Genomic DNA, 72089 nt, shown 5'->3' with positions numbered 1-72089 from the left:
CGACTTTACTATAAAAACAAAAAAGTTAGAAGGGGTATTTTGAATTTTCATGATTTTCAAATTTTGTTGAGCTATACCAGCAAACGGAAGTAAGCTAAACTGCCTGCTCCAGGGGGAAATGAAAGTCAGGGTAGTAGAGGGGGGATTCATTCTGAGAATGATGCAATTATGAAGCCGGAAACCGGTTTTTATTCCATTTTTCGGAACCGGGTTTTGATGCCCGGTTCGGCACTAATGGGTTAATAAAGATAAACATGAAATGAGTGTCTTGACTATGGCAATATTGGATAAATACAAATTATTTGACCAGGATGAGAGTATTGGAATCATAACATACTCAAGGATTTCTAAAGATATTGTCAGAGAGGCAAATACAAAGGAATTTCTTATTTTACCCCCAAAAAAGAAAGAGAATCAAATTGAGAAGAAAATAAACTCAGAAAACAAAGAATTATATGAAGATGTAGAGAGAAACATTTCTAGAAATGATGCTGATGTAACATGGAGTTATTTTGAAGGTATTGGATCGGATTTAGATCTGATAAACAAGCCAAGACATATCAATTATATCAAAATGGATTATGCACCAGATTTTGAAGCACTCAGTAAATTCAAGAATATCATTCTGTTTTCCGATGAAAATATTGATCATAAACGTGAATTTGCAGCTTGGGGAGATGATTGGTCATTAAATTATTCAGATAAAGAGACAAGCATAGATGTTAAGCGGATTAAGATAAAACGAAATAGATATAATACATTTTGTAGAGATATTATATTGTTAAGCCAACCCAAGTTTGCCATAGTTGTACATGATGACAATTTTGAAACATTTAGTCTTAAAGAGTCTCACTCTCTACACCTAATTGAGGATTATAATCTACATGAACATATACCTGTAACAAACACTCACCAGTCAAATCAATAAAAAAAAACATATTCAATGGTTTCATATTTACTCTTCTATCTTTAAGAAAACATTATCTGGCCATATTTTTGTGATTATGATGTATAAATTCATTTTATTTAGTATAATAAATAATGAGTATTTACAGTCTTTTTATTTTGTTTTTGATGCATGTACTCTAAAATTTATCTTGTAGGTAAGATTAAAGAAAAAAAGTATGTAACATTATCTATCCTAAAATTTAATAGTAAGCTTTTCTGTCTGAGGGATCTTGGGAAATGTTGGTCATAATTGGTTAAATAATTTAGGGAACCTTTTTAAATGTATAGGGGTTGTTTTAGGGTATTTTCCTAACCTCCCCCACACCCTACTAAAAGCTATGGGCAAGGCAGTTAGCAACAATAAGATAACAACATTTTTTGCAAAAAAATGGTATGTATTGTTAAAGGAAAAGCTCTTCTATTGAGGGTTGGCCAGGTATTGGTTAGCTCTTATCTTTAATTCAGACTTATTGGAATTCCAAATTGTCTCATTGATTCCTATTATAGTTAGGTATGGTTTAGGAAGCATAGAAACTCTGTAATTATTACCAGAAATGTTAGCATTCTTGTTTAGAAGCGAAGCTTTTCTATAATTAGGGTCAGTCTGCTCTATAAGGTTTGCTCTTTCGTTTCTTTAAACAGGTTAGAATTGTCCTATTGATTACAAACATTGCATGATGATTCCTACAAAAGACTTAGAAAGCATAGCAACTCTGTAATCATTACCAGAAAGTCCGAAGGTACATTCAAAACATGCTGATTTTTTTTACTTATTTGACAACAAATATTAGTATGTTAAAATTATTCTATTTATCTTATTTTTGGAAAACGGATTCCTATTACAACAAGGTACACTGTTATAAGCAAAGCCTTAATCAAGTATTCAAGCAGTTTTGCAACAAATTTACTTACAATTTTGTTCAGACTTATGCATTGATATTCTGCTTATTCATTTAACACACTCCACAAGAGTTAATGTTCTTTTATCCTTCTATTTTTGAACTTTGCTTTTATGGATGTTGTCATTCTAGTCTTAAATAACAGCTAAGAGCCCCCCATCTAGTTCTTCAATAGATAGAGAGTTGTGACTTCATGACTTTTTAAGTTTAGAAATCATACGTCGGCAAGAGTTGATTTTATAAGGATATCTTGTCTGTGTCAGTCATTGTGTCCAGTCAAAGTCAGTTAGTTGGCACCAAAATTAGAATAAATTCTAAATAAATCTTAATTTATACATAATGATTTTCCCAGGATATCCTTTCCAATGTTGATGGCCTCGAGTTTGTGTCGAGGCCCTCACTCATTAGGACCATCTCAAGCTTCACCTCAATGGCATTCCAGTCGTCCTGGACCTCAGAGTCAGTTCCGGCTGCATCATTATCTGACACTGCCCTGACCTCCACACTCAACTCTTGCTGCCTTCTGGATTTTCCTTTTTCAGCCCTAACTTTGTGGGCCCTGTTTTTACTCTGGTTGCTGGCTACAGCTTCAGCGCTGACATCCTGTTTTTCCCCCTTCTTTGTTCCCCCCCCCCTTTCACCTTTTCCCTTCCAATTTCAACCCCCCCCCCCTTCCCCCTTGTTGGTGCTGCAGCCGGCTCCATCATCCAGGGCTTTGGCCTCAAACCTGTCTAGATAGACGCTAAAGTCGTCTAGATTTTTCTCTGGAGAAATGATGGTTTTATCCATTTGATTTCCACTGTTATTCCCTGGGGGTGGCATCCTAACAGCGGCAACCCCTGAGAGAGATACTGCATTGGTTGGGTTTCCTGCTGGATAGCATTGTAAAAGCAGTATCCTTCACAGCAGTAGTACTACATCCACTAGGCATTGACGGCACTGAGAGCACACTAGTTGACATTCTCCTGGAAGAGCAAATCTTGGAAATTTGCTTGTCCCATAAACTGATACGAAATAAAAAGATTACCAGCCAATTGAGTTTTGTTTAGGGTTTCTGTCGTTGTTTAAGGGGTCCTGATCAGTCCCTCTTCCATCAGGATGGACCCCCCGGCAGTTGCTCCTGGGCCACTGGCTCCATTGACGTCTCTATTCCTCATTTTGTGTTGGGGGATTTTACTTCTCATTTTCATTCAAAGTCATAGTTATTTTGTAAATAGCTAATATTCTGATAAAAGAATATCAGTTATTTTTGGGTGGCCTTGATACAAAAAATTTATGTCCTAAAGGATTTCACTGCAGCCATAGTTACTAGGGTGGGTTGATTTTGGAATTTCACATTAGTAGACATTGGCAAGAGTTACTCGGCCAAAATAAAAACCTGTGAAACTTGAAAGAGTTTTTTTTAATTCAAAAGCAATGGGCGCGCGGGGGTATAAAATGTGCCTGCCCCCTTTTAAAATAAAAAATTGAAATTCCCTCAAACACAGGCATGTTGCATATCAAAATGACCGTATTGAAATGCTGATTACAGATCTGAAAATCGTTTTGAAAAATATTGATTCAGTCTGAAATAATTTTCAAATAACCTACCAAAACAAACATTTTTGACTAAATCAGCTGTGTTTAGGTACTTAATGAGATCTTATTTGAACTAGGAGCAATATTTTTCAAAACAGTTTTCAGATTCGTAATCAGCATTTCAATATTTGTTATAGAGGGATGTAGTAATGGAAGAGAACATTTAATTATACTATATTAGCTACCATGATACCAATTGTAGATTCTATTAATTCTTTTAACTTAAATGCATCATTATACAGGCATAAGAAATAGGTGTTTAACTATACTTTTAGAATGATAAAAATATTACAAACATTCTAAGCAAAATTGAAAAAAAAGTTTACAAAATAGTAAATAAACTACAATAAAAGAAATTATATTAAAATATTATATTGTACAGGGTGCGGCACATAAATCCAGACGTTTTTTAAACAGCCATAGCGTCAAAACTACTTGACCAATCAGGACATTTGACCCCACTATAAAAAGCTTAGGTAATGACCTTTTAGCACAAAAAAATCTTTGGACGAAGATGGACGTGTACAACGAGCTGGCCGCGCATATGCACAACAAGGCAGATTCCAAATGCGCTGGTGGTTTAATCTGGATTCTCAACTAGGGCTAACTAAATCTGACCTCAGCCCATCTGTAGGTGAGGTAGAGTTATGCAACTTGCTGGGGATACTGTCAGATACATAAGTAAGACACTAGAAAAGACTAGAGCTCTCTATCTGAAATAGCTTGACCGTAGTACTCCAGCAAAGTGAAACGGGGCAGATTTTGTGATGTAAAAAATGTCAAAAACTGTAAAAAATTCGTGAAATTTCTCGGTTCTTGATTCAGGGACCCATATTGATCTTTAAAACTCATTTTAGACTATGAGTTGCGCTGACAACCCTAGCTGAAACTTCATGCCATTTCTGAAAAGGTAAAGAACGCCGTTCTAGCTCAACTGTGGTCTAAGTAAGAGCCGCCGTGTCTAAGGGTAGCTTAAAAGTTAGGCGAATTTGGATCCTGTGGTTATTCCCGTTCCTAAGGAAATGTGGCCTCCCAGCAGCCTGATCTTAACTCAATGGACTTTTGGGCCTGGGGCTTCTTTGAAGCATGCACCAATAGACGTGCCCATACCACAAAGGCCTCATTATCAAGGAGAACTATGCCAGCTTGGACAAATACATTTTTACCTGGACCTGCCGGCGGTTGAGGAGGCAGGTAGAGGCGGTGATTGAAGTTGGCGGCCATTTGTTGTGAATAATCTTATAGTCATATACCTATTCTGCCTCTCAGTTTTTAAAACTCAATAAAATCTTTAGAATTGGCGATTATATTTCATTTGTTTAAAATTAGAATTTGTCCGGATTTATTTGCTGCACCCTGTATTATACAGGCAACCATCTTAAATCCTTGTTTTCAGAGTAAAAATAAAAAGGGGGTACAGAGGGGGTGAAATAAGTGTTGCCTATATAAAATACTAGCCTACAGCTCACATTGTTCACTTGTCTGTAATGCTCTTGAGAATATTAAATATCCGTACTGGAAAGGTAGAAGGCTGATGCAATTATTAAGGTATAAAATCCGATCAGTTAAGAATTTGTTGAGGGCCCGATCTTTCAGGGTTAAGACAGAAGGCTTATTTTATGTTTGCTAAACAATGCACGTCTACTCTAGGAATAATATTGTCTGTCGGTCTATCCATAATGCTCTTAAATAATTTTCCCAGCTTTTATCGAAGATATTTTTTGTGTAAAGATTAAAATACCACTAAGCATCATTACTTACTATGTCTGTCTGTTTTACAACCTCTTTGCTTTCATTTGCTTTGCCTTTTATTTTTATTCAATGGATGTTATGGATCTGACATCCTTAATTATCTGTTAAATGTTAGTATCTAAGTCAATTAATTAAGATTTAAAAAGTTTTATTCCTCACTTTGTCTTTTATTCTATCTATAGTGCTTTGAATTAAATAAAATAACTGTAGGGGAAATGTTTATTTTCCCTTCTGCTATTGAATATAGAAGATTGAATCTTTTATTGAGACTAATGAACTTCTGCTCGCCTATCCATCGATCAATCAGTACTGCACATAAACAATATTCTATTTTCTGATATCAAAGACTGCTGATATTTTGTGTGTAGATTTGTATGACCACTGCACTGATCATCGTTCGTCTGTCTGTCGGTTATGCTGCTTTTTCTTCTTTTGTGTTTTTACTTTTACAATTAGGAACTTTGATACTTATTGATGATTTTTAAACTCAGGGATCTTATTCTTTGGAGATAATGTAATATTTTAATTTTACATCCCCTATGATGATAAACAGGGGTAAGCCTTCTGTTGATTGAAAAGTTTGGACATTTCTTGTTTAGAACTGACGAGACACTGATCAAGTTCTTTAGTCAACGTGGTTAATAGACTTTTGGTTAATGGTGTAATTTACAGTCAAATGTTCCCTCCTTCCCTGAGCAAAAGAAATTCTTGAATTGAAACTAGCCTTCTTACTCTATAATTCACATGGTCCATTAACCTCTTGGAGACATCATATTTTAATAGCTAAAATATTTGTTTTCTCAGCTGCTATCAAAATTAGATGGCTTATTTTATTAATCAAGATTATAATGGAACATTTGCAAAATTCATTTTCCGCTGTTATTTAGTAGCAAAGCTTATTTATAATTCAAAATGTCCGTCCGTTAGTCTGTTGGCTAGGATTAGGGGAAAATTTTATTTTCTCATTTAAACATAAACATATTTATTTGGGAATAAAAATTAAACATAGTCATAAAATCAAAAAAAAAATAAAAACACAATTCAAATTACTATAACAATAAACAACGTAAGTCCTAATCAGTTCTGCCCGGGTAGCTATGAATAGATCACTAAGGATCTGTCTAATTTGCCCAAAATATATGAAACAAAGGTATCCTGGATCCCTTTAAACTTATAGAACCTAGGTAGTATCGCCAAAATATAAATAACATAAACAAAAAATTACAAAATTTACAGAGCTGGAGACTTAGATTATTTGATAAAAATAGCTATTGCAAAGCATTAATTAGTTTAGACTTGATAGATTTAGCAAAAAGGTTTCTATCTTCAATAGATTTAAGCTCATCACTTAGATTATTCCAAAGGATGCAAAAGTTGAAAATTGGATGTTTTTTAAGATATTCATATCTATGAGGCCTTATATGAATATCATTGCCATTTCTAAGATTGTAATTACCATTTAGGTGATTATTTCTAATCCAGGTGGGATAAAAAGAAGGAGAAAGAGTTTCATTTAAATAGTCATGCATAATCATAAGAGATGAATATTCTATTTGTTGCATTATTGGAAGGATATTATGTTCCTTAAATAAAGGTGTAGTGCTTTCATTATATTTTACTTTTGAGACTAATCTTATAGCTTTCTTCTGCATTTTAATAATAGGATCCAGTGTAGTTTTAGTACACATAGACAAAATATTTGTACAATAATTGATATGAGATTGGAAATTATCATTATATACCAGTTTTAATATTGGTGTAGGAAATAGATTACTTATTTGTCTAAGTGAATATAAATTTCTGGATAATTTTGAGTGTAGCGATTTAACATGTTCTACTAGAGTTAAATCTTGATCCAATAGGACTCCTAGTGGACGTACACTTTTTTCATCAGAATTAGGAACATGCTTTATCATTTTAATTTTAGTTATGTTACATTCATTAGAGTCATTCATGTTTAGGTAAAGGGGAAAATATGGGCTTGAATTGTTAATAGACAATTGTTTCAAATTGTCATATTTGGATTTAAATAAAATAAATTTAGATTTATCTGGATGCAGTGCAAGCTTATTAGCACTATACCAGTCACAGATTTTACTAAGTTCTTTATTTACTAATACATTCAATTCATTTAAATTGCTATGTGAAAACAGTGGTGTTGCATTATCAGCAAACAATACAGATAGGGCTTTATCAGAGGCTCTATGTAAATTGTTAATGAATATTATAAACAGGATTACGCCTAAAATGCTACCTTGATGAACGGAAATGTTATTTGCTATTCAATGGCTGAAAAATTGTGTAAATATTCCCTACATAGCTTGCCAGTATGGACCTCATTTATTGGTCAGTTCGTTTATCCAGTAAGATGGAAGGAAATGGGGTAAAAGGGTTGTAGAATGTTAATGATCTATTTCTTGTTAAAAGCTAAATTTTTCTACAGTTGGGGGATTGTCTGTTCACCCGTACGTCCTAATTCTAATTGTTAATTTAAGCAATATGTCAATATGTACTCCCCCCTCTCTCTCTCCCCGTTCTCTTTCTCTCCCCCTGTTCTCTCTCTCCCCGCGTTCTCTCTCCTCCCCCGTTCTCTTTCTATTTCCCGTTCTCTTTCTCTTCCCCCACTCTCTCTCTCCTTGCATTCTCTCTCTCTCTCCCCCCATTCTCTCCCTCTCTCCACCCGTTCTCTCTCTCTCTCTTTCCCCCCGCTTTCTCTCTCCATCCCCCTGTTCACTCTCTCTGTCTCTCTCTCTCCTCACACTCAACTAAAAAATCAAGTTACACTTAAAGGGCGAATATAGGTTAATTATGACCTTATGCCATTCCATTGATTACAAATAACTTAAAGATATTGACATATTTAATTGTATAACTATGTTTATAGCTTAAAACCGGGATTACTTAAAATAATTTTACGTAAATACTTACATTTTTAGGACTTGATTATAGAGATGCTTCACTTATGAAATTGTATTTTGTTGTCCAGGAATCAGTATTCCAAAACTCAGATCAATCAGATAATAACATCACATACAAATTTGTAGTTTAAAAGTAAAAAAATCTACATGTTTAAAATGGACGTATGGACATTCTAGTATTGAATATAGAGTTGCTTACAATCCATGTAAAACAAGTTTATTTTCTACTTTCTTGACAACAAAAATTATCCTATTCATCTGACAATAATTCCTGGGAAAACAAGGTAAAAGATAAGCATCTCTATAATCAAGTTCTACAAGGTAAATATCTACTTACAGAGAATCTTGTATTTAAGCAATTTTGGAACAAGTTATATACAAATATTTTATATCTTTTAAATTGTTATTCTATTATTTTTAGCTGTTTTATTAAGTTTTGAACCTCTATACATTTTCTTTATTCTACTGTTTTATTTCAAGGCTTTGCTTTTAAGGATGTTTTCATTCTTGTTTATCCTTATCATAAAAATTAAAATGATATACCAACTCTTAACAATGGGGTTTTTACAAGACTTACTTACACTTATAGAGTAACTGTTAAAATTTTGATTAAAAGAACATAAATAAATTTATACATATTTTATTACTGTACTACATATGTTTACATTTTTGTAAAGAAAATTAAAGCTTAAATAATATTTTCTTTGTGATAAAATAGCAATTTTGAAATAATACACTTTTTGCATTTTCTTAATGATTAAAAGGGGTTTTCAGATGCTGTAATTGTATGTTCTTCCTCTGTTATAGAGTTGATATTTTCGCCAGCTTTGTGTTTATCTAGATTATCATCCAAAGTTAGAGGGTTTAGATTTTCTACAGTATGTATTCATGTAGATTATTGTCCTCAATTAGAGCCTCTTTAAGACTAAATGTTTCAAAATTGTCATCATGTACAACTATGGCAAACTTGGGTTGGCTTAACAATATAATATCTCTACAAAATGCATTATATTTATTTCGTTTCATCTTACTCTGCTTAACATCTATGCTTGTCTCTTTATCTGAATAATTTAGTGACCAATCATCTCCCCAAGCTGCAAATTCACGTTTATGATCAATATTTTCATCGGAAAACAGAATGATATTCTTGAATTTACTGAGTGCTTCAAAATCTGGTGCATAATTCATTGTGATATAATTGATATGTCTTGGCTTGTTTATCAGATCTAAATCCGATCCAATACCTTCAAAATAACTCCATGTTACATCAGCATCATTTCTAGAAATGTTTCTCTCTACATCTTCATATAATTCTTTGTTTTCTGATTTAATTTTCTTCTCAATTTGATTCTCTTTCTTTTTTGGGGGTAAAATAAGAAAATCCTTTGTATTTGCCTCTCTGACAATATCTTTAGAAATCCTTGAGTATGTTATGATTGTAATACACTCATCCTGGTCAAATAGTTTGTGCTTATCTATTATTGCCATAGTTAAGGAACCAATATCATGTTTATATTTATTATGATAGTAATGACACAATGCAATTTTTTCTTCAGGATAAATAAATTCATGTAGGTTTTTATCTTCAATTGCTCCAGAACTATTTAGTTTATGGCTATGTTTCTCAAAAATAATAATTGCATGGGACATTGTTCTAAGTATCATATTACTCATGTTTTGAATGGTAGGTATCATGATAATGTTCCTTGCTTGAGCACCCTGGAATTCCTCCAAGCTTGTTACCAATATTCCTTCAGGTTTTTCCATGTATTCTCTAAAATCTCTGACAACTGATGTAGTTGAGGAAAAGTGTGTGTGCAACAATTCATATAATTCAGTAGATATCATTTTAGTACTTGATAACACAACAACACTTTCTTTGGGTTTGTGAATGAAATATTTGTTTACAGCAGCAACAGCTAATAAACTAGGAGGAATGTTATAAATATTTTTGTAGTAAAAATTATGGTTACCCATGACATTAGTATCTGGAGAACAAGTAGAATCCTCTTCTAAAGCTTTAGCTAGATTAAGAACGTGTTGGCTATTTCTCATATTTTTGGTGAGATTAACATGTACAGCATTATAATTCACTTTCATAGTTTCTAACCACTTTGCTTTCTCAATTTTTTTTGAATCTAAAAGGCCTGCTAATTTAACTTTTAAATTAACACAAATTGTCTCTATAGAGGCAGGAAATACAATTTCTCCATCTATCAATTCATCAATGAATAAATGATCACAGCGATTATCTCTTAAAAAACTATTTAATGCATTGATTATATCAGTTTGTTCAGGGGATTCACTAATCCCTAAATTTCTAGTAGTGATAACTTTGATATTAGGATAATAGTTAAAATCTACTACAGCTATATTGTTCATAAAAGATGATTCAGCTCTTATAAAATTAATACCATAATGATGTGTAAGTGCTGTCATATCAATGTAAAATACTTCATTTTTACTATTATCTATTGCACATTTTTTAGCTCTTTCCTTAAGTACATAAGTTTTTCCAGTACCATAGTCACCATCTATGATAAGGAATTTAGCTGGTAAGTGTACTGCTTGCAGTTGTTCATAGTTAAGCATGTAGACAGGCTTTTCTTTCTTTTCTAATGCTTCAATTTTGCCTGTTAATGCTATTTGCTCATAGTTTATCATGGAATCAGGTACATCATTCTCTCCTGATATTCCATCAGTTTTTCCAGTGAATGCCTTCTCTGCTGCTTTACTAATTGGCAATGGATCAGATATTAATTGATTAAATTTACTAGATTCTTTAATTGAAATGTGATATATCAGTTCAGAAACAAGATCTTCATATTCTGTCTTATCATAATTATTAGATGTGTTTACATTTGCTTTCTTGTGAAGTTTCTTAGACCTAATTATTTTATCCTTTTTCTTTTTCAACCCAGAATGATTTTTATTCTGAGAAGTAAAAAACTTGTGTTCTATCAGTTGCTTTAACCAAAGTGATACATCATTAATTTCTTTTTCTAGAAGAATGTATTTTTGACAGTTGGCACAGGGATTTTTTGTATCTTTTGTGATCTTCAAATATGGAACACATGCAGCTCTGACAAACACCCAATCTTTGGATAGCCTACCTCTAAATAATTTCTGCAAGAAAGTAAAGTGTTGCTTTGTTTGATCTGAAGCATCTTTTAGTAATTTGAGTTTATCACTAGAATCATTGGAACCACGTTTGACCTCTATGTTTACAATAGCACTATACTCAGGAATTATCATGATGGTGTCCCATTCAGTTTTGTTTTCTTGGACACTAATGTTAAAAAACTGATACTTGTAAAAGTTTTCAAGTTTATCCTCAGGAATATCATACAGAACTTTTTTGATTTTGTCAGTTTGATCAGTTTTGTTTTTTCTTTCAGGGGTTGTACTAGAAGAACACTGATCTGTATTTGGGTGTTCTTCAGTTCTATTCTGTATATCTGACTGTTGGTTTCCAACTACTTTTTTATTGGGATTTAAATTGTTTTTGAAACCAAGATTTTTCAACACCTAACATTCACAATGCTAATATTTCATGTCTTAAGAAAATGGGGACCTGACTATAAAAGATCTATACTTGTTTCTTTTTTTAAAACACTGCATGGCTACCAAGTACCCAATAAAATCATACCTAACAAACTAACAAACAAAATTTACCCTATCTCTTGTTTTTTCAATTTAGCAGAAAAAAACATGGAAGGATTTCCGTGCTCCACAAATTACTTTAAAATGTATCACTATCAAATTTAAGGAAGTTTGTAATTTGCCCCCAGCTTCCCTACTTATTTACAAATATTTAAAATAAGGTGGTAAATTTCAAATAATCAATTTTTATTTGAAACTTATGCTTTATCAATAATGTAAGGAGACCAAACACTTACAATAGATAGACAAGAAAACTAGATATTGTGAAACATCTAAAAATGAATCCGATGTTTTTTAAATAGCGGCCAAGAAAATCTTACTTTTGCCTTTTAACAAAAATCTAGATAAGTAGACATAAAGTCAAAGAGTGTAGGGTCTACAAATATAAAATTGGTATTGATATTTACAATCTTTTTGTACTCTTAACCAGAATTTATAACTAATATAAGTCACACATTGCCCAACTTGAAAAGTCATAGAGATTTGAGTCTGTATGTTGTTAAAATAAAATTAGAGAGGTGGATGCTTTTGCCCCTCCCCTCTATTCCAGTAATATGGTATCCAAGTAAATTGCTTTGATACATTTGAGAAAATTTCAAACTTTTTTTCATAACCTCCCTCCCCTTCCTCTAATATCTTCCTCTGGATGATCGCCTAAAAGTATAAATTTAAAAAAAGCTAAATATTGATTAGGACCGAAATGTAATCTAATGAAATATAAAACATTCCTTTTTAAACAGCCAGTTCTGTGGGTTTTGAAATTCCGACGGATTTTCCTTCCACTTCTTATGTTCCTCAATACAAGACTCAATTTCTTTATCTGAATAATCTTCAATGTCAAGGATCTCCATAACTCTTTTCTCATGCTCATTAATTTCTGCATATTTATCCTTTCCTCTTTTTCCTTTCCCTCTTTCAACTAATTGTTTTATACAATCACCCGATTGAAAACTATTGAATATGAAAGCCTCTAAATTTGATTTTCTTGCTGCATTGACAAGCTCATGATGTAAATGTTCTTCAAGATGTTTATCCAAAAACTGAGCATCTTGCTTTTCCCTTCCCTTGTTTCCTAACCCAGTGGGTTTCTTGGGTGTTACGAAATGATTTGGAATAGCTATAACCTTACACTCTGGATCATAATAATAATCAGCTACTTTCTGTTTTATCTCTTCAATTTTTTCTTTAACTAAAATTTTTGTATTTTCTCCTGCAGCGCCATGAAAGTTTATACTCAAGTTACTAAATTCTTCAGCTAAATTTGATGATTGAGAATCTTGTGTTGATAAAGGGCAAACTCCAAATTCTAATCCACAAGTACAATTGGTAGAAGGAATTGTAGACTCAATCTCAACTTGCTTCTAAATATATTCTGTGTTAACACTTATCATTTAGGTACCTTTTCAAATAATTTCTGACTGTAATACTATCATGTCCACTTAACCCCTTAATTTAGCAATCTTAAATTTTAGGTCTTTTTTATAAAAGCAAATAACTAACTCATTTTTTAAAAAACTGGGTGAAATATATTTATGTAAAATTTAAATCATTATTTTCTATGTAGAAATTAATAGAGTAGGATTTTGGCCTTTGCTAGAAAGCAGCAGAAAAATAGAATCAGCTTTTCACTGATTTTGACTTTTTCTGAATAGGATTGATAATAAGTTTTGATTGATACTTATTCCGAATATGCTTTCAGCCTAATAACTTTCAATATTTTTTTTAAGTCATAAGATATCTTTGTATAATTTCCATGACTAAAGACAGAATACATACCTTTTTACACAGCTAGCTTAAGCCAGGTACAGGTTTACCTGAGCACGCCAAAGAAACTAACTAGCAGGGGTGTTCTAGGAAGGTATTGTGAGTTCATAACTACTCTTACTTAAATCGTAGCTGTAGCTTCCCTACTATGATTTTTTTCAAAATACATTTTCTTGGCTGCTGGGTTTCAAATTTTCTTTCTACAAGAATTATGAAATGAATTGTTTGTTTCAGCGAGCTAGTTTACAAAGTTTAAAGAGCAAATCTAACTGTTAACTGGATATTTCAATCATATAATCCAATCCATCAATGAAAAATAATAAAAAAAAATTCATATTCTTTTACTAATTATAAAGTTTTATAGTAGATACTTTCAAAGTTATATATTCTACATTTAGGCTAATTAACCATTCTTATCTTCAATTTAATTGATGAAAGCAATGATAAAAGCCTGGTGAATCTGTATCAGATTGTCCCAGAATATTTCTGAGACAATTCTGAAACACCAAGTCTATTTTCCATTTCTCTACTGCAAATTATATTTTTGAATCAAAGATATATAAGATTATTTTAAACTTAATCATCTAAACTATAATATGTCTGAAACAAGTAAACTGAAATAATCCTTACAGTAACATTCAAATATGGCAAGGTATGTGTCCATTGTGGCAAAAAATATAAATAGAGTAGATCATACTGAAATAGTTTACATAGTATACTTAATTCTCAGCTATACTACACAACAAGAACAAACTTCTTAGTAGAAAATATATTTCACTTTATTCAAGCCTTCTCATGTTTAATCATTTGAGAGTTTCTGTATATTTAATGAATGTGAACTATAACATTAACAATACTGTGTTTCCAACTGGCACATGCAGTACATGTTGAAATATCTTAAGTACTGCCAAAAAAATACTGGTAATTTAACAAAATTACTTGCTATGCTTAATTATTAAGATCTTATTCTGCAAACAAATACCTGTTCAGATGATAAAACAGAGCAGAAATGCAATTGTAATATTTGTTTGACTGCAAGATCCCAAAGATTGAAAAAAATCAGGTCTGTATAGATCATCTGAATTAGTATATCAGATTCTAAATAATAAAACACTTTAAAAAAAGAAGATACCTTCTTTATTAATTTGTCCAACAAACAAGAAATAGGTTCTGGTATCAATCATCAATGTAATTTGTGTCATTTATCTGATCATATTGTTAAACATGTACTGATATTACCTGTCAGAAACTCTCAAATTATTAAAATTGAGAAGGCTTGAATAAAGTGAAATATAATTTCTACTAAGAAGTTTGTTCTTGTTGTGTAGTATATCTTTTGAGAATTAAATATACTATGTAAACTATTTCAGTATGACCTACTCTCCTTATATTTTTTGCCACAATGGACACATACCTTGCCATATTTACCTGTTAGTGTAAGGATTATTTTAGTTTACTTGTTTCAGACATATTATAGTTTAGATGATTAAGTTTAAAATAATCTAATTTATCTTTGATTCAAAGATAAAATTTGCAGTAAAGAAATTTAAACAAGGATGACAACATCCATAAAAGCGAAGCTCTGAAACGATATGACAGACGAACATTAACTTTTGTTGAGTGTCAGAACTGAATATACAAAATATGAAAATATAAGGTTTGACAAAATTATATGTAAATTTGTTGCAAAACTTCTGTTTAAGGACATACTGACATTTTAATACTTGATTATAGAGATGCTTTGCTCATAATATTGTACCTTGTTGTAATAGGAATCAGTAATCAAAAAATCAGACTAATCGGATGATTTTATCACATAAAAAATTGTTATTAAAAAAGTAAAAAAATCAACATGTTTAAAATGGACATACGGACATTCTGGTAATGATTATAGAGTTGCTACGCTTTCTAAATCATACCTAACTACTACAGGAATCACCATGCAAAGTTTGAAATCGATAGGACAATTCTAACATGCCCTAATTAACGAATAAAAGCTAACTATCTCGGACGGACGGACGCACGGACGGACGTACGGACGGACGGACGGACGGACGGACGTACGGACGGACGGACGGACCGACCCTAATTATAGAAAAGCTTCGCTTTTAAAAATACTAGGTGTTTCAGAATTGTCACAGAAATATTCTGGGACAATCTGATACATATTCACTAGGCTTTTATCATTGCTTTCATCAATTAAATTAAAGATAAGGATGGTTTATTAGCCTAAATGTAGATTATATAACTTTGAAAGTATCTACTATAAAATTTTAAAATTAGTAAAAAGGATATGAATTTTTTATTATTTTTCATTGATGGATTGGATTATATGATTGAAATATCCAGTTAACAGTTAGATTTGCTCTTTAAACTTTGTAAACTAGCTCGCTGAAACAAACAATTCATTTCATAATTCTTGTAGAAAGAAAAATTGAAACCCAGCAGCCAAGAAAATGTATTTTGAAAAAAATCATTGTAGGGAAGCTACAGCTACGATTTAAGTAAGAGTAGTTATGAACTCACAATACCTTCCTAGAACACCCCTGCTAGTTAGTTTCTTTGGCGTGCTCAGGTAAACCTGTACCTGGCTTAAGCTAGCTGTGTTTAGTATCACTACCAGGACCTGCACAACCTGTGTTTTCATCCATTTCAGTTCCGCTGCATAATTCCTCCATTTCTAAATAAAAGTTTAAAGATCATATAACTAAAGACAAAAGTATTTTTGGAGCTCTTCCATCAAGTAGAAATAAACAATTTTTATTGTTATCATATTTAATTTTAATCACCAGAATTATGTCAAAGATTTTTTTAACTACATTTTAATATTTGTTTACTCAGATATTTGAAGCTTTACTTTAAAGAAGAATTAAATTGCAACTGTTAATGAAATCTTTTGCTTTAGAGAGATTATGATAATTTCACTAAGTGTATATAAATTTTAACACCTTAGCGAAGCTTACCTAAACCCAGAATACAGCTATCTCATTACAAATTAGCTGTAACAGCACTCCCAACTGTTGTTGTGGCAGCTAGTGAGTCTAGAGAATCTAAGATCTACCAGTTTCTATATTTGCAACACTCTCGCTGGTTTTGTAAACAAAATTACCTAAAATTGAAAGAGGTTTAGTAAAAAATAGATAAAAATGTAAAGTTTAGTTTTATTTCTTTTTAGAAATCCTGTGGTTAAGTGCTACTCCTGCTTCATCCTAAATAGTGATAGTTACTCTTTACTTCAGCTACGCCCCATAAAAGCCTCTAGTGGCACTTTAAATGTTTGGTTTTGTTTAAAATGATACGATACCTAGCTATGTTGCGTATTAGTCTCTGTACGTAAAAAAAAAATTCCGATTTTTTTGTGATTTCCCTTTGGAGGGTGGTGGTACCCTCCCCCAAAATAGTTATGAACCTTCTCAGGACCTATGACAAGCTCCCCTGTTAAGGAGAACCCGATCAGTTAAGCGGTTAGCAGATACTTTGGTACAAACAAATAGACAGACAGACAAACATCCTATTACTTTATTATAAGGATTGTGTTTATTTTATCATGATAAAGATAAAACAAATTATAAAATATAAATCATAGGATGACAACATTCATAGCAAAGACATTGTAAAATATTTATGAAGTTGAAATAAATGTAAAGATACAAAAAGCTTGCATGTTAAAAACACAATAGTAAAGTAAAAATTTACAAGAAATTACAGCATTCAATATTATTTAGTATCTCCGTTTAATTTCATAGTCATTTCGACATTTTTAGAAATGACTCCATATCATTGTGGGTGGACACAGAGAGCCAAGTTAAACAGACAAAAGAAGTTGTAGAGTAGAGATGCCTTTTGGATATCTTCACAAAAGATTTTATGGGCAAAAATCATCTAATATCTTATCGAATCATAGAATGACTGTTCTTCTATCAGCAAGGATAATTCTATTAATAAGCAGCAAATCATTAATACTTCAAAATATTAAATATTAAGAGTAAGAAAAGAGTAAAAGAAGTAAGAAAAGAGAGATAGAGATAAAAACAAAAAAGATTAAGAAAAAGAGGGACAAACAGACATACCCTACTTTTGAAGTAGATGTCTACAGAAAGGTAATAATTATATTTTACCTTTTAGCTATACACAGTATAAAGTAATTGTTAGTAGCATAGCTTCTCAGTACCTAAAAATGAGTAAAATAAAAATAGATAATATACAATCTTTTTATAATGACAGGAGGGAATTAGGGCCGATGAATTTATGTACATCCTCATAATAACACAAAATTACAAAATACAGTTGAAACTTTGGACACAAATAAGAAAATTTATTATAAAACTTTGGGGACTAATGTAATAAACAGTCCAATGCCCCCTGCCTCCATAAATGAAAACTGTAAGTTATCTGGTAATTTATCAAAATATACTTAGTTGAGCAATATGTTTTTTTTTTAAAATTTTGTTTCTTTTTAAATACTTTAGGCCAGGGTTAGAAACTCTTCCCCCCCACCCCCTCCCTCCTTATTAGTTTAAAGTATGTCTAAGTGTCTGTCTGTAGCAAAGGATCTTGCTAACAGCTTCATCAAACTTTATTATAGGTCTAAGGAAAGTTGATAACTTTTTAGGGGTAAGTTACAAAGTTTTAGAATAGAAGTGCTACTAATAATTTTATTTTAACTCTTACTTACGCACAAAAGATAAAATGAAGGTCAAGCTTATATTCTTAGGAGCAAAGCTTCTCTGTACCTAAACAATAAATATATTTATCTTTATATGAATGTAATAGGATTAGTCGATCAGTAGCTGTCTGTACAAGAGGAATTTGTTACCTGCTGAAACAAAATAATTTTATTTTATAGTGTAGCCTTGCATAGGATCTGGGAAGGTTCATAACTTTTTTTGGGGAAAATCCTACCCCGCCTATTTTCTTTTTACTAAAATAAAAATTGGGGTAGAAATCAACCCCCCCCCCCTTATTTAAAGTAACTCTAGAGGCCTCTAGAGGTGGATCCATTAGTTGATGTGCATATTTACTAGCTTTTAAACACAGAAGGGTAGATTTTTATTTGATTATTTCTGTAGGTAAGACTAGGTTGGGTTATTTTGAGTACTCTACTTGGCTTCCCTTTGGGGTTAGGCATACAAACAACCCCTTTACTTTCATATGAGGGGGTGGGGTTATCTGTACTTAAAATTAACTTTATACAAAACTAACATACTGTTAAATTATTTCTTTCAGATATATACATTATATGATTCTTTTCTCGTTGAAAAGTGTAAAAAGCTCGTATCGATGAGCTTCCATCGATGCGAGTCATGGCGAAGCAAAGCTTCTCTTAAACTAAATAGATAAAAACATCTATTAATATATGCTGACTTTGATAGCTGTTGCCAACCCCGCCCCCCCCCCCCCCAACGTAAAGGTTTTAAGATTTTTTTATATTAATTTTGTTGTTAGTACAAGCGGCATTTGTTTGTTTGTTACTTTAGGTCAGGTTAGGTTGGGTTGGGCTTTTCAATTTTAATTTATCTAAACAAGGGGGTGGGGGTTATATGTGCTAAAATTGAACTTTATGTGAAAGCAACAATAAACTTTTAAAATATTTTCTCGTATTCATTCGAATCCGGTGGACAGGAACCAGTTCTCATCCATACGAAAAAACTATGTCTAGCATCGTATTATATCCAGTTTTCTACGAATATAGAAATGTACAATCATAAGATTAAAACCAGTTTTTTTAGCCGGTGCCTCCGGCACCTCAGGGCTAAAAAAACTAGTTTTAATCTTATAATTGTACATTCTATATCCGCGGAAAGCCGTTTATAATACGATACGAGAAATAACTATTATATACTTAGTATTATTTACATCGTATTTTAAATAGCTTTCCGCAGATATTAAAATGAAAGATGAAAACCAGTTTTATTGGCCCTGACCGACCAAAGGCCCGGGCTTACAAAACTGGTATTAATTTTATGATAAATTGGACATATTTTGAGAAGAGATTATGTCTTGACCTAATTTAAATGTTTTTATGTTAAACAGCAATTTTTCTTTCTCTTTGTTACTTCTGCTATACAATTAACTGACACTTTTTATAAGAGAATATCTTGGATTAGTCTTTATACAATATTGTTATAATAACTATTATAATTCAGATGTAAACTTTTTATGTATATAATTAAGACAAATAAAGAATCAAATAATAATAATTATAATTTTATGATTTTCATTTTAATATTGGTGGAAAATTGTTTGTAATACGATGCTATATATGCTGTTTTAGTATGGCTAAGAACCGGTTATAATCCAGCTGATATTGATCAGTATCCAAGCCATACTAAAAAAAAACACATATACTATTTATTAATTTTGATTGACAAGAAAAGATTTAATTATAGAAATCGTAACAAACATACATGACTTTTAGAGTATCTGAGCTATATTATTTTATTTATCGTATTCATTTGGTGGATTAGAACCAGTTCTCATCAATACAAAAAAACATTGTCTAGCATAGTATTATATCCAGTTTTCTACGAATATAAAAATGTATAATCATAAGATTTAAAACCCATGCTTTCGGTATCTTGGGGCTGAAAAAAACTGGTTTTAATCTTATAATTATAAATTTTATATCCGCAAAAAGCTGTTTATAATATAATGCAAGAAATAACTATTCTTACCTTCACCACACAGAAAATAACACCAAGACCAATAACAATTACTTGTTAGGAGCATGGCTTCTCTATAACTAAACAAAAGATACATCTGTTAATAATTATATCTTAAGTATCTAATCTTAATTGGTTTTTTTTTTGTATGAGCTTTAGTTAGAATTATGACTTCTTTCATGTGTGATGTCAGTTTTAGAAATTCAGCTATCTGGTGGAAATTATAGTTTGAATAAAATTTATTATTTTTTGTAGGGGTAGGGTTGAATTTAGAGGAAAGGACAAACATAACCTAGTTATGGAGTAGCTGTGCTACTTATGAAAATATATAATTTAACACTTACCTAAGCACAAAAGATAAGACCAAGGCCACAGTTATTCTTTAGAACCAAAGCATCTCTATAACTAAAAAGTAAAAAATAGTAAATACATCTTTTAATTTTATCATAACATCTTCTTTTTTATTTTTTTCTTATTTGTATTTAAATTTTTAAAAATAAAAATCCAACTTAAATTTTGAGAGCAGTAGATAATCCTTTAATTAAAGAAACATGATGTCTGTCTGTCTGTACCAAAGGATCTCGCCAATCACCAAAACGATATTGTTCTCCCTTACTGTATAGCTTTTCATAGTTCCTAGTAAGAAGGTTTGTAGCTATTTTGGGGGAGGGTACCACAGCCCTCCCAAGAGAAATTGCAAAATAAACAAAAAAAGATATCTAACCTTATCTAGTGACGAAAAATTATTTTTGAGAAACATTTGATCTTAACATAGATTGAACATAAAAGATTTTACATGCCCCTAAAGGCCTCAAGGTGCGTAGCCACTAGTCCTCTTATATAAAGCAGCAAGGTTTATGTGTGTGTCAGTTTAAAATCTCACAAACTTCTCAACCGATTGATTTCTCAATGTTTGAAAAGCTTCAAATAGACACCATGATGGTTTTAGGCTATTTTTTCTGCTACCTATCTCCCTCTTTAAATACAGAAATCCTAGGATGTTAGGGGCGGAACTAAATGTGTGTTTGTCTGTCTGTCTTTGTGTACCAAAGGATCTTGCTAACCACTGAACCGATATGGTTCACCATTACATATTAGATTGTTATAGTTCCTGGAAGGTCTATAATTATTTTTTGGTAGGTTACCACCATCCTTCCAAGAGATTTCGCACTCTAGAAATAAAGTACCACCCCCCCCCCCAAAAAAAAAAAACCAAACTTTTTCTTTCAATAACTACAATTGAAAGTGGGGGAGGGAGGAAGAGCCATCCAGTGGCCTCTAGGGGCGTAGTCGCGATTTTTATATATGCATAGTACCTCCACTAATATTATAAGGAAAAAGGGAAAAAATATTAAACATACCATAGACTACCTTATGAGAATGAATAATTTAACACTTACCTAAGACCAAGAAGATTAGACCAAGGATACAGTTATACTTAGAATCAAAGCTTCTCTACAACTAAAATAAAATACATTAAGATTTCTACCTCCTATATTTACAAATGTTATATATTTCTTATTATTTTTAATTTTATTCTGAGCTGGTATTTTAAATCTATTTAGTGGAGAGCCAGATCGAAGTACGCTGAATTTCAGCCAATCACAGCGCGGCATTTCGTAAAATGCTGTGCTCTCATTGGTGTAAAGTTGGCTCACCCCGATCTGGCTTACCACTAAAATGATTTAAAGATCCAGCTCTGGATTTGTTGTCAAATTTTAAAAGAAAAAAATCTAAATCAGCAAGTTGTCAATATATTAGTATTTACAATAATATTAAAGGAAAGAGAAATAAAAAGCTATTTAGAGTAACGGCAAGACATAAACTAATGTTATAACAAAGTAGATGCGCTACTTATGACAATATAAAATTTTTACACCTACCTAAGCACAAAAGATAAGACCAAAGCCAAGTTATTCTAAAGAGCAAAGCTTCTCTACAACTAAATTAATAAATAAGTCTTTTGATAAGTACATTTTATGTATCTAATCTTCTTTTTTTTGTACGAGCCTTGATTTTATGACTTTTCCTACATATTTGTTGATAGATTTAGTAATTCAAAGGCCAATAAAAAGTTTAAAATGATTAAAACAGAAAGGACTGTCATAATCTGGTCAACGAGTAGCTGCACTACTTACGAAAATGAATAATTTTACTTCACACCTAAAAACCAAAGATAAGACCAAGAAATGTTATTCCTTGATAGCAAAGGTTCTCTACAACTATATTAATAAATACGTCAATAAATAATTCTACATCAAATATATATCTGTGTGTCCCTAACATTAGACCTTTAGGCTCTACTCTTCATAGAAAGTAGCTCTTAGTTTTAAGCTGTTTTCTTGGGGAATGGGAACCCCCAACTACCGAAAAAAGAAAATGAAACAACCCAATTTTTTTTGTAGGCAAAAAAGAAGTATTTATAGAAGCAGATAGAAATTAGCTAGTTATAGAGTAGCTGCACTACTTATGAAAATGAGTAATTCTACTCTTACCTAAACACAAAGATGATTCAAAGGTAAAGTCGTTGAACGCTTCTCTATAACTAAAATAAAATACGTAAATCAATAAATTGTATATTATTTATATATATACTAGCGGCTACACCCCTAGAGGCCTCTAGGGACACCTTATGTAATGGGGAGTGGTAATTCTAGACCCTTCACTTTCATTTTTAGGTATAAAAAGTAAAAAAGGGTAGGGTTTTTTTTCTGAAGGGGGGTATTTTTTCTAGGGGCTATTCTCTTCGGATGGTGGAGATACCCTTCCCCAAAATAGTTAAAAACCTTTCCTTCACCTATAAGAAGCTTCACTGTAAAGGAGAACCATTGTTCAGTGATCAGCATGATCCTTTGCTACAGATAAAAAAGGATTACTACTTTATATAATAGGATATAGGATATATATATATATATATATATATATGTTTTCTTTATATTATACCTTTCTTATTTTTAGTAGCGAAGCTTCTCTATAATTCCAAACGTCCGTATATCTGTCAGTCAGATATGAAGTGGGAAAACGTGATTTTCTCGGCTCCTATTCAAGAAATATGGCTGAAACTTTTTGGAACATTCCCAGCAATAAGAGGCTAAATTAACTAAAAACATCCATGGTAGTCGGACTGCTTTTTAGCAGGTTCTTGATTATTTTTAAAGAAGGTGTCTTAACTTTTTTGGTTTTTATTTAGAATAGCCAGTCGGTTAGTAAATCCATAGTAATTTTACGAATCCATTCTAAGCAAAATTGAAAATGTTTAATACAACTATAATAAAAATATAAGTTTATTTTCAGAATCATATTTTTTGGCTTAAAAGGGTTAACTTGAACAAATCCTAAATTACAATGCAATGTAGCAGATATTTTTTAAACACAAGAAACAATAATGCATTTTTAACTGTGTTGTTTTGAAGTTTATAAAGAGACTGAAGCATATTTGTGCATAATTTTTCACTCTTTACATTCTTTACTAAAAACACCGACTAGCCATTCTAAATAAAAACCTAAAAAGTTAAGACACCTTCTTTTCACATTTTTCTTGATTTCAACAAAAGCACTTTAAATCTCCTTGTCCGTATCCCATCCATGATTTTGTTGTGCTTCACGTGTTATGATTATTGTCATCCTTATTTTAATTTTGATTCATTTTTCTTTAAAAGTAATATAAGCTTAAATATCGGTTATTTATCTATTATTGAAAGTAGAGCGATATGTGTCTGTCTGAAGCAACCGCTGAACCGATTAGGCTCTACTCTTCTGAGAATATAGCTATTGGTCCTGCTGTGGTTTTAAGCTATTTTCTAGGAGACTGGGAAACCCAAACCCCCCGGAAAAAGAAACTTAACCCAAATTTTATTTGTAGGAAAGATAGAAATAACCTAATTATAGAATAGCTGCGCTACTTTAAACTGACTAAAAATGACTAATTTAAACACTTACTCACACACAAAAGATAAGACTAAGGCCAGAGTTATGCTTATGAGCAAAGCTTCTCTATAACTAGAAAAATAAATACCACATTAATAACTCAAGTTTACATATATATTTTCCATATACATACATATACATATGTTGTATAGAGATTAATAAAACAAGGATGACAACATTCTTAAAAGCGAAGCTCTGAAACGGTAGGCGAACGAACATCAACACTTGTAGAGTGTCAGAACTGATTGAGCAGAATTTCAATTTATAAGTTGTAACAAAATTGTAAGTAAATTTGTTGTAAAACTGCTGAAATACAGGATACTGTATAGGGCCATACTTACATTTTTAGACTTGGTTGTAGAGATGCTTTGCTTAAAATATTGTACCTTATAATAAGATCAATCGGATGATTATATCACATAAAAATTTGTTGTTAAAGAGTTTAAAATCAACATGTTAAAATGGACGTACAAACATTCTGGTTACGATTATAGAGTTGCTATGCTTTCTAAACTGTACCTATAACTACTACAGGGATCATCATACAAAGTTTCAAATTGATATGACACTTCTAACATGTCTAAATTGACGAAAAGAGCCAACCGTTAGGGACGGACGTACAGACATACCGACTGTCCTTAGTTATAGAAAAACTTTATGAAATTGTACTGCTTACCTAATAACGATAGATAACAAGAAATAAGTTATTCCCTGGGAGCAAAGCTTCTCTATAACTAAATTGATAAAACATCCATTAATAATATCTTATTGACGGATCTCAAATTTTTACCCTAAAAGATCTAAAGGGAGAGTTGGGGTCTTGAAATGAATTTTAAAATATAAGTGTTAATACGTTTTTATGGATGTTGTCATCTTTGTTTATTAGTTTTAAACTTATGTAAACATTGCAATATTTACCTTTTAATTAAAAAAAATTAATTGTAGATAACCGCTGCTGCCGCTGGTTGTTATCACAGCGACGGTAAAGAAACAACTTCATGAACTAAATCCCTTCCTTATCTTTCAGTTTAATTTCTAGCTAATAGGACGTGGCCTCCTGTGGATTACATTTAGTGATTGAAACGTTTGGACTATTAATTTAATTAATGCACCAACCAATCAAATACAATAAAAGTCTCCAATGTTGTTAAGCTCACGAATTATTAAACGTTATCATGAAACCATGGGGACTAGTCCGCAGCAAAATTAAGTTGATTCGTTGACCTTTTGGCCGAATTCAAGTTGGCAGCTGCTGGCATCTGCAACCTTAAGGGATTGAAAACAGCTTATAACAGTTACAAGTTACAAGCCTGCTAATATAGGCTAGATTAGAACAGATTATGAAAAATAATGTATAGCATCGCATTAAAGACAATTTTTCATGAATATTAAAATAAAAATCATAAAAAAATTTAACCATGGTTTTTGAATGCTAGGGACTAACTAATTTGGATTTATTAATATAATTTTTATTTTAATATTTGCGAAAATATAATGCATAAATAACTATTACCTCAAGCTTTCATAATACTATGCGAAAAAAGTATATGTCTCTATAATGTACATTTTAAACTGACACAAACTTGCAAAGAAAAATCAAGAATGACTTTATCTAAAGTAAACACTAACCATAAAAGTGCCTGCTGAGCAATAAATACTCCCTTCTCTTTTTTTGAAAAAGTTTATTTAAGGAAAGGGAGATAGAATTTAAACAAAAGATAAATCAACTACCCACCATTCTTAATATAAATCAAATAAAAAGGAAAAAGGGGAGGGGGGTTGCTGTGCTTGACAAGGTCCTCTGAGGGAAACCACCTGGCTGTCAAACAGACAGAATAATGTATAGAGTGGATGAAACACTGTAAAGGGTTTTTACGTCTTTTATCTTAAAATTTAAAGAAACATTTCCAAATAGAAATTATGTTAATTGAGCTTTGACAAAGAACGGACAAGAGTAAGTTGTAAGGTCAATACACATTAATTTGTGGAAATCTAATTTAGATTAAAGTTTACATGATTTAAATCAATTAAAATTTCTGAAGAACTATCTATGTTCCTTATTTTAAACAAATACTGCAATGACTAACATGTCTAACATATCCACAAGTATCGCAGCTAACAAAGTTTTGTTACAATATAGAGTGTTATGTTTTTTTTTGCAATGTGAAAGAAAGAGAGAAGGCAGAAGAGAAAGAAAGAGAGTGAAAGCAAATGAGATAGAGAGAGAGAGAGAGAGAGAGATGAATACAGGAAGAGAGAGAGGTAGAAAGACAGAGAAGGATATAAGAACCTATAGAGTAGCTCTGCTTTAAAAGTAAAAACCTTGCTTATTTGCTTAAATGAAGAAAACAAATATTTGAAATTTTACAATTTTTTACTCCGGAACTGATTCATATCCACTGGATATGAATCAGTTCTGCAACCGGGTTGTTGTAAAATTGCCCACAGAAGCATAGACAAAATTATGAAATAAATCCTTTTTTTTTAACATCTGCGGCAAACTGACTATAAAACCATATCTAACAGCTTGTCTGAACAGTATGTAAATTAAAAACTTGCAATAGTTTTGGCAATTTCACATAAAGTACCTTGTTGAGCAAACAAACCCCCATCAACTTTTTAAAAAAATAAATAGAAAATAAGGGAGGAGTAGGGGAGTCTACCCATTCCACCTTCCTTAATCTCAAGTTATTTCAGAATAGGGGTGAGGGGGGGGGGAGAGTTATCATAGCTCACCAGGGTTCTTTGTGTGCAAGCACCATATTTTCTTTAAAGTTTTATCTCATTTAATTTCTTCTTTAATTATTTTTTTTAATTACATCTTTTTAATACAATTAGTAGCAGGTATATGGATATAATATATGTGGATATTATGACATGAGATATTTTTTCTTTAACTTAATTTACTACTTTGTACCTCATTTATTGGTCACTACTTTATTCTAGTAGTCAAGGAGGGGATGGGGTAAAAGGAGTGGAGGAGTATTGTTATATTAGCCAGCTGACAATGACAATTGTATGAGAGTATGTGCAAATATGATGCAACATCCAAGTAATATATATTTATATATATATCAATTAGCAGTTATTAAGACAAGTGTAAGCATATAAAGATCACGTAAATGGCTATACTGATTACTGTCCTTCGCCCGGTTAGATAAAGACTTTAACATATATTCTTTTAACTATTTTTTAACTTAGACGGGCAAACAAACGGATTGACATACAAACAGACAAAAGGCACTAAAGGTACTAAATAGATAGATAGATATATTTCTGTTTTTTCCTGCTCATGGATTTTGTCATCCTTGACAACCAACCCTTTGATTGCACCACCTTTGTCTGGAGGTCCTAACTGTGCATGGTAATGCCTGTTTTCGAGCCATCACATTCGCGTACTACACATTTTTAATGTCTCTAGTATTTTGCAGTTCAGCCTCGACCCCGACACCTCCATGACAGATTGTTACTAATATTCTTTTCAAAACTGTTTCTTTACTTTCATTATTGAGGGACTTGATAATGATCTTTATACTTTGTGGTTTTGTACCGAAAAATCTCAAGAACTGCTGGAACGATATGGCTTTCCAGACAAGGATTTGTATTAATTTCTTATACAGTGATGATTTTTATTAGTTTCTGTAAAAAAAGCCTTCTACCACCTAAAAATATCATCTAAATATACTCTCCCTACAGACTTCTGGTGTCGTAGCCGCTAGCACTGCATATAAACTTGATGCAAAACTGTGTATACTCTGTTTTAAAACATACTTAAAGTTGTGACTTCATTATAGAGATTCTTCGCTTTACCTTGTTGAATAAAAAGTGGTTTTCAGCAAAGGTTTTTAATCAGCATGGTTAAAAAGGATGTACACTCATAGAGTTGCTGCGTTTTTTAAAGTTACAGGGATCATTATCTAAAGTTCAAAATCGACAGGACAATTCTAACATACCTAAATAATAAAAAGAGCTAATCATGACGTGCATCAGGACGTACAGACCCTAGTTATAGAAAAGCATTTAAAGAAAAACAAATGTTTAATTAATTTTACAATATTTATTGTACATTATAGAAACATGTTGTCAAAGTATAAACAAAGTAATTATCATTCTATTTAAATACAAATTTTATATTATATACACTTATAGGATGTCTTTCTAATTGTATCTATGCATGTTCAATAATATCTCATAAATGGCTAGACAAAAGGGGAGGGGCAATGCATTTAGTAATATGATGAAGTAGAGATGTTACCGATATTTTTTTTAATTAACTAATAAATTATGTTGTATTAGATATTTGTCAGAATGTAAAATAATATTTCTAATTCTCTGATAAAATTATTTACAACACTCTCATTCATTTACATTTCAATAGAGAGAGGATCAATATTGTCAGCTCTCATCTGGATAAAGAGAGGATCTTTATCAAATATTTCTTCTCCTTTAATTTCTTCCTTGATATAAACTTCTTCACATTCAATTAAACTAATAGATACAGAAGTCTGAACTAAATTATTACAACTTTTCATCATTTCTAAATGTCCAGGGGATTTTTTATGCTCTGATAGCGCTGAATTAGAGGGATATTGTTTGTCACAAAGTTTACATGAGAATAGCTTCTCACCAGTATGGATCTTTTCATGGAGAGTCAATTTATCTTTTCGTGCAAAAGTCTTTCCACATTGATCACATGAGAATGGTTTATCCCCAGTGTGGATACTTTTATGTCTGGTCAAGTGACCACTAGTTGTAAATGTCTTTTCACATTGATCACAAGAATATGGTTTATCACCAGTATGAACTCTTTTATGGGCAGTCAAGTGACTACTAGTTGCAAAGGTCTTTCCACATTGATCACATGAGTATGGCTTTTCACCCGTATGGATCCTTTTGTGTTTAATCAAATGACTACAATCAGAAAATGTCTTTCCACATTGATTACATGAGTATGGCTTCTCACCAGTATGAATTTTTTTATGTTTAGTCAAGTGACTACCAGTTGTAAATGTCTTTCCACATTTATCACATGAGAATGGCTTCTCACCTGTGTGGACTTTTTTATGTTTAGTTAAATCGCTATTACTAGAAAATGCCTTTTCACATTGATTACATGAGTATGGTTTCTCTCCCGTATGAACCCTCATATGAACAACCAATTTAGATTTCTTTATAAAATTCTTAAAACAAATATCACAGGTATTCATGCTGATATATCCTCTCTCAGTCTCCTGAAATATAATTTTAATTAATAAAAACACAAAATTTTGTGTTTCTAATATTTTTAAATAAACACAACATTCATGTTAAAACTGAAACAAGGATAACAACTTCCATAGAAGCAAAGCAAGAAAAACAGGCGGTCAGACAAGCAATACAGATTGTAAAAGTCATATCCAAGTTGTTGTCAATAAAGCTAATTAATTTTACGTACAGAAAAATGTAAATAAGCTTCGCTTTTAAATATCGTAGAAAGCTTAGCTTTTAAATATTGTAGAAAGAAAGTAATAAACAAGGATGACAACATTAATAAAAGCGAAGCTAACAAACATGGAATGACAGCATTTATATTAGAGGTTGATATGGTTTTATAACTCAATCATCCCCCTCCCCTCTCCCCAGATTTAGTTTTTATAATTATTTTTAAAAATTTTCAGCAACTCCTCCTTCTTTCATTGTTCTAATTTAATGATAAATGGGCGGAGTTAGAATTGAAAATATCAGACAGGGGAGTAAAATGAGAGACTTCAAAGTTTGGGGTAAGCATTACCCCCATAACAGGACGTATATGAGTTTGGGCGGTAAATATAAATAAATAATACAATCATATAGAACTGGAAATAAATTGTTATTATGCAAGAAAAACATTGATGACATCATCTATAAAAGCCAAGCTCAAATAAACCAGACTAGCAGAAAAATCCAGGGATCTAAAGGGATAAGACAATGGCCAAATAATTGATGTACATTCCATATGATGATACAAATAATTACCCCTTCTGTAGATTATAATTAGTGGTTGAACACTAAACTTAATGAATCAACCAATCAAAAGTCACTAGTGTCCCCAAAGTTTTTAAGAAAACGTGTTATTTTAAAACTTTGGGGACCTCTGAGAAAAATCTGCAATCTATCTTTGATAAAAGCTAAGATTGCATATTACTTATATGAAAGAGAGCAGTAGAGAAAGAACAAATTAGGAAATTGTCACCAAATTATTTATAAAGCAAGGATGAAACCATTCAAAAAAGCGAAGCTCTGAAACAGTGGAAATATGAATGTATGAATTTTAACAAAATTGTAGTGAATTTGTTGCCAAACTGCCTAATTACAAAAAAATAATAATGATACTTATTGGTGCTGCCAGGAACCCCATAGCTTAGGAGATAGCACATTGTACCTAACTACTACAGGAATCACCATACCAAGTTTGAAATTGAAAGTTCAAATATAACATGACTAAAATAATAAAAAGAGCTTACCATTCCCGACAGAGGTACGGACGGACCGACCTTAATTATGGGAAAGCTTTGCTTCTAAACTTAAGCATTGAGTAGCATAAGATAACGAATGAGGAGTAATGACATAAATAATATAAATACCTTATGATAGAAAGTAGATCTGTATAATGGATTTCTCTCTGTGAATGTTAGTTACTACTTTTATCAACCTAAATCATAAACAATGGTTAAGTCTTGTTTATAAAAGCTAAACTAAGTCTTAAATATGATGCTCAAGGCAGACTCCTCCCACTTTTAATCAGAAACTGGACAAGCAATTATTATTCTGGCGGCAAATTATTTTTTATCATGCATTATTACTTGATATAGGTTTTTAAAATATACATTGTACTGTACACTACATATATCATTTTGTCATTATATAATATAAATGTAATTTAGCGGCTCAAACAGAATAAATATGAACTTAATACAGAAAGACACGGTCAAAATTGGAGAAAGGCTTTGCACATAAAATATGATATTAAATTAAATTACCTTTCATGAGCTTATTCCAGAATCTAAATTCCTCTGTGGATTTTACTCTGTTTTCTGGAAATGTTAGTTGCTGACTGACATTCATTCAATTATAAACCTAAATCATAAACAATAAATCTCCGCCCATTTACTTAATCAAGATGCTCAACGCGGACTCCTCCCTTTTTCAATCAGAAACTGGACAAGCAAATGTTTTTTTTTTTTAAGGATGTGGAGTAATTTTAAATAAAATTCTGGCGGCAAATTATTGTTTAGATAAATGAGAAACTTGAATAGGTTCAAACAAAAGATTTGGATTAATAAAAGTGACATGAAAAATTGTCATCTAAATTGAATGGATATTATAGGTAAGTTAGATAAGGAGAAGGGGGGTTGTCACTCTATCTAAGAGATATGATCCTCTGTATAAGGATACAACCTTTAGTAATAAAATAAGGATGATAACATCCATGAAAGCAAAGCTCTAAATTCAAAAGAAAGGACAAACGAGCTACAACTTTTGTTGAGTGTTAGAACCTTAACCCTTACAGATCGGGCCCCTATTCCCACCTTAATAGATCGGGGGGGGGGGGGGGTCATATTGACCCCCCCCCTCTATCTCGGCTCCTGTTACAGTTAGAGACATAAAATTTTTTTCTGGTGGTTCATGTGTATTTTTAGAGAAAATTACTTTTTCTAGTCATAGCGGTCAGACCGCTCCTTAGCCGCTTTTTAGCGGCCAGCCGCTAAATATTAAAACAGCTGTAGAGCGGCCAATTTTGCAGCTAGGATGACCAAATTTTAGGACGAACTTTTATTTTTCATAACAAAAAAATTACTTTTTCTGATCATCGCCGAAAAACGGCAAATAACGGAAACCGCCATTTTCGGCGGTTACGGCGGTAAAACGGCGGTTGACGGCGTCAATTAATATTTTTATCTGTTTATTGTTGCTCAAGGATTTTGCAAAAAAAAATTTAGGTCTCTAGCTGTAATAGAAGCCACGATATTCATGATATATGTCTGTAGTAAAAGCCGGACAAAAATCGGTCATAAAGTCGGTCAGGGAGCGGTCAAACGGTCATAACACCACTTTTCTCAGAAGGTTATTGATATCTAAAAAAAAATTAGGTTTCTACCTTATACACAAAAGTCATAATGTAGAAATTAAGATTTATTTAGAATTTTTTCTAAATTTGGTGCCACCTAACCGACTTTGACCGGACGCCACGACCGACACAGACCAGATATTCTTATAAGATCAACTCTTGCCGACGTATAATTACTAAACTTAAAAAGTCATGAAGTCACAAATCTCTATCTTACCTACACAAAAAATGACATTGAAAAAACTAGAGGGGGGGGTCAATATGACCCCCCCCCCCCCGATCTGTAAGGGTTAATTTGTAAGTACAAACAAAATTGAACATTTTGTTGCAATATTGCATAAATACAGGATACAGTAGAGGACATACTTTATTTTTTTTGGATTTGATTATAAAGATGTTTGATTACAATAATATAATTTGTTTTCCTAAGAATCATTCTTCCAAAAAGAATACATCAAAAAATCATTCAAAAATTTGTTGTCAAAAATTAAAACACAGCAATTTTTCATTGGATGAAGGGACTTTCTTGTAACAATTATAGAGTTACTATGCTTCCTAAATCTTACCTAGCTGTTAAAGGAATCACCATGCAAAGTTAAAAGGACATGTTTATTTTAAAGAGTTTACCATTACGGACGGACGGACTGAGGTACAGACTGGCCGACCATAATTATAGAAATATTTAATAATAAAGTGAATACTAAGTGTGTGTTTGTAAACAAAATTAGTAGAAACTTCTTTCTTATTGATATCTATATGCATTTTTATTTGTTATCAATTAATCTGAAAATAATATATTTACATTAGATAATTATTTTATTTACACTACAAGATAAATAAACAAATTAATGATGTGTCTTTATACTGGAAAACATTAATATCAATCATGTAAAAAAATTATTTAAACAGCAAGTTGTAAGTGAAATAAAATAAAAAAAATAATATTCACATATTAATTGAAATAAACACAATAGCTATTTATAAATGAATGAAAAATTGCACCAAATAAGATAAAATGCAGATTTTTAATGTGAAAAATAAGATTTAGATTTTTATTTGAATTGAGCATTAATCCTGTCTCTCTAAACAAACATTTGTCTCCTATTAAATGTTTATATTTTATATCTTATATTGAATAATATCAATAGTATCAATTCTATCTTCATCATAATTTTGTTGACAAGAAACAGGATCTTCTATTTCATGTTTAATATTTTCTTCAATATTGTCAGTTCTCATCTGGATAGAGAGAGGATCCTCTTCAAATATTTCTTCTTCTTTAATTTCTTCCTTGATATAAACTTCTTCACATTTGATGAAACTAATATGGATTCTTTTGTGCGCAGTCAAATTACTACTAGTTGTAAATGTCTTTTCACATTGATCACATGAGTATGGTTTATAGCCACTATGAATCCTTCTATGAACGGTCAAATCACTGCTTTGTTTGAAAGACTTTTATGTACAGTCAAATTACTAATTTGAGAAAATGTCTTTTCACATTGATCACATGAGAATGGCTTCTCACCTGTATGGATCCGTTTGTGTTTAGTCAAAGCACTATTCTGTGAAAAAGTCTTTTAACATTGATCACACGAGAAAGGCCTTTCTCCTGTATGAACCCTCATATGAACAACCAATTATCTTTCTTATTACTCTTAAGAGACAATTTTAAAACTAAAAGAATCATTGTTCTGGCCCTACTATAGTCACAGTTAAGATTTTATTGTTTACTCACTTAGACGGACATACCAATAACAGGATGTTGACGTTCGTAGTGCCATAGATTGGTTAGAAGATTTTAAAACTAAAAGATAAATTCTTCTATCCCTACTATAGCCAAAGTTAAGAAACTTTTCCTAACTTATTTCTAAACATTGGACCGAATAAACTAACATACGCTTGTCAGGATTATCAAAAAAGAATAACCTGTGTGTGTTTGTAAACAAAATTAGTAGAAAACTTCTTTCTTATTGACATCTATACGCTGTGCATTTTTATTTGTTATCAATTAATCTGAAAATAATATATTTACATTAGACATTTATTTTATTTACACTACAAGATAAATAAACAAATAAATGATCTCTCTTTATACAAAAAAACAATAAAATAATTCACATAAAGAAAAACATTTAACAGTAATGTAATTAAAATAAAATGGAGACAGGATTAATGTGGAAATCCTGTAAAACCAAGTGTAAAGTAGTGTATTTATAATTTAGACACATTATAAAAAAAAATTAATATTTGCATATTAATTGAAATAAACACTTTAGCTACCTACTTATAAATGAATTACAAATTGCAACAAATAAGATAAAATGCAGATTTTTAATGTCAAAAAAAGATTTATATTTTTATTTGAATTGAGTATTAATCATGTCTCTCTAAATAAACATTTGTATCCTATGACAATTAAATGTTTATATTTTATGATGAACAATATCAATAATATCAATTCTATCTTCATCATAATTTTGTTCACAAGAAAGAGGATCTTCTATTTCTTGTTTGATATTTTCTTCAATATTGTCAGCTCTCATCTGGATAGAGAGAGGATCTTCATCAAATATTTCTTCTTCTTTTATTTCTTCCTTTATATAAACTTCTTCACGTTTAATTAAACTAATAGATACAGAAGTTGGAACTGTATTATTACAGCTTTTCATCATTTCTAAATGTCCAGTGGATTTTTTATGATTTGATAAATCTGAACTACAAGCAAAATGTTTGTCACAAAGGTTACATGAGTATGGCTTCTCACCTGCATGGATCCTTTTGTGTTTAGTCAATTCACCACTTTGTTTAAATGTCTTTTCACATTGATCACAAGAGTATGGCTTCTCACCAGTATGGATTCTTTTATGGACAGTCAAGTTACTAGTAGTTGTAAATGTCTTTCCACATTGATCACATGAGAATGGCTTCTCACCTGTATGGATCCTTTTGTGACTAGTCAATAAACTATTACGTGTAAATGACTTTTCACAATGATCACATGAGTATGGCTTTTCACTAGTATGAATTCTTTTATGGACAGTCAAGCTGCTACTAGTTGTAAATGTCTTTTCACATTGATCACATGAGTATGGCTTTTCTCCTTTATGAATTCTTTTATGGGCAGTCAAGTTACTTCTAGTTGCAAAGGTCTTTCCACATTGATCACATGAGTATGGTTTCTCTCCAGTATGAATTCTTTTATGTACAGTCAAATTACTAATATTAGAGAAAGACTTTTCACATTGATCACATAAGTATGGCTTTTCTCCTGTATGAATTCTTTTATGGAGAGTCAAACTTTCATTACGAGAAAATGTCTTTTTACATTGATCACATGAGTATGGCTTCACACCATTATGAATTCTATTGTGCTTAGTCAAATTAGCAATTTGAGAAAATGTCTTTTCACATTGACCACATGAGAATGGCTTTTCTCCCGTATGGAGCCTCATATGATCAACCAAGTGAGATTTCTTTGTAAAATTCTTGTTGCAAAAATCACAGGTATTCATGCTGGTATATCCTCTCTCAATTTCCTGAAATAATATTTTAATTAATAAAAACATATAATATAGTTTTTCCAATATTTTCAAATAAACACAATATTCAGGAAACTGAAACAAGGATGACAACTTCCATAAAACAGACGGCCAAACACGCAATAAAAATTGTAAAAGTCATATCTAAGTTGTTGTCAATAAAGCTAAATAATTTTTAAAGAACAAACGACCTTTCTTTAACAATTTTACAAATCCTTTCCTTATTGTTAAAGGAATCGTCAGGAATTCTGATATGCCTAAATTTACGATAAGAGCTGTCATAGACATACAAACAAATGTAAGAAAGTAATAAAAAAGGATGTTAACCTTTATAAAAGCTAAGCCCACAAACAGAAGTTGATACGGTTTTATTACCCCCCACCCCCCATATTTGGGTTATATAACACAACATCCCCCCCCCCCCCTCCCAGATTTAGTTTTTATAATTATTTTTTATAATATTTAGCAACTCCTCCTACTTTAATTGTTTTAAATTAATGATAAATGGGCGGAGTTAGAATTTAATATTTGAGGTTGGGGAGTAAAATGAGGTATTTCAAAGTTTGGGGTAAGCACCCCTTTACCCCCAACCTAATACGTCTATGATTTAAGGCGGTAAATATAAATAAATACATTCACATAGATATTGTTATCCTACAAGAAAAAACATTGATGAAAATATCTATAAAAGCCAAGCTCAAATAAACCAGACTAGTAGAAAAATGGCCAATAAATGTATGAGCATTCCCTATGATGATGCACATAATTACCCCTTCTATAGATTTAAATTAGTGGTTGAAACAATTGAACACTCAACTTAATGAATCAACTAATCAAAATTCTCTAGTGTCTCCAAAGTTGTCAAGCAAACGAATAAGAAATCGTTATCATAAAACTTTGGGGACCATTGTAATAAAACAACTCTTTTTTGAAAAATTTTAATCAAAGCAGTAAATACAGACCAACTCATCAATTGATATATAGAGTAGGTGCAAAATTAGGAAATTGACATCAAATTTTTACAAACATTAATAAAACAAAAATGACATCATTCATAAAGGCAAAGCTCTAAAATGGCAGGACAAACGTTAACACATAATGGACGTCAGAACTGAATAAGCCGAATATAAATGTATAAGTCTAAACAAAATTGAAATTACAAGATAAGAACTTGATTATGGAGATGCTTCCTTCTAACATTGTACTTAGTTTGAACAGGAATCATTATTCCAAAAAATCCAATGAATAGGATAATTATAACACATACAATTTTTTAAATGATAATATATAGTTGCTACGCTTTCTGAATTGTACCTAACTACCACAGGAATAACCTTGCCAAGTTTGAAATTGAAAGAACAAATATAACATGACTAAAATAATGAAAAGAGCTTACCATTCCAGACAAAGGTACAGACGGGCCGACCTTAATTATAGATAAGCTTTCCTTTTAAACATCAGCATTGAATAGTATAAGAGAATGAGTCTGGAGGAATGACGTAAAGCACAAAAATATAAAAATACCTACCTTATAATATAAAGTATATCTGTATAATGGATTTCTCTCTGTTCACTGTGAAACTTAGTTGCTGACTGACGTTGATTCAATTATCAACCTAAATCATAAACAATGGTTAAGTCTTGTTTATAAAGAAAAGCTAAACTAAATCTTACAAATTATTATTTGATTATGTAGATTTTTAAAATATAAATATGTTATTTTGTCAACATATAAAATCAATGTAATTTAGCGGCTCAAACAGAATAAATGTGAACTTAATACGTACAGACGGTCAAAATAGCAGAAAGGCTTTGCACATAAAAAATGATAAGAAATTAAAGTACCTTTCATGAGTTTATTCCACAATCAAAATTCCTCTATCTTTATAATGGATTTTTATCTGTTCACTGTGAATGTTAGTTGCTGACTGACAATGATACAATTGTCAACCTAAATCATAAACAATAGTTATATCTACATTTACTTAAATATGATGCTCAATGCGCGGACTCCTCCAACTTTTAATCAGAAACTGTAAAGGGTTAATGAAAGTAATCACATTTACCTGATTTATCTTAGTTATTTATTCAAATGAAGGCTGGAAGAATTCTAATTTCATTTCATTGTTATCAATTATCTGAAAAAAATTAAAAGGTACAAAAAATGATAAGTTTTGATTTGGAAAATAGAAAAAAATATTTTAAACCAAATAATCTTCAATAACCAGCAAAAGTAGAAAAATAATATTTACAGATTTGATAAAGATAAAGTGAGTGTTTGAAGGGGGGAAGTTTTGCCACTTCCATTTACTCCGTGATTATCAGGCTACGTAATTATGTTTGACAATATAACCTAAAAGTAAAGTTTTATCCCAAATAACCTATGGCCTGACATTAACATAAATAATGATGGGGTAAGTGAAAGTGGCAAAATATTTACATTAAAAATAATACAATATTTACAAAATTTGGTATTTCACATAAGAAAACCAATTGTTCATCATATTTCAATTTTATGTTCTACGATATCAATACAATCTTTATTCTCAATTTCTTCTCCTTCTATTTCCTGTTTTATAGTTTCTAAAAAATTCTCAGCCTTTATGTTTATATAAAGAGGATCCTCATCAAGAGTTTCTTCTTCTTTTATTTCTAGTTTAATATTAGGTTCACCACAATCTACAAAACTGGAAGAAGCAGAAGGTGGAACTGTATTCTTAGCAGATTCTAACTTTTTGAGATGTTTAGCTGATTTATAATGTATTTTCAGATTTGTACTATTGGAAAAATATCTCTGACATAATTCACATGAGAATGGCTTCTCCCCTGTATGAATCCTCTTATGGACAGTTAATTCACTTTGTTGTCTGAAAGCTTTTTCACATGTATCACAAGAGTATGGTTTTTCTCTTGTATGTATCCTATTATGGAAAATTAACTCATTATTTGTACGGAATTTTTTCTCATATGTATCACAAGAGTATGGCTTATCTCCTGAATGGATCCTACTATGCATAGTTAAAGCACCTTGTTGTGAGAAAGCTTTTTCACATGAATCACATCTGAATAGGTTATCTCCTGAATGGATTCTCATATGTCTTGTTAATTCCCATTGGAAGGAGAATTCCTTGTGACAAATATCACACGGCAACATGATGGATTGTTTATTGTACTCGCACCTAAAATAAAAATTATTTGTCACAATTTATGAGTGGAATGGATTCATAAAGTTTTTTCATCAATTTCAACTTCAACTTAAACTATTTAATCTTACAAAAAATAGTAGGTCCATAAATTCCATAAAAAAAAATATATATATATGTACATTGCAATGTAACAAAAAACAAGTTTTGATTTGAAAAATAAAAAAAAATATTTTTAAATTGGTTTGGCTTTGCTCAATATATTGTGAAAAAAAAGATTAAGTACCTATTCTCATAAAGTAACAATTCATTAAATATTTGAGATAAGAATGGACGTTATGACTTTGGTATTTTTAGTTGGTTAGAGTAGAAACCAGAGGATGTTGACATTTCATTTCAAGATTAAAAAATTTGTTGAGTAAGTATTTAACTTTGTAATAAGAATCTTTCACACAAACAGCATGCAATTTCTTTCTCATCATTTCTTGTTAATATAACTAAAGAATTTTTAATAATTTGAAAATTTGATTTTTTCTCAATAATTTTTTTCCTTGTAACTAAATCCTGTTGGAACTCTTTGACTACTGCGAGACAGACGCTGTAGCTTATAAAGTTAGTTGCACTGCAAAAAGAGAAAAACTGAGTAAGCAAAAAGAGATATTTTGTTCAAATATCTTAAAATGAAGTGAGTAGCTTACTAATAAAATTAAGATTTAGCTTGCCTCGCTGGGGTTAGTTGTAAGGGGAAAATCTAAGAAAAAAAACATCTCAAATGATTCCAAAATGTTTGATTCTGCAAGAAATTATGAAAACAAATTCTGACACAATTAATGAAAGTAATCACATTTACCTGATTTATCTTAGCTATTTATTCAAATAAAGGCTGCAAGAATTCTACTTTCATTTCATTGTTTTCCATTATCTGAAAAAAATCAAAAGCTACAAAAAAAGATTTTGATTTGCAAAATAAAAAAAAAATATTTTTAACCAAATAATTTCAAATATCCAGCAAAAGTAAAAAATAATATATACAGAATTCATATAGATAAAGTAAGTGTTGGGAGAGGGGGGGGGGGTTGCCACTTTCACTTACTGGGTGATTATTAGACTAGGTATTAATATTAGACAATATAACCTAAAATAAAAGTTAGTTTTATCCAAAATAACCTATAGTCTAACTTTAATATCAAGTCTAATAATGATGGAGTAAGTGAAAGAGGCACCCCTCCCCCCCCCCCCTCCTCCCATAATATTTAGATTAAAAATAATACAATATTTACAAATTGGGTAATTCATTCAAGAAAACCAATTATTCATCATAATTCAATTTTATGTTCTACGTTATCCCAAATAACCTAAAGTCTAATATTAATATCAAGCCTGATAGTGACGGAGTAAGCGAAAGTGGCGAAACTCCCATCCCCTCATTTTAATATTTACATTGAAAATAATACAATATTTACAAAATTTGGTATTTCACATGAAAAAAATTAATTGTTCATAATATTTCAATTTAATGTTTTATGATATGATATCACTAGAATCTTTATCCTGAGTATCTTCTCCTTCTATTTCCTGTTTTATAGTTTCTTTAACATTCTCAGCCTTCATGTTGATAGAGAGAGGATCCTCATCAAGATTTTCTTCTTCTTTTATCTCTAGTTTGATATCAGCTTCACCACAATCAACAAAACTGGTAGAATTGGAAGGTGTAACTGTGTTTTTAGTTGATTCACACTCTTTGAGATGTCCAGCTGATTTTTCATGTCTTGACAGGTCTGAACTAAAGTAAAAAGATATCTGGCATAATTCACATAAGTATGGCTTTTCTCCTGTATGGAACCTCTTATGGACAATTAACTCACTATTTGTGCGGAAGGCATTTTTACAGATTTCACAAGAGTAAGGCCTTTCACCAATATGGATTCTCATGTGTACAGTTAGATCACTATTTGTACCAAAAGCTTTTTTACAGATTTTACAAGAATAAGGTCTTTCAGTGTGGGTTCTCTTATGAAGATTTAAATTATTTAGTTGTGCAAAAGACTTTTCACATGTATCACAAGAGTATGGCTTCTCCCCTGTATGGATCCTCTTATGGACAGTTAATTCACTTGGTTGTCTGAAAGCCTTTTCACATGTATCACAGGAATATGGCTTTTCACCTGTATGAATCCTATTATGACGAATTAATACAATTTTGGTTCGGAAAGCTTTTCCACATGTATCACATGAGTATGGCTTCTCTCCTGTATGGATTCTCATATGTACTGTTAAATTATCCTTTGTAGAGATTTCCTTGTAGCAGATATGACACTTGTTCATTATTAATTGTTCTTGCACCTGGAATAAATAATATTTAATGTAATAATATTGCAGAAGTAAATAAGATAATTTTAAGCCCTTATAATCTTATAATCAAGGTATTCTTGTACGGCTGTCACTTTTAAATTCTATCTCCTTACATCCATATCTTATTTAGTATAGCAAAATAGTATCTCTATATGTAGGGTGTGTCCGTCACTATGTAGGTAAAAGTATTCCATATTTGCTCAATGAAAATATCTCTCCTTACGTCCATATCTTATAAGTATATGTTGGGTGTGTCTGTCACCATGGAGGTAAACGTATTTCAGATGTACTCTAAAAAAATTATTTAGTATAGATACTCATGTATAGGGTCCGTAGGTGAAATTATTCCAAATATGCTGTTCTATTTAATGCTATGGACAAAACTATCTTTGTACATGTTAAAATCTAACTTACTTTAATTTTATGAACTGAGACTATGCGTGGTTTGTTTCTCTTTATGTTGACTTCAGTTTCAAATCTATTTTATTTTATTTTTGTCTGAAAATAGATAAAATTATTATTTCATAAGTAGATATAATTGAATTAAAGAAGGTATTTTTGCATAAAAGAGAAGGACAGAAAAAAATGTATAAACAGAAACATTTGAAACATAATTAATTTTTACAATATTATATGAATTATTATTCCTCAAACTTAGGTTAGGATAATTTGAGTATGTACAAGGTAGGCCTGTAAGGTAACACATTTTTACAATTAACATTTTTTCAAAAAAATTATGATTTGAAGAAGCAATATTATTTACACATATTATCAAATCTTAAATACAAACATAAATAAACATAATTTTTGAAAACTTTTTAAAAGACATTTTTTTACAACGATTTTCAATTTAGGTTGATTCATTTATCAAACATTTTTATGTTTGTCTGCTTAAACAAATTCTTCACTCTCAATTCCTTCTTCTTTTATTTCCTCTTTTATAATTACTTCCACACTCTCAGCCTCCATAAAGATAGGATCCTCATCAAGAGTAGAAGTAGAAGGTAGAACTGTATTTTTAGTAGATTCTAACTTCTTGAGATGTCCAGCAGATTTATTATGTTTTGACAGTTCTGAGCTAGAGGAATAATATTTCTGGCAGAATTCACAATAATATAGTTTCTCTCCTGTATGGGTCCTCTTGTGGACAGTTAATTCACTACTTGTGCGAAAAGCTTTTTCACATGTACCACAAAAGTATGGCTCTCACCTGTATGAATCCTCTTGTGCTTTGTTAAATCACTATTGTGCGAAAATGCCCTCTCACAAAAATTACATTTGAATGGCTTCTCTCCTGTATGGATCGTCTTGTGACGAGCTAATACACTTTGTTGTGAGAAAGTCTTTCCGCAAGAATCACATTTGAATGGCCTCTCACCTGTATGAATTCCCATATGTCTTGTCAAATTACTCTTTAAAGAAAATTCCTTGCTACAGATATGACACTTGTTCATGGATTCTTAATTGTTCTTGCACCTGAAATAAATAATATTTAATGTAATACCTGTGTAGAATTAATAATAATAATTTTAATCCTTTTTATAAAACTGATTATATTGTAATAGCTACTCTAAAATTAAAGTGAGTCCGTCTGTACGTCTGTCAATGAGTAGGTTGTTGTTGTGTTGGCTGCTCGTAGTCTGTTTCCGGTCCTGGTTGTCATCACTAGGATGAGGGGGGGCCGGGGGGGGGGGGGGGCGTGGGCTCTGGAGTAAGTAAAAGTACTCTATGAGAATTCATATCTTTTTTAGTATAGCTACTCTATATGTAGGGTGTGTCCTGCTTAAATACTGTCACTAAGTGCCTAGGTAAAATTATTATATATGTACTTATAAAAATATCTCTCCTTGCATCTATATCTTATTTAGTATAGCTACTCTATATGTAGGGCTTGTCCGTCACTATGTAGGTAAAAGTATTCTAGATGTACTCTATAAAAACTCTCCCGTATAGATCCATATCTTATTTAGTAACTATAACTACACAATATGTAGGGTGTGTCCATCAATATGTAAGTAAAAGTATTCCAGATATGGTGTGTTGTTTTATTTAATATTATATTCACAAAATATGTGTATTCCTTATTGAAAAGAACTATAGACAAAAATATTAGTGAAAAATATTTAGTGAATATTATCATTCTACTACTGGTTTTAAGCCTTAAAACTCACACTTTTACGGAATTTTAGCACAACCTACCTCCCCCTTTATACTTGTACATGCTAAAACTACCTAACTTACATTCATTTTCTGAACTGAGACTATTCGTGGTTTGTTTCTCTTTATGTTAACTTCAGTTTCAACTATTTTTTCATTTTATTTTTTGTCTAAATATAGATAAAATTATTATTTCATAAGTAGATATATTTGAATTAAAAAAGGTATACATATTTTTGCATTCAAGAGAAGGAGAGAAAAAATGTATAAACAGAAACAGTATCTACACAATTTAGTTGAAATATAAAATTTTTTTACAATATTATATCAAAAAGTATTCCTCAAACTAGGTTAGGGTAAATTGGGTATGTACAAGGTAGCCCTGAAATGTTAGGACGACACAAGTTTATGTTTAAACAATAAAGCAAACAAAATATATAAGATACTACCTATTTACACATTTTTACAAATAACATTTTTTTCACAAAATTTTGATTTTTCTTTAAAATCATTTTTGAAGAATCAATATTATTTACACATATTATCAAATCTTAAATACAAACATAAATAAACATTTATTTTTTCTTCATATATGCTCATAACATCCCAAAAGATGCATATTTGGTTTAATAAGTTGATCTCTAACTCTTAAAACTAAATTTTTTTTTCATTTATACCTGTCCAGAAGTGACCTTCCAGCCTGCAGCACCTGAACCTGGAGACCTATCAAATTTTTTTTTAAATATAAGGAAAATACACCCCAAAACTAAACTTTTTTCCCAAATAACCTATCCTCTCACTCCTAAGACAAAGCCTATGCTCCCTGTTTACGCTAAAGTGTCAGATGTGCCCCCCCCCTTAAGCACTTTTTAAAAGACATTTACAACAAATTCGCAATAGAGTTTTATTTATCTATCAAACATTTTTTTCATTTATATCTACTTAAACAAATTCTTCACTCTCAATTCTTCCTTCTTCCTCTTTTATTTCCTCATTTATGATTACTTCAACACTCTCAGCCTCCATTTTTACAAGGATAGGATCCTCATGAAGATTTTCTTCTCCATTCTTCTCTGCTTTTATCTTGTTGCTTAACTTTTGTTCTGGATGCAAATTCTGTTCACAAGAAAGAGAATCTTTATTCTGAATTTCTTCTTCTATTTCCTGTTTTGTATTTTCTTCAATATCCTCAGCCTTCATGTTTATAGACAGAGGATCCTCATTAAGAATTTCTTCTTCTTTTATTTCTAGTTTTATATTAGCTTCACAACTATCAACAAAACTGGTAGAAGTAGAAGGTGGAACTAAGTTTTTAACAGATTCTAACTGCTTGAGATGTCTAGCTGATTTTTCATGTCTTGATAGGTCTGAACTTTTGGTAAATAATTTCTTGCATATTTCACAAGAGTATGGTTTCTCTCCTTTATGGATCCTCTCATGTCTATATAAATTAGTTTGTTGTGAGAAAGTCTTTTCACATAAATCACATTTAAATTGCTTTTCCCCTGTATGAATCCTTTTATGAAGATTTAAACTACTTTGTTGTGCAAAAGTCTTTTCACATCTAGAAAGACAAAATTTGAGTTATATGACATTAAACTTAGAGAACCAACTCAAGAAAACATTTCTAAATACAATGAATATAGAAAATGCTATAACAAAGCAATTAAAACAGGGAAAAAATTGTATTTTCAAAAATTTCAAAATTTCAAAATTTATCACAAGAGTATGGCTTCTCTCCTGTATGGATCCTTTTATGGAGAACTAAATTACTTTGTTGTGCAAAAGTCTTTTCACATCTAGAAAGACAAAATTTGAGTTATATGACATTAAACTTAGAGAACCAACTCAAGAAAACATTTCTAAATACAATGAATATAGAAAATGCTATAACAAAGCAATTAAAACAGGGAAAAAATTGTATTTTCAAAAATCTTTTGAAGAAAATAGGAATGATTTGAGAAAAACATGGTCAATATTAAGGGAAGCAATAAGGAAACACAATGACAAAAGTTCAGTCATAACTGAAATTTTTAGTGATGGGGTTTACTATAAGGAGGGAAAAGATATTTCTAACAAATTTAATGAATTTTTTACAACCATTGCAGATGATATTACATCTAAAATAAATCCATCCGATAGAGACTGCACTTATTATACCACTGCATCTGACTCCATTTTTTCATTCTCTCATATTCAGCCTAAAGATATAGTAACAATTGTAAATGGTCTAGAGTCTAAATCAAGCCAAGACATGCTAGGTGTTTCTAATAAACTTATGAAAAAAATCATTGAAAATATTGCTATTCCTCTCACTCACATTATAAATTTATCCTTACAGTCAGGCAACATTCCAAATGAGCTCAAAATAGCCAAAGTTTTGCCAATTTTCAAACTTAAAACAAAAGAATCTGATCTATTAAGTAACATGTCTAATTATAGACCAATAAGTCTTCTGCCAATCTTCTCAAAAATCCTTGAAAAAATAGTTGCAAATAAACTTACTGCATATCTTGATGAAAATAACCTTATTTACAAACATCAATATGGCTTTCAGAAAAAAAAGTCAACCATACAGCCCATTTTTCATCTAATAAATGAAATTGTAAAGAATAGTAATGATAAAAAGTAAACAGTTGGAGTCTTTTGTGATTTACAAAAGGCTTTTGATTGCTGTTCTCATAGAATCTTGCTGGACAAACTTTCTAAGCTTGGAATCAATGGTACAGAATTGACTTGGTTTAAAAATTACTTAGCAAATAGACAACAATTTGTTTACATCAACAATGAAAAGTCTGATATGAAATATATTAACAAAGGTGTACCTCAAGGATCTATTTTAGGACCCTTACTATTTCTAATCTATATCAATGACTTAGCTAAATGTACTACTCTATTTACATTACTTTTTGCTGATGATACCAGTTTTTTAATTTCGGGTAAAAACCTTCGTGATATTATTAATATTCTAAATATTGAATTAAGAAAAATAACTTATTGGTTTAGAACTAATGAGTTAAGCCTACATCCATCAAAAACTAAATTTATGATATTTACAAAAGATGAATCAACAATTGACTTTGATAGCATTAGTATTAATCTTGATCACAATAATGATAACCAAAATGATCCAAATTTGGTACACAAACTTTCATATGTCAACTCAAGGAGTGAAACTCCTGCAATTAAATTTCTAGGTGTTTTTCTAGATCCTAAATTAAACTTTAAATATCATATTGATATGATAAATAAAAAGATTTCACGCTCATTATTTGCTATAAATGCTGCAAAACATATTATTGGCAGAAAAGCATTGCAAACTCTATACAACTCACTTGTCCATAGTCATCTTACATATTGTGCCCCAATTTGGGGAAGTGCAGCAGCATCAACTCTTGATAAAATTGTAAAACAGCAAAAAAAAGCACTGAGAATAATTACCAACTCAAAATATAATGCACATACTACAATCTTATTTAAAAATTTAGAAATTCTTCCTGTAACTAAACAAATTGTCTATTCTAAATTACAATTTATGTTTGATTACGTTAATCATAGGCTTCCATGTTCTTTTGATAACTTACGGATTAGAAATAGCACAAGAACAACAAGAGTTCTTAGAAATAATCAACAGTACAATGTTCCATTTGTTAGACTTGAATCTTTTAAAAAATTCCCTTACTCTGATCTACCAAAGTTATGGAATGAAATCATTATTCCTAATACTAATCCTAATCCTGAAAATGATAATAATAATGACGAGGTTATGTATACTTTTAGCACAGTTATGTCAAGAAAACAATTTTGTATGAAACTTAAAGATTTTTTATTGGAAAAACTTAATTTTATTTGTAATAGAGAAAACTGTTCTGAGTGCATAAATAGATCTTAAAAATTGATTTCATAAAAAACCTGGTGATTTTTTTAAGGAGGGGGGGGGGGTTGTCTTTTTTGGCGGGGAGGGGAGTGTTGTTTTTTTTGGTGGGGAGGGGAGGGTTGAATATAGGGCAAAAGTCAAAGTGGCATTCTATAAAAAGATATTATTTTGAATTGAATTGAGAAATTTTCTGTTTTTTTGAAAAATAATACAATGACATAGGCTTGAAGTATTGCTTTTTTTTCCTTTTTATGTTTTTTATTCTTCCTCCTTTCTTTTTAAATAAAATTCTTTTTAAATAAAATCTCTACTTATTAATCTTCAATGATATTTTAAAACTTAAAATATGGTATTAAACTTATATACAACAATGATCCATCTTATTATTTTTTATATTTGATTTATTTTGTTTTACTTTTCTCTAAATTCCTTCATCTATTTTTTTTTCTCCATCTTTCTTATTATTTACTGATTTCTCTTACATAATATAAATGTTTATTTGTGTTTTTCTTTTTTTTACCATCCTCACAACTCAATTTAACTAAATTAAAGTTTCCCTTTTTACAATTAATTTGTTTTATATTCTTTTTTTCTTTTCGTCCTCCTTAAAAAGGGGCTCCAGGAATCAAATACACTATCCCCATTTTGGTCAAGATAGTACTCCTGTAGCTCCTGGTGCATATCCTAAAAAAAATTCCTTTTATTCCACCAATTTATATTTAGTTAATAATTAAACTTAGTATATATTATATTATTTTTGTATGAGACTAAACATCATAATGTAAACTCTAAATTGTCAATAGATAGCAGCAATTTAGAGTATTGTATGTGCTATCTCCTAAGCTAGGGGGTACCTGGCAGCACCAAATAAACATTATTATTATTATTATTATCACAAGAGTATGGCTTCTCTCCTGAGTGGTTTCTCTTATGGACAGTCAACTCATAACTTGTCCGGACAGCCTTATCACATGTATCACATTTAAATGGTTTTTCACGTGTATGAATTGTCATATGTACTGTTAAATTGCTCTTTTTAGAGAATTCCTTGCTACAGATATGACACTTGTTCATGATGGTTTCTTTTTGTTCTTACACCTAAACTAAACAATATTTAATTTGAAAGTTAAATAGAAATTATTCTGTACATCAGTTACTATGTAGGAATAATTATTAGATGTACTCTATATCCCTCTATCTGCACTCTCTCTCTCTCTAGTCACGTGGAAACACCCATCTTTGTACAATATACATGTCACACACAAAATACCTTATACATAACATAGTATCTTAGCAATATATATAAACTTATGATAAAAATAATGTTTTCAAAAAATGTTTTTGCCTTGTTTTGTTATGAACAAAATTACCCCTGTACATATTAAAAACTAACTTACTTTGTTGCTTAAATTAAATCTATTGGAGATTTATTACTGGCTGCAGTTTTATGATCTTCAGTTTTATTTCATTATATATCTGAAAATAAATATAATTGTTATTTTACAAGCAACATAAGTTTGATAATGAGCAAATAATAAAACATTGATAAACCAGGATATATATATTTGTAATAATACTTTTATATCTATAATACAAAGTAGCTTGATGTCTGTCCGTCTGTCTGTCCATCTGTCTGTCTGTCCCTTAAGATCTCGGTAACAACTAAACTGAAAAAAAAATTTAATAGGATAACACCAACAATTCTAGTGGCGTAACTGTGACATACAGACCATGATAAGAAAAGCTTCACTCCTCATAATTCATATATTGGTAGATATTGATTTAAGTGAAACCATGAAGGTAATTAGATTATGGCGGGAGATTTTTATTTCAAATAATTCTATTGACTCCCCTTTTTAGACTTCCAAATCAACTAAAATAGTTAAAAACCTTCCCAGGACCTATTACCCTTAAAGTTTTTCCTCACTACTTTTATATTGTTACTTTTTATGCCTACGTATACGTTGTATTATTAACTGTAGATAAATATCAGAAATACGGAATATTTGTTTATCATATTTGTCTTGTCTCACCACACACCTCTCTCTAATTCATTATTTGTATTTGATCAGTTTACGGTTTTTAATTTACTATAAATTATTGTAGAACGGAGCAAAATTTATACCTTATCCTAACTCCCACAATTAGTACATAGAAACACCACTACCCTCCCTCCCAAATCAGACAAACATGCCAAAAAGCCACTTCGAGTAGAGTGAATCTTATAAACCTCTAATTGTGGGGTAAGTGCATTAAAAGGGAAATGGGAATTAAAAAGGGAAATATTGCTTTTTAACAGGAATATTTCAAACATGCCAGTGGCCAGGAATATGCATAAATTGCCAGCAACCAGGAAAGTTAAACATTGGTAGCTCCAGCAATATTTTTTGTTATGCTAGATCCAGGAAGCTTCTAATATTGCCAGGAAACAGGAAGCACTCGTTACCAGCAATATTTTACCATGAACTGCAGTAGATCCGAATGTTGTCTTAACAGAATATTGACCTTGGTATAAGGATTATCATGGAACTTGGACAAAAAATAGCCTCTTAAGGTAACTAGCCTTAATAGTGCTCGGCTCTCTAGCAATATAACCTAACCCCCAAATGCTATTTTTGAGATCTTGTGCTTTATTGGTGCAGATTAATAAAAAATAACAGTGGAATTTTGTAACCAAAGGAGGCATCTACATTTCATATTTATTGTAAAATCATCCTAAATGAATAATAACGCTGCTATTTTGAAAATTCAGATTCGCATAATATGTTTGTTTGGGGTTTATTTAAGAATAACACAATTTCAATAGGTAATTGTTTTTGAACATTGAAAGCATTAAAAGTTTTGCTTTTTAAAAAAGGAAAATATTAGAAAATGTATGTATATAAATTATTTTGAAGTTCATAAATTAACTAATCATTATTAAATATCCCATGGAAAATTCTAAACTTTTATTCTTAAATTTCACAATGTAAATAATGTTTTTTTTTAATCTTTATCAAAGTTCTATTTATACGTAATCTTCAAAAATCTCAGCCTCCATGTTATTAGAGAGAGGATCCTCATCAAGAGTTTCTTCTTTTATTTCTAGTTTTATATCAGATTCACCACAATCAACAAAACTGGTAGAAGCTGAAAGTGGAACTGTATTTTTAGTATATTCTAACTTCTTGAAATGTTCAGCTGTTTTTTTTTATGCCTAGTCAGGCTTGAAGTGCAAATATAAGATTTCTGACATAACTCACAATAGAATAGCTTCTCTCCTGTATGAATTTTTATATGTTTAGTTTACTCACTATTTGTATGAAAAGCTTTGTCACATGTATCACAAGAGTATTGTTTCTCTCCTGCATGAATCCTGTATGAATGTTCAGTTAAATGACTTTGTTGTAAAAAAGTCTTATCACATGCATCACAAGAGAATGGTTTTACTCCTGTATGGATCCTCTTATGAACAGTTAACTGACCATTTGTTGAAAAAGCCTTATCACATGTATCACAAGAGTAAGGCTTCTTTCCTGTATGTATTCTCATATGTTCTGCCAAATTAAACTTTTTTAGAGAATTCCTTGCCGCAAATATGACACTTGTTCATAATGAATTCTTATTTATTCTTGCACCTGAGATAATTATTTATTCAATGCAATTCTTGAGTAGAAGGAAATTATTAAATCTCTATTATTATATCTTTGATTGAGTGAGTGGGGGAAGATCAACCAATTAAATTAATTCTTGTCAAGCAAGCATAAGAACCACTCCTCCTATTTTTTTTTTATAGAATATACGAGATATTGAGTTTTTTTTCTTGTATCCTGCTACCCAGTTCCCAATATAACCTAACCTAAAGTAAAACACAAACACACAAAAGACTACCCCGCAATATAGATTTGGGGGGGGGGGGGGGGGAGTGGAGTTCTGAACTTGATTAGGCATATTGAAAGAAATCATTTTCATTTTGGATGAAAGAAAAAATAAACGGCAAATTTTCCCATTATAAGTTTGTACTATACTCCAACAAAAAAAAACCACCTAGACTTAAATAGAGATTCCTTAAAAGGAGAACTAAATCATTTCAGTGGTAAGTGAATTTCTTTATATGGGCAGACAGATATTTACTTACTTTCATTTGCTATGCTAAAACTTACTCTAATTTTGTTTTTCCTTTTATGTTTCTGTTGGATTCAGTTTTATGATATTGCGTCTTATTTCATTTTATATTCAGTCTGAAAATAAACATAATAATTTTACACAATTTTAATCAAAAGAACTAAATAATTGAACATAAAAAAATAAGAAATAATAAAAATTAAAAAAGGTTAATAAACTGTTGCACAAAAGGATAGAAAAATGTCTAAACAGAAATAGTATCTACACAATTTAGTTGAAATAGAATTACTTTTTACAATTTAAATTTATTTTTATTCCTCAAAACTTAAGTAAGGGTAAATTTGGTATGTATAATATGTACAAGGTTAGAGCAACATAGATTTATGTTTAAACAATAAAGCAAAGAAAGTATACTAGGTACCTATTTACACATTTTTACAAATAATTTTTTTTTTGTAAAGAATTGTGATTTTGTCTTTAAAATTGATTTTAGAGAAGTAATTGTGAGTGTTACTGTAGATTTTTATTTAAATTAAGCAATTAGCATTAATCCTGTCTCTCTAAATAAACATTTGTATCGAATGACAATTAAAGGTTTATATTTTATGATGAACAATATCAATAGTATCAATTCTATCTCCATCATAATTCTGTTGACAAGAAAGAGGATCTTCTATTTCTTGTTTAATATTTTCTTCAATATTGTCAGCTCTCATATGGATAGAGAAGGGATCTTCATCAAATATTTCTTCTTCTTTAACATCAACTTCTTCACTTTTAATGAAACTAATAGATACAGAAGTTGGAACTTTATTATTACAGGTTTTCATCATTTCTAAATGTCCAGGGGATTTATTATGTTTTGAAAGGGCTGAACTAGAAATATAATGTTTGTCTGTATGAACTCTTTTATGGACAGTCAAACTTTCATTACGAGAAAATGTCTTTTCACATTGATCACATGAGTATGGTTTCTCGCCAGTATGTACTCTTTTATGGACAGTCAATTCACTATTCCGAAGAAATCTTTTTTACATTGATCACATGAGTATGGCTTCTCGCCTGTATGGATGATTTTGTGATATGTCAAAGCACTACTATCAGAAAATGACTTTTCACATTGATCACATGAGTATGGCTTCTCGCCTGTATGAACTCTTTTGTGTCTAGTCATAGTACTTTTATCTGAGAAACACTTTCGACATTGATCACATGAGAATGGCTTCTCTCTCGTATGAACCCACATATGAACAACCAAGTGAGATATAGATTTAAAATTCTTGTTACAAATATCACATGTATTCATACTGCTATATCCTCTCTCAATCTCCTGAAATTATTTTTATGAATAAAAAATACAAAATATTGTTAAAATGATATTTTCAAAGAAACACAAAATGTATAAAACTATTGAAAATATAAAGAACTTTAGGGATTTTACGGCGAATAATTAGGCTGATAATTGTATCATTGTCAGGGGTCCGGGGGGGGGGGGGGGGCCCGGGGGTGACTCGTAACATGACATACCAGCAATTTTATTTTGGGTGCTACTCCCTTAGTTTTAGAGATAATTGGGTAAAATCTTTTTGGTATCTTTAAAAAAACGGCGGTGGGCCACCGCTCTCGCCGTTCACCGCCATTTTTTATTGCATTTCTCGCCGAATTATGCAATTTGGAATCATTTGAGACCATTTGTTTTTTTTCTTCAAAAGTTTTCAATTTATTTTAATTATTTTTAATCATTCAGTATTCATGAAGCTACTCTATAATTCCAAATGTCCGTCTGTTTAGATATAAAATTGGCAAGAAACATATGTAAAATTATGAATGTATAAATGATAGTGTTAGATGTATTTATGGCAGTTACTTTAAGCATATTTGTATTTTTTGAAATACATTTTAACATTTTGACAAAAAAAACATCTAGCTGTATTTTGCTGGTTGTAGAAACGACATCATATAAGATTTGTGAAAGGTAGTGGCTCAAACAGGACAAATGTAACGTAGTCTGTACGTACAAACCAACGGACAACAATATTGTAGATTTGTTTTGCAATTAAAACTTAATAAAAGAAATTAAAGTACCTTTCATGAGTTTATTCCACAATCAAAATTCCTCTGCAGATTTCTCTCTGTTCACTGTGAATGTTAATTGCTAACTGACATTGATTCTATTATCAACCTAAAAAATAAACAATAGTAAGCTCTCGTTTTATAGAAATAATGCGAAACTAAATCTCCGCCAATTTACTTAAATATGATGCTCAACACAGACTCCTCCTACTTATGATTAGATGCTGAGCTAGGAAATGTTTCAGTGAAGGGGGATTATAATAAATAAATTCTGGCGGCAATTATTATCATATTATAGATCGGTATATTTGTTAGATAAGTTCTACCAAATGTTGTAAATAATTCTGTAAAACCCCTCCCCCCCCCCTCAGCTCTACCTAAAAGGCTTTGCTTACGTCGCTCTTATTTTTTCATCATTTGGAATCATTAAATTCAGTGATTCTCCTTCATTACTAAATGTTGGAACAAAGTCTTTTTTATGGGTCAATAAAGAAATTGAAACAAAAAAAGGAAGCCGCCTGACTGCCGCTTGTGCCAGCAAAAAAAATCCACCCGAAAGATAAAAATTAAAAAAGAATAACATGGTCTCAAATGCTTCCAGGCCAATTCGACTATTTCAGCGAGAGTAGCGAAATTAGTTTCCCCAATTACCTCTAAAAGGGGGGGGGGGGGGGGGTTCGTAATGACATCTATTCATAAACCGTGAGCAAAATGGTCTGAATATTTAGCAAGACCCTTCAAACTTGGTATATAAGCCTAGTCCTATAGGTATTACATCTAAATGGCAAAAAAAATCCAAAAAAATTTCTTTTAAGGTTAGGTTAGGTAAGAAAAACCCTGCGGAAATGGAGTTTTTAGGCTTTTTTTGGTCTATTTTGATGTGGAAACTTACCTTCAATTGTTTTTTCTTAGGGTTTTAACTTAAATACACTGTGTTTATTCATATGGACATTATTTAAGATGACTCAGCAAGTCTTGGACCGACCCCAGGGGGCTAGGTGGGTGGCCCGAAGGGGTTAAGTGCATTCTTCCCAATATATATGTTGTGATACATAAAATTATAGGTTTTTTAGGTCAAGGAACTCAAATTCAGAGCTAAAATAAGCATTACACTAATCTGAAGCTAGCCCCAGCGGGCTAGGTTAGTGGCCCGCAGGGGTTAAGTGCATTTTTTCCAATATATATCTTGTTATATATCAAAATATAGGTTTTTTAGGTCAAGAAATTCAAATTCTGAGCGAAAATTAGCATTAGACTAACCTGAAGCTAACCCCCTCGGGCTAGGTTGGTTTTCTGCAGGGCTTAAGAGCATTTACCTAACCTAACCTATAAACTTACTTATATTTTTACAGGTTTTTTTCTTGAATAAACTGTGTCTATTAATGAGGACTTTATTTAATATGATCCAGCAAGTCGGGGACCGACCCCAGCGGGTTAGGTGGGTGGCAGGGGTTAAGTGCATTTTATCCAATATATATGTTGTGATACATCAAATCATAAGTTTTTTAGGTCAGTAACTCAAATTCAGAGCTAGAATTAGCATAAGACTAATCTAAAGCTAGCCCCAGGGGGCCCGCAGGGGTTAAATGCATTATTTTCCAATATATACCTTGTTATGTATCAAAATATAAGTTTTTAAGGTCAAGAAACTCAAATTCAGAGTTAAAATTGGAATAAGACTTACCTGAAGCTAACCCCCGCGGGCTAGGTAGATTTTTCACAGGGCTTATGTGCATTTTGTATAAGAAAACAGGTTTGACGGATAGAACCCAGTAGTAGAGTATATACGCTTATAAAAACAAAAACCTTTAATTCTTAATTTGAATTGAAAACCTCTTCATGTGTGTGTGTGTGTGTGTAGCCATAGTTTCTTAGTGTTTGGACCTAAGTAGTCATATCAAAAACCTCTTCATCATTGATATATATACTTTGTTCATTTTCTTGTTAGATAATATTCTGAAAATAAAATATTTACATTGGACAGATAATTTTATTTACACAAACAAAATAATGTAAAAGTATGTACAAAAATTAATTGAGGCCATGAAAAATAACATGATATAAGTATTTGTATCCTATGACAATTAAATGTTTATATTTCTATTTTATGATGAACAATATCAATATCATCAATTCTATCTTCATCATAATTATGTTGACAAGAAAGAGGATCTTCTATTTCATATTTAATATATTCTCCAATATTGTCAGCTATCATCTGGATAGAGAGAGATTCATCATCAAATATTTCTTCTTCTTTAATTTCTTCTTTAACATCAACTTCTTCACATTTAATGAAACTAATAGATACAGAAGTTGGAACTTTATTATTACAGCTTTTCATCATTTTTAAATGTCCAGGGGATTTATAATGTCTTGATAACAAAGAACTAGAAGGATAATCTTTGTCACAAAGTTTATATGAGTATGGTTTCTCACCAATATGGATCCTTTTATGGACAGCCAAGTTACTAATTTGAGAAAATGTCTTTTCACATTGATCACAAGAGTATGGCTTCTCACGCGTATGGGCCCTTTTGTGCTGAGTCAAATGGCTAGTTTGAGAAAATGCCTTTTCACATTGATCACATGAGAAAGGTTTCTCACCAGTATGGATCCTTTTATGGACAGCCAAGTTACTAATTCGAGAAAATGTCTTTTCACATTGATCACAAGAGTATGGCTTCTCACCCGTATGGGCCCTTTTGTGCTGAGTCAAATGGCTAGTTTGAGAAAATGCCTTTTCACATTGATCACATGAGAAAGGTTTCTCACCAGTATGGGTTCTTTTGTGTCGAGTCAGTTGACCACCTTGATTGAATGTCTTTTCACATTCATCACATGAGAAAGGTTTCTCACCAGTATGGATCCTTTTGTGTTGAATCAAAGCACTTTTATCAGAGAAAGTTTTTTCACATTGATCACATGAGAATGGTTTCTCACCTGTATGGCTCCTTTTGTGTACAGTCAAGTTACCACTATTTGGAAAGGTCTTTGCACATTGATCACATGAGTATGGCTTCTCACCAGTATGGGATCTTTTGTGATAGGTCAAATGAATTTTTTGAGAAAAGGTATTTTTACATTGATCACATGAGAATGGCTTCTCTCCCGTATGAACCCTCATATGAACAACCAAGCTATCTCTCCGTGTAAAATTCTTGTTGCAAATATCACAGGTATTCATGATGGTATGTCCTCTCTGTCAATCTCCTGAAATATTATTTTTATTAACAAAAACATAGAATATAGTTTTTCCATTATTTTCAAATAAACACAACATTCAGGTATAAACTGAAACAAGGATGACAACTTCCATAGACGATTTACGATAAGAGCTAGTGTTATGTTATATACAAACAAATGTAAAAAAGGTTCGCTTTTAAAAATTGTAGAAAGAAATTAGTATACAAGGATGACAACATTTATAAAAACAGACAGACCATAATTATAGAAGAGCTTCACTTTTAAACATAAGCATTGAATAGCATAAGAGAATGAGTCTGGAGAAATGCCATAAGGCATAAATAATATAAAAATACCTTATAATATAAAATAGAGCTGTATAATGGATTTCTCTCTGTTCACTGTGTAAGTTAGTTGCTGACTGACAATGATTCAATTATTAACCTAAAATATAAACAATATTTAACTCTTATTTTATTAAAATAAAACCCGCACAAAATCTCCGCCCATTTGCTTAAATATGATACTCAAGGCGGACTCCTCCCACTTTTAATCAATTATTTTTGTTAAAAGGTTGTTATGTTATTTAAAAATGTATAAAGATTCTGGCTTCAAATTATTTTTGATTATTCAGTTTTGCATGGAGCTACTCTATAATTCCAAATGTCCGTCTGTTTAGATATAAAATTGGCCAGAAACATATGTAAAATTATGAATGTATAAATGCTAGTGTTAGATGTATTTATGGCAGTTATTTGACTGTATTTTTTGGCATAAATTTTAACATTTTGATTAAAAAAACATCTAGCTGTATTTTGCTGGTTGTAGAAACGACATCATATAAGATTTGTGAAAGGTAGTGGCTCAAACAGGACAAATGTAACGTAGTCTTTACGTACAAACCAACAGACAACAATATTGTAGATTTGCTTTGCAATTAAAACTTAATAAAAGAAATTAAAGTACCTTTCATGAGTTTATTCCACAATCAAACTTCCTCTGTGGATTTCTCTCTGTTCACTGTGAATGTTAGTTGCTGACTGACATTGATTCTATTATCAACCTAAAACATAAACAATAGTTTATTCTTGTTTTATAAAAAATAAAGCTAAACCAAATCTCCGCCCAATTACTTAATAATGATGCTCAACGCGGACTCCTCCTACTAATCAGAAATTTATTCCGGCGGAAAATTATTTTTTATCTTCATGAAAAAAAAATAATAAATAAAGACCTAATATATCCTACTTACATGTTAAGTTAGGTTAGGTAATGTTAAGTAGCAGGGTTAGGGCCTCCCAATTTATGGATACTGTAATCCTTGAATTTATTCTATATTCAATTTAAGCCTTTTGTAGGATTAGGTCTTTTGTGCTATATGGCTTTTAAGTCCATTCCCCCTTACTTTGCTGCTCGAAAGGGAGCATTAGACTAAATGGTTTAAGAGGAGGGGGGGGGGGGGGGGCCATAGATACACCAAGACTTGAATAAAGGGTTTAATTGTCTATGATTTAAATTTCTAAATCTCATAGAACTTTTTAACAATGAACAATCGTGAACAAGAACAAGGAGAAAGTGTCATCGCTGGACGTACCAGCGGCGCTGTTTCTCGAGGAGAAATCATATTTCTAGAACCAGCCATGTAAATTCTGTTAAGTTGGACCCCTTAGAGAATAAAATGGAGCCTTAAGTATAAATATAAATAAATAACCTGTGCATTTAGAAACAATATTGGTAGGAAACTTGTTTTATTTATAACATTGCTATCTATACTTGGTGCATTTTTATATATTATAAATATTTATCTGAAAATAATATATTTACATTTGATAAATATTCTATTCACACGGAAACAATTAAATTAATGATTGTCATTATGTTTTAAAACAACAAAATTATTCACAGAAAATTAAAGATTTAGAGTTTGATTTGAACTGAGCAGTTGGCATTAATCCTGTCTCTTAAAATTAACATTTGTATCCTATGACAATTAAATGTTTATATTTCTAAACCCCGAACAAACATATTATGCAAATCTGAATTTTCAAAATAGCAGCTTTATTATTCATTTAGGATGATTTTACAATAAATATGAAATGTAGATGCCTCTTTTGGTTACAAAATTCCACTGTTATTTTTTGATTAATCAGCGCCAATAAAGCACAAGATCTCAAAAACAGCATTTGGGGGTAATACTGGTGAACAAACATATTATGCAAATCCAAAACAAAGCAACAAAAAAAAGGTTTTTTAGCACTTTTTCCTCTTTTAAAGATTGATTATGATAAAATAATATTTTTTTAAGGGATTTATGCATTAAGGGGGGGGGGAAGTTTTGACACATTTGCGTAAACAGGGAGTATAGGCTTTATCTTTGGACTTAGAGGATAGGTTATTAGCGATAAAATCATCCTTATATAATGAATTTTCCCAAGTTTTAAGATTTTTTGGATAGGCCTCCAGGTTCCGGAGCTCCAGGCCTCCAGGTGGTTTCTGGACAGGTAAAAAAAATAAAAATTTCTTATTTGAAGAGTTAGAGGTGAGTTTATAAAACAAAATAAGCTTCTTTTAATATATTATTTACATATTTATAGAAAAAATTACAATAGGCCTCCAGGTTCAGGTGCTGCAGGCCTCCAGGTGGCCTCTGGACAATTAAAAAATTAAAATTTCTTATTTGAAGAGTTAGAGGTGAGTTTATAAAACAAAATAAGCTTCTTTTAATATTTTATTTACATATTTAAAGAAAAAATTACAATCGGCCTTCAGGTTCAGGTGCTGCAGGCTTCCAGGTGGCCTCTGGACAGGTAAAAAATTTAAATTTCTTATTTGAAGAGTAAGAGGTGAGTTTATAAAACAAAATAAGCTTCTTTTAATATATTATTTACATATTTAAAGAAAAAATTACAATCGGCCTCCAGGTTCAGGTGCTGCAGGCTTCCAGGTGGCCTCTGGACAGGTAAAAAATTAAAATTTCTTATTTGAAGAGTTAGAGGTGAGTTTATAAAACAAAATAAGCTTCTTTTAATATATTATTTACATATTTAAAGAAAAAATTACAATCGGCCTCCAGGTTCAGGTGCTGCAGGCCTCCAGGTGGCCTCTGGACAGGTAAAAAATTAAAATTTCTTATTTGAAGAGCTAGAGGTAAGTTTATAAAACAACATAAGCGTATTTTTAGATGTTATTTACACATTTGAAGAAAAAAATACAATCGGCCTCCAGGTTCAGGTGCTGCAGGCCTCCAGGTGGCCTCTCGACAGGTAAAAAATTAAAATTTCTTATTTGAAGAGCTAGAGGTAAGTTTATAAAACAATATATGCGTATTTTTAAATGGTATTTGCATATTAAAAGAAAAAATTACCATCAGCCTCCAGGTTCAGGTGCTGCAGGCCTCCAGGTGGCCTCTGGACAGGTAGAAAATTAAAATTTCTTATTTGAAGAGCTATAGGTAAATTTATAAAACAATATAAGCTTCTTTTAATATATTTTTTACATATTTAAAGAAAAAATTACAATCGGCCTCCAGGTTCAGGTGCTGCAGGCCTCCAGGTGGTCGTTGGACAGGTAAAAAGTATAAATTTCTTATTTGAAGAGCTAGAGGTAAGTTTATAAAACAATATAAGCGTATTTTTAGATGTTATTTGCATAATTGAAGAAAAAATTACCATCATTATCCAGGTTCAGGTACTTAAGGCCTCCAGGTGGTCTCGGGACAGGTAAAAAATTAAAATTTCTTATTTCAACAGTTAGAGGTAAATTTGTTAAACAAAATAAGCTCAACTTTGGATGTTTTTTTGTACATATTAAGAAAAAAATGAAATGGGCCTCCAGGTTCAGGTGCTGCATGCCTCCAGGTGGTCTCTGTACAGGTTAAAAATCAAATTTCTTACTTGAAGAGTTATGGGTTAACTTATAAACAACTTATGCATATTTTTTTTAATGTTATCTTCATATTATAAGACAAAATTACAATTGGACTCCAGGTTCAGGTGCTGATGGCCTACAGGTGGAATTGGGAGATGTAAAAAATCTAAATTTCTTACTTGTTGAGTTAGGGATAAACTTTTAAAACAAACTAAGCATAATTATAAAAATTATTTACATAGTTTTATCAATAGTTAGTTTTATTACTAACAAGTTTGTTTGTTATTGTTTTTTTAATCATTTTTGTTGATATTTTGTTTTCATTTGACATTTCTGTTCTAGTCTTCTATTTCTATGTATTTTTTTTCATGATTTTTGTTTCTGTATTATGCTGTTCATTATTTAAAGCTGTTATTTTCATTGGATACCTGTCCTGAGTTCATTAGGAACTGAAAAAATTAACTGATAAATGTTTTATTGTGAATATGTTAATAACATTTAAAACTAAGCCTATTTTTATCATTAGTTTACTTCTAACTCTTCAAGGTACAAAATCTATCTTTAAATTCATTACTTAAGTCCCAATGAAAACCTCTAAAATAAGAATATGGAGTGTAATTTCAAGGTAGGTAATATAAATAAAAGTTTACTTTCAACTATTCAGGTAAACTTACCTCTACCAGTTCAAATAAGAAATATTAGTTTTTTACATGTGCTGAGACCACCTGGAGGCCTTCAGCACTTGAACCTGAAGGCCGATTGTAATTACTTCTTCAAATGTGTAAATATCATTTAAAAATACGCTTATATTGTTTTATAAACTTACCTCTAGCTCTTCAAATAAGAAATTTTGATTTTTCACCTGTCCAGAGGCCACCTGGAGGCCTGCAGCACCTGAACCTGGAGGCCGATAGTAATTTTTTCTTTAAATATGTAAAAATTAAATATATTAAAAGAAGCTTATATTGTTTTATAAATTTACCTCTAGCTCTTCGAATAAGAAATTTTAATTTTCTACCTGTCCAGAGGCCACCTGGAGGCCTGCAGCACCTGAACTTGGAGGCTGATGGTAATTTTTTCTTTTAATATGAAAATAACATTTAAAAATACGCATATATTGTTTTATAAACTTACCTCTAGCTCTTCAAATAAGAAATTTTAATTTTTTACCTGTCGAGAGGCCACCTGGAGGCCTGCAGCACCTGAACCTGGAGACCGATTGTATTTTTTTCTTCAAATGTGTAAATAACATCTAAAAATACGCTTATGTTGTTTTATAAACTTACCTCTAGCTCTTCAAATAAGAAATTTTATTTTTTTACCTGTACAGAGTCCACCTGGAGGCCTGCAGCACCTGAACTTGGAGGCCGATTGTAATTTTTTCTTTAAATATGTAAATAATATATTAAAAGAAGATTATTTTGTTTTATAAACTCACCTCTAACTCTTCAAATAAGAAATTTTAATTTTAACCTGTCCAGAGGCCACCTGGAGGCCTGCAGCACCTGAACCTGGAGGCCAATTGTAATTTTTTCTTTAAATATGTAAATAATATATTAAAAGAAGCTTATTTTGTTTTATAAACTCACCTCTAACTCTTCAAATAAGAAATTTTAATTTTTACCTGTCCAGAGGCCACCTGGAGGCCTGCAGCACCTGAACCTGGAGGCCGATTGTAATTTTTTCTATAAATATGTAAATAATATATTAAAAGAAGCTTATTTTGTTTTATAAACTCACCTCTAACTCTTCAAATAAGAAATTTTAATTTTTACCTGTCCAGAGGCCACCTGGAGGCCTGCAGCACCTGAACCTGAAGGCCGATTGTAATTTTTTCTTTAAATATGTAAAAAATATATTAAAAGAAGCCTATTTTCTTTTATAAACTCACCTCTAACTCTTCAAATAAGAAATTTTAATTTTTACCTGTCCAGAGGCCACCTGGAGGCCTGCAGCACCTGAACCTGGAGGCCGATTGTTATTTTTTCTTTAAATATGTAAATAATATATTAAAAGAAGCTTATTTTGTTTTATAAACTCACCTCTAACTCTTCAAATAAGAATTTTTTATTTTTTTTACCTGTCCAGAAACCACCTGGAGGCCTGGAGCTCCGGAACCTGGAGGCCTATCCAAAAAATCTTAAAACTTGGGAAAATTCATTATATAAGGATGATTTTATCTCTAATAACCTATCCTCTAAGTCCAAAGATAAAGCCTATACTCCCTGTTTACGCAAATGTGTCAAAACTTCCCCCCCCCTTATTATGAAATATAGTATAAGGTAGAAATTAATGATTTTTCTAAATAAGAAATGATTATAAAAAAAATAAATTCGATCCCTATCACTTTAGAGGACAGCTGCTGACCCCCAGTCTTATGGATGAACCTAAATACATGTTAAAGATGAAAATTATCCTGAAAAGTATACAAAAATGTTTTTTATGTGTTAAAAAAATTCATTTTAAAATCTTGATTTTGAGGATGATGACCTTTAAGATGCCCCTATTGGTGGTGATGGTGAGCCAAATGTTATCAAAGTGCATGTCCATGATGACAACTTGTCTATTAGCCTATGTACCATTTTTTGTAGTCATAGCAGCCTCCAATGAAGCCTTCCGACAAGAAATATAACCATCTTCTAAAAACTACAGTATTCACCTTATGAATTGAAGAAAATGATATGATATGATATGATTTATTAGCAGTAAATTACAGATTAATTTTACAAATAATTTAATACATTTTAAATTACATCATTTTTATAGATATATTTATTTATATTGGCATAATTAGGGTAACTGTACTACAGGGCCTTTAAAGTCAATCTTGACTGTCCTTCGGCCCAATTTTCATTTAATTTTTTAAAAATATTTACAAGTTTCACAAATAATATAAAATAATATTAGCTATTTACAGGGTATGGCATTAAAGTAGCTTACTGGTTGCGATATTCAAATTATATTTATATTTTTCCACAGGGATAACACTTTCTCTCCCTGCATTGAAATGTTTTGTACTTTGATATACACTTATTTTTTACATATTTTTTAACAGCTTTGGATGAATTTAATGATCTTAGCTCACCTGCCCAACTATTCCAAATTTTCGGGATTTTTACTGAAGGGAAAGTTTCATAGATTTTATAATTTGGCTTCTCTACTCTAAGACATTTTGATCTAGTATTTTTCAATGGTGTTAGAAAATTAAGCATACATTTGGGAAGTTTGTTTTCTAAATATTTAGAGACAAATTCAACTACATTTGCATCCCTTAGGTCAAAAATGTTAAGAATATCTAGTTTTCCCATCAGGGGCTCGGCATGCACATTGTACTTAGCATTTAAAACATTTCTTACAGCTTTCTTCTGTAGGTTATGAATTTTTGTTATAGAGTGGGCAATAGAAGATTTTATAGATACATATTTCAAGGTATAGCTGGCATTGCACTGCTGTAAAATCTTTTAAAATCGATGTTTTATTAGCAGCACTGAGGTGACGACTATGGCTACAGCTACGGCTACGGCTATGACTACGACCATGGTAACGGCAACGGCTACAGTACATCCTTGCCTGACTTGTCTAAAGAGTAAACAAACAATAAAAAAATTACTACTCCCCTAATTTATGTTGTTATTAATGTTCTTATACATTCTTATTTATAGATATTTAGATTTATATTTCACAAAAGATTAATTTATCTAGAAAATCTTCTTCTTGATGCATCAAAGGCAGGACTATTGGAGAAAGTAAATTATTATATATCCAATGGTGCAGATGTGAATTTAAAGGATAAAGAAGGTAAGTAATTTTTATCTCTAAATCAATATCTGCACGTCCAATCATCCTTCATCAATCTCATTGTTTTACCAAGTCTTAACATTTAAAGGGAGTGTGATGTAAAAAGTTTTCATCTGATTATCAAATCTTAACATTGTCTAGGCCCATTTCACTACACTGATCAACCAAAAACGTCCTATTAACAAAAACATGCAGGAATAATGACTTGACTTTATGGTATTTTGGGAGGAAAAAAGGAAAAACGGGGAAAATCTGAACTTTTTTGTTTCTCATAATGTTTGTAGGGATATTTAACGTGTCATGTATAGTTGAAACAATTTACTTCATGTTGAGGCTTTTATGATATAAAATTGCAAATTAGTTTTTTAATAATGTAGTAATTAGGTAATAAAGATCTATTTTAAATTCATATTATTGACAAAAAAATAACTCACTGTCTACAAAGGGTTGATTCTCAGAGGTTATTTGAAATAATGATATCCCTTTTTATTGTGTTGGACAATAAATAACCCACTTAGGAGAATTAGTTTACATTTTCATGTTTATAAAGAAATATTGCACTTTTATAAATTTCTAAGTAACTATACATTAGTTTAAAGCAAGGATTATGTTAAAAGTCAGCATAACTGTTGGAAATTATAAAAATCGGTGGAAAAAGCCGTTTTTTAAGGAAATAGGAGACAGTTTTACCCTATCTTTGAGATTATATGAATGAGATGATGTTAAGATTTGATAATTTGATGAGAAACTTTCTCGTTCACAGTCCCTTTAAGTAACAAGCCAGAACATATTACTCTAGAACTAGTTGATTGATATATTAATTAAAAAGTGGCTTAGAATTACTTTTTTGTAAATACTTTCTTTCTTTAATTTAAAATTAAAACATTCAGTGCAGTTATATACAATTAATTTAATTGTCTTAAATTTCAGATGTTTCCCTAAACTGCCTCTTGAGCACTTAATCCCATTATTCTTAATTATTTAATTTTTGGTCTGCTGTTTGGTTAGTTTATATTGGTTAGCCCTGCATGGTTAGGCAGGGAGTAAGGGAGGGGACAATGGATCGAATATTCAATTTTTAGGAGTCTCAGACTTTGGGTACTGGCTTTAAGGGAATGTGGACGAATACAGCAGATTTTGGCTGACTTTGGGTACTTGCACATCAATGCCCCACTAACTAGCTGAGCTAGTTTTGAATATGCAGACAGAAAAATTTGTTATTAATGGCTGGTTTTAACAAATATTTTTTCCCAAGAAAATGTCATTTCATGTATAGAAACTCTATTGTGATATTTATGTATAAATTAATCTAAGAACCGCTTGAATTTATGTGTCAGTTAAAAATATATGAGAAGGGATGAGATAGTTCTAACCAAGATTTTTCTAGTGATTAATTTCAGAATGTTTACTACATTGTGATGTATTGATAATTTAATTTTCAAGTAAATGATTTTTTTCTTAAAACTAATTTTGTTCTAAATTAGGTTACCATGATCCCTTTACAATTTTTGTAACATTTTCTTGATAAATCTGGTTTTCATTGCTTTTCAGCAAACGCTCTTAAATTGAATTAATTGCCCATTGTCCCCTCCCTTACTCCCTGATGGTTAGGGCACCACAGTTGTAGCCCCTTCAGTTTTAGGAATCTTCTGCAGACATATAATACAAGAGTTATGGCTAACCTTCTTTTTTTCAATTTAATTTTGAAATATTAGTAGGTAGAGGGGGGGGGTGTTGGGTAAATGTTTGAAGTACATTGAGGTAACAACAAAATTAACTGAAAACTTTGAGATAAAAGCTACAAATAATCATGGTTAGTTAATTTACCCAACTTATCCACCAAAATATACTTATTACTTTTCTATTTCTCTGTGTATCTATAATTCTACTCTAAACTACACAATATATAATAAATCTAATATATTTATATCTAGGATATACAAGTCTTATGAGTGCTGCAAGGTATAGACATACTGATGTTGTGGAGCTCTTATTAGAACATGGAGCTGACATCAACGCCAAGAATAATTATGGTTAGTTACATTAATATTATTATAATACTATATTTCCATCATATATATCTATGTATCTATCTTACTATACATATATTACAATATTATACTATTCTATATATAACTCCCTGTGTATCTCTAAACTACACAATATATAATAAATCTAATATATTTATATCTAGGAGGGACAAGTCTTATCTGGGCAGCAGTGTATGGACGTACTGATGTTGTGAAGCTCTTAGTAGAGCATGGAGCTGATATCAATGCCAAGGCTAATAATGGTTAGTTACATGATATTATTATAATACTATATTTCTATCATATATATCTATTCATCTATCTTAATATACATTTATTACAAAATTATACTCTTCTATATAAAACTCCCTATGTATCTATAATTCTACTCTAAACCACACAATATATAATAAATCTAATATACTTATATCTAGGAGAGACCAGTCTTATGATAGCAGCAAGGTATGGACACTCTGATGTTGTGCAGCTCTTATTAGAACATGGGGCAGACAGCAATGCCAAGGATGATGAAGGTTAGTTACATTAATATTATTGTAATACTATATTTCCATCACATATATCTATCTTTTTATCTTACTATACATAAACTACAAATTATACTTTTCTATATAAATTTCCCTTTGTATCTATATTTCTACTATAAACTACACAATATATAATAAATCTAATATATTTATATCTAGGATATACAAGTCTTATCTGGGCAGCAAGGAATGGACATACTGATGTTGTGCAGCTTCTATTGGAACATGGAGCTGACATCAACGCCAAGAATAATGGTTAGTTACATTAATATTATTATAATACTATATTTCCATCATATATATCTATGTATCTATCTTACTATACATATATTACAATATTATACTATCTTATATATAACTCCCTATGTATCTATAACTCTACTATAAACTACACAAAAAAAAATCTAATATATATATATATATCTAGGATGGACCAGTCTTATGGAGGCAGCATGGTATGGACATACTGATGTTGTGAGGCTCTTATTAGAACATGAAGCTCAAGTCAATGCTACAGATAATAGGGGTTAGTAAAGAATATTATTATAATACTAAATGTCTATCATATAACATCATCGCTAAGACTAATAGTGGTTAGTTACATAATAATAACTCTACTCTAAACTACACAATATATATTAAATCTAATATATTTATATCTAGGACGGACCAGTCTTATGATGGCAGCAAGGTATGGACATACTGATGTTGTGGAGCTCTTATTAGAACATGGAGCTGATATCAACGCAAAGGATAACAGGGGTTAGTTACATAATATTATTATAACATTATATTTCCATCACATATATCTATCTATCTCTCTTACTATACATATATTACAAAATTATACTTTTTTAATTAAATTTCCCTGTGTATCTATAATTCTAATCTAAACTACACAATATATGATAAATCTAATATATTTATATCTAGGAAACACAAGTCTTATGTTGGCAGCATGGTATATACACTATAATGTTGTGAAGCTCTTATTAGAACATTGAGCTGCTATCTATCTATCTATCCATCAATAAAGCTAACTATCTATCTATCTACCCATCTATCTATCTTTTTATCTATCTATCTTATATCTATTTATCTATATATCTATATATCTATCTATCTATCTATCTATCTATCTATCTATATATATATATCTATCTATCTATCTATCTGTCTATATATCTATCTATCAATATATCTATCTATCAATATCTATCTATCTAACATTCGATCTATTGTATATCTATGAATTTATAACAGAGAATTTTGGGAGAATATCTCTATCTATATCTTTGGGAGGTTGGAGGTAACATCCATCATCTCTCTGAAAATTTTACTTTTTTGTGGGGTAAAAAATGAAGTACTAAATCTCATGAACTTACTTATTTATTTCCTCAACAAATGGTGATGTGCTTAACTTCTTTTAAATTTAATCCTTAAAAGGGTTTGAGGGGGGGGGGGAAATGTCCTCCTAACACCTCAGCTCCAAAAAAAAGGGGCATGTCCCCTGTTTGATATAAGTTTGTTTCCTTCACCCTTCAATTTAACAATCTTTATTTTCTAAAATAAATTCTAAATTATTATCCCCCTTCAAACCCTAGTGCACACCTCTGAGAGATATATTTTCTTTATACTTTATGAAAAGAAGCTCCCTGTAAAGGAGAGCCATAAATAGACTAGATTATTTAGATCCAATATTCATCTTCTTAACTTTTATTCTTTAATGCCCCATTTGTATTGCAAGATTTGATCTACAGTCATATAATTTACATATCTAATAAATTATCAAATTTCTAGGTAAAACAGCTCTAGATGAGGCCCTCGAAAAATTTCCAGGGCAGTCTGAAGGATGGAAAATCAGAAATGTTAAAGTAGCAGAAATACTTAGAGGACAAGGTAAGCTTAATGAATCTATAGATATAATTTGATATTTATATAGTACTATGTGTCTGTCTATCTAAATCTTAAAATTTCAGAAAATAAAATAAATACTTCCTTCTGCTTTACAAATCTTATTTATTTTTTGTCCCTGTGATATGAAATATTGTCTGTGCTGTAAGTCATTCATTATAATAAGTAAATGGTCAAAACAAACAAAGAAAAGAAACAAATACAATAATATTAATTAATAGTCAAAACATGTATTATATGAATTAACAGTCTATTAAAAGCATAAATATTTATATCAATAATACAAAGTAGTTTGATGTTTGTCTGTCCATCCATCTGAAGCTTAGGATCTTGGTAACCACAGAACTGATTGGATTCTACTCTTCAGGGTATATACAGGGTGCGCCACATATAACCAAACTTTTTCTAAATTGTAAACAAATGAACATAAAATTGTCAATTTTAAAATTTAAAAAATTGGGAAGCAAGCTAAGTATATGACTATTAGATCATTGAATAAAATCACCGCCAGCATCAATCATCGCCTCTACCCGCCTCCTCAACTGCCAGCAGGCCCAGATCAAAATGTACCTGTCCAAGCTGGCAAAGTTCTCCTTGATAGTGGCAATAAGGGAGGTCTTTGTGGCATGGGCATGTCTATTGGTGCATGCTTCAAAGTAGCCCCATGCCCAAAAGTCCAATGGATTAAGAAAGGGCTGCTAGAACGTGAGTAACAGCAAGATCCATATTCACCCAACTTTCAAGCTACCCTTTGACAAGGAGACATTTATTCGGACCACAGTTGAGCTAGAACGACATTCTACACCTTTTTTTTAGAAATGGCATGCAGATTCAGCTAGGGTCTGAAATCTATAGTCTAAAATGAGTTTTAAAGTTCCAAATGGGTCTCTAACGTCAAAAACCAAGAAATTTTCATGATTTTACACGATTTTTGACATTTTGACATCTCTAAATCTACCCCGATTCACTTTGCTGGAGTACTACAGCCAAGCCATTTAAGATAGAAAGCTCTTGTTGTTTCTACTGTCTTACTTATGTATCTAACAGTTTCCCCAGCAAGTTGCACAACTCTACCTCATTTACAAATGAGCTGAGGTCCGATTTAGTGGGCCCTAGTCAAGAATCCAGATTATACCACAGGCACAATTCAAATCTGCCTTGTTGAACATAAGCATGGCCAGCTCGGAGTACGAGCCCATCTTTGTCCTATTTTTTGGGCTAAGCTTTTTATAGTAGGGTCAAACGTCCTAATTAGTAAAGTAATTTTGACGCTATGGACATTTAAAAAAAGTCCAGTTATATGTGGCGCACCCTGTACCTATTGGTCCTGTGGTGGTTTTAAGCTATCACATGTAGCTTATCATAGGTTCTGGGAAGGTTTATAATTATTTTGGGAGAAGGTACTACAACCCTTTGAAGAAAAAAATGACCACCCCACAAAAAAGAAATGAATTAACATTGTACGTGGGGTGGGGGGTTGTTGGCACTTAAATCAAGTAAATCTTTCCCCCAACATGTAAGAAATTTTTGTGATGAACAAAGTTGTAGCTAACTTTAAGATGGAATTAAATTAATAAAATCTAAAAATTAAGTCTAAAAAAGCATTCCATAGTTTACAGACATAGTAAGGGAGATGAAGCTTTATATATTACTCTTTGAAGGTTATAAATTAGGATCATTATTCTTGGATCAAAATGAATTTTTAAAAACATAATATTTTTAGGAGCCAAGAGAGGAAGTGAGATATAATTATCTACAATATAAAGGTTGGTAGGATATTTATCTATGCATATATATCAAAAAGTTTATATCTATCTATCTGTCAGATACATCTATTTTGACTTATCCTTATAATAAAGTAACAGGATGTCTGTCTGTTTGTCTGTACCAAAGGATCTCACTAACCACTTAATCAATCGTGTTCTCCTTAACAGAGTAGCTTCTAATAGGTCCTGGGAAGGTTTATAATAATTTACTTCATTAGCTATTTGATTAATTTACTTATTTTCTTAATTGTATATTAACTAGTCGCTTCAACCCTAGCTTCTAGATGTATTCTGTATATCCTTATAATAAAGTAACAGGATGTTTGCCTGTAAAAAGGATCTTGCTAACTGCTGAACCCATCGGTTCTCCTTAATAGGGTAGCTTCTCATAGGTCCCAGGAAAGTTTTAACTATTTGGGGGAGGGTACCACCAACCTCCCAAGAGAAATCACAAAAAAATATATAAAAAAAATTTATGTGGAGACAGAAACACAACATAGAATTTTTTTCTCAAATTAGATATTTGAAATAAAAAACAATTATTTAAAGTGCCACTATTGGCCTCTAAGGGGATATCTGATACTATTTTTAAAACTAGTAAATAAATAATATTTCAGGGCTGATTAAAATCTTCCAAAGTCCTTTGCTCTGCGTTTCCAAGATTAATACATAAAAATGTACATCACAAAAAAAACCTTTAAAGAAGTTAAGTCCATTTTTGTTTCAAATTTTTTGCTGAAGTTTCAAATTCTTTTCTTGGATGATGGTCTTATTTCAAATTTGAATAACTTATCATGAACATTCAACATACTCTCCCTTAATCTAATCAATGATAGTAATTAAGTAAGATAAACATTAAATATTTTCCTATTTATTCCATAATCAAATATTTCTAGCACACTGTAAATTGAAAAACTTCAGAATAAAATTTTTTTTATGATTATATAAAAAGTAGCTTTTTGAATATCTAATGTATATACTTTAGAGGAAGAAATAGTTTACTAACTAATTAGATTTTTTTCTTGTTTAAATTTCTTGATTGGATTTTGGTAAGGTTTTGGTATTCATGATATTTAATTACTTATTATTATCTAATTGCTTTGTTCTATACTGTCCCATATGTATGTTTGTAAACTTTTACCATCATGGCTTAGAATCTAATTCATCTGAGCTGTATTCAAACAAGTTCTAAACCATGATGGAAATACATATTTAGTATTGTTTTATAGAAATAGTCCAAATAAAAAAAATTATTATTATTTGTTGGCCATTAGAATTCAACACATTTTTTTATAAATTCTTTCTATAAAATCTATAAAACCAAATTTAAAGAATTTATTACTTTTTTTTTGGCTAAAAATATTGAACTTTAATTTCAACTATGTAATCTATAAAACCATACTGTAAATATTCAATATGATATGAAGTGCAGCAACTCTATAGCTAGGTTATGAATAATGTTGTTATGTTTGTTTAACTAACATAAAGCCAAAAAAAAGGTTGAATTTGTCTTACTTTCTTATTGAAGGATTTCGAAA

The 72089-nt window shown here is 31.0% G+C and overlaps 3 protein-coding genes and 3 long non-coding RNA genes across 6 annotated transcripts; all 6 read right to left on the bottom strand.

Annotated features, from left to right (window-relative positions):
• Positions 1 to 16128: 16128 nt before the first annotated feature.
• LOC145331759 (uncharacterized) lies at positions 16129 to 17697 on the bottom strand. The gene is made up of 3 exons (XR_013883892.1): positions 17641 to 17697; positions 16486 to 16631; positions 16129 to 16202 (listed from the first exon to the last, which is right to left on the bottom strand). It is a non-coding gene; the product is annotated as an uncharacterized LOC145331759 (long non-coding RNA).
• Positions 17698 to 29114: 11417 nt separating this feature from the next.
• On the bottom strand, positions 29115 to 34215 carry LOC145325358 (uncharacterized). Its single transcript, XR_013881469.1, has 4 exons — positions 34127 to 34215; positions 31110 to 31206; positions 30714 to 30781; positions 29115 to 29342 (listed from the first exon to the last, which is right to left on the bottom strand). It is a non-coding gene; the product is annotated as an uncharacterized LOC145325358 (long non-coding RNA).
• Positions 34216 to 34623: 408 nt separating this feature from the next.
• LOC145318560 (uncharacterized) lies at positions 34624 to 37879 on the bottom strand. The gene is made up of 4 exons (XM_080159969.1): positions 37806 to 37879; positions 37585 to 37690; positions 37268 to 37355; positions 34624 to 35736 (listed from the first exon to the last, which is right to left on the bottom strand). The coding sequence occupies exon 4, from the start codon at positions 35710 to 35712 to the stop codon at positions 34624 to 34626; it is 1089 nt and encodes a 362-aa protein (XP_080016095.1). The 5' UTR covers positions 35713 to 35736; positions 37268 to 37355; positions 37585 to 37690; positions 37806 to 37879.
• Positions 37880 to 40173: 2294 nt separating this feature from the next.
• LOC145325292 (uncharacterized) lies at positions 40174 to 41734 on the bottom strand. Its single transcript, XM_080168268.1, has 2 exons — positions 41649 to 41734; positions 40174 to 41225 (listed from the first exon to the last, which is right to left on the bottom strand). The coding sequence occupies exon 2, from the start codon at positions 41205 to 41207 to the stop codon at positions 40404 to 40406; it is 804 nt and encodes a 267-aa protein (XP_080024394.1). The 5' UTR covers positions 41208 to 41225; positions 41649 to 41734; the 3' UTR covers positions 40174 to 40403.
• Positions 41735 to 44333: 2599 nt separating this feature from the next.
• On the bottom strand, positions 44334 to 58439 carry LOC145318507 (uncharacterized). Its single transcript, XM_080159841.1, has 6 exons — positions 58343 to 58439; positions 57598 to 57694; positions 56988 to 57075; positions 55541 to 56658; positions 45543 to 45592; positions 44334 to 44955 (listed from the first exon to the last, which is right to left on the bottom strand). Exons 4-6 carry the CDS (start codon positions 56630 to 56632, stop codon positions 44334 to 44336), a joined length of 1764 nt encoding a protein of 587 aa, XP_080015967.1. The 5' UTR covers positions 56633 to 56658; positions 56988 to 57075; positions 57598 to 57694; positions 58343 to 58439.
• On the bottom strand, positions 51863 to 55403 carry LOC145325433 (uncharacterized). The gene is made up of 4 exons (XR_013881490.1): positions 55351 to 55403; positions 55252 to 55278; positions 53458 to 53554; positions 51863 to 52702 (listed from the first exon to the last, which is right to left on the bottom strand). It is a non-coding gene; the product is annotated as an uncharacterized LOC145325433 (long non-coding RNA).
• Positions 58440 to 72089: the final 13650 nt, after the last annotated feature.

This window comes from Acartia tonsa, chromosome 1, assembly GCF_053477335.1.
Source record: "Acartia tonsa isolate MP-2025a chromosome 1, ASM5347733v1, whole genome shotgun sequence".
Classification (NCBI taxonomy): Eukaryota; Metazoa; Arthropoda; class Copepoda; order Calanoida; family Acartiidae; genus Acartia; species Acartia tonsa.
This window is presented reverse-complemented; position numbering and strand designations above follow the sequence as displayed.

Bases quoted from the DNA above. Each gene is read 5' to 3' on its own strand.
- LOC145318560 (XM_080159969.1), bottom strand. From the start codon at position 35,712: ATGAATACCTGTGATTTTTGCAACAAGAATTTTACAAAGAAATCTCAC.
- LOC145318507 (XM_080159841.1), bottom strand. From the start codon at position 56,632: ATGAATACCTGTGATATTTGCAACAAGAATTTTACACGGAGAGATAGC. The intron at 45,593-55,540 runs TAAACATTTAAT...CTATATCTTTAG, and splicing joins TTCATCATAAAATAGAAATA to GCTGAATATGAGAGAATGAA. The intron at 44,956-45,542 runs GTGCAGTCTCTA...TTGTCTTTCTAG, and splicing joins CAGATGCAGTGGTATAATAA to ATGTGAAAAGACTTTTGCAC.
- LOC145325292 (XM_080168268.1), bottom strand. From the start codon at position 41,207: ATGAACAAGTGTCATATCTGCTACAAGGAAATCTCTACAAAGGATAAT.